We start from the raw sequence: 72,089 nt of genomic DNA on the forward strand, positions 1-72,089 counted from the left end.
TATACATATCTCAAATGCAGGTTGCCTACACTTTATCGCTGTCACCTTATCTCGAACCATTTCCCAGGCCGCATCAATTAATTATCCAATAGCGCTGTCAGAGTAGGAGTTTTCCTTCCCCTGCTTCATGCAAAGCAAAGTGATATGAGCAAAAGAACTTCCCGACTCAGAGGAATCTCTCACTAAATTGTTGGTAATTTTTTTAGTGAAATAGACTCTTCATCTTGCAGATTTTTATGGTGACACATCGGAGCTCTATGCATGCCCTTCCTCTCACTCAGGCGCCATGGCCGGAAGTCCAGCTCCATTCTCAATACTTTCACTGTCATGCACAGCTTTCAGGAGTGGGTCTATAGAAGTGGGCGTGGGGAGTTTTTCAGCATCAATAGCAACACTGTAATAGGTGCATTTTAAGACCTGCAGCCATAATTAATGCTGGCAGCTGCTTCTATGGAGTCAGGATGCTCCTGCCATGAGACAGGGCAAGAAACTTGCCTCAGGCCTGGTTACCAGGGTGCTGCCACACGGGGCAAAAGGGTGCTCCTGGTAACTTTAAGAGCCTAATTTCCAGTTATTGAGCTGGAACTTTGTCTATGTAGTGCAAATGTGCTCTCTGCACTTGAAATGTAGCCCCCAGGTTCAGAACTAGGGGTAGGCATGAAAGACACATGCCTAGGACACAGCAATGGGGGGGGGGGGGGGCACTAGGTACATACCTTTTCTATCTGCCTCCCCTTGGTCCATTGCCCCTTTATAAATGCAATGAATACATATTAGTTGCTATGGGTTAGTGCTACAGGGCAAACTTAGTGCCTTTTTTTTTTTACATATGGGGGTTTGGCTAATACACAGTGCAGTGAGCAAAGCGCAATTTTGAGCAAAATCGCCATGTTTTTTTCCTATAATGCAGCATTTTTTCCCAGAATTCTGGCATCATTGTGGTGACAAAGAGGCTATGCTCCTGAAACAGTAGCCCTTTGCATTCAATTCATCAAAATAAGGGCAACCACACATAGGTCTTGTCTGAAATTGTGCCAGGGTAATTTTCAGTTTGAGTGATGTGTGTTCTATTTTTTGCTGCAACTGAACTGCAGCAATTGAAGAAGGGTGCTGAAGTAACCTAGGAGCTACCACCTGGTCAGGAGGTGACAACACCTCCATGATTTCTCTTCCATTAGGAATGGAGGGCAGGAAGGACTGAGTGGCACTGATTGCAAATATAGGGGCGTGTGAGGAGTACATTTTGATGAATGGACCTGTGAAAATGTGGTTTTATGCACAATTTGCTTTGGGAACATTGCAGGGCTGCAAATGCAGTTGAAGACATGAATGAGCTGTAAAGGTCTGCTGGTAGTTTATCAGCCTGGACCTGGTGAGTCAGTGAAGAGGAACTGCCTCTTTGAAGAAAATCAAATCAGCTTTTTATTTTTACAAGCACATTGCTGCCATCTTCTGGTAAAAAACAAGCGTTGGTTATAGGGTTCATATGGGTTTCAGAAGGTAAGACAAGTAACAGGAATGATATTTCTAGACTGTAAAACACCTAATAACTGTATCTAAATACAAAATTCTTTTGAATGTTTTTTTTTCCTGTAACAGCTATTTGCATCAGTGTATTCCAATACAGGTTTCTTGGACAGACCTTCAGGATTTAGCTTGGTCCATATCACCCTGCATCCCTAAATATATTGTTTGATCCCCCTAACTATTTTCATATCAATTTAGGCTAATGCCACACGAAGCGTATGGCACATATTTTCGGCAAGCCGTAAAACGATTGCCGAAAATACGCTCGGGTGCAGGCACATGTAGCCAATATCCGCATAAAAACACAAGAAAATGCAAAGTCACACGTTTTTATGTAGATATCGGCTACATGTGCCTGCACCAAAGCGTATTTAATTCATTCTGGTGCAGGCACATGTAGGGGTAGTTTCAAGCACATGGAGCATACTCTCAGCAAGTGATATGCGCCATACGCTATGTTTGGCATTAACCTAAAGGTCTGTGGGATATTTTTCAGGCACATGTAGCTGATATACGTATGAAAACGCGAGACTTTGCATTCTCTCACGTTTTTTTGCGTATATCGGCTACATGTGCCTGCATCCGAGCGTATTCCATTCATTCAGGTGCAGGCACAAGTAGCAGGCGTAGGGCTGAATTTTCACCAAGCGTTTTTCCGCTTGCTGAAAATTTCAGCCCTACGCCACGTCTGCCATCAGCCTTAGGCTAAGGACAGAATTAGTAAACAGCAAGCAGCTCCCTCGGCCATAAGAACCTAGATGTTTTTTAGCTTTCTAAATAATAACGTTTGTGTGCTGGACTTCAGATAAGATTATATTTTAAAAATTGTTTGTAGCTTCTAAAAATATTAGTGTTAATTATCATATATATATATATATATATATATATATATATATATATATATATATATATATATATAATAGTGGTGCTAGGATGTGTTTATAATAATCTATTACTCATATAAGGCACCCAGCAAGCAACAAGTACTTTCTGAATAATTATCTGTTTATATCCCAACAAAGCAAAAATTTCAGTTGCACCCCACATGGGGTGCAACATCATTTATAAATGCCAGCCAGCTTTACTTATTCAGCCTTTACCATCACAATGTAACATACAGCCTTTGCAAGTTATTCACCTCCAGTTATATCACTTAGGCACCCAAAGCAAATTATAGACAAACACCACTGAGTTGGAGACTAGTTAACATAAAGTAAATGACTTGCACGGGTAGTTGCAGTTCAACAGCAGTTATATAATCACACAGCAATCATGTATTTACTTGGTAGTTGTTCAACTATATTGCTTCAGCACAAGGTAACATGCAGCATCTCTGGTGCAGTTATAAAGTGTCTCACGAATGTCTCAGAATAAACCATTCTGTATGATATGTATGATAGTGTTATATAGTGAATAATGTACCCTCACTGTAAAATATAAGGGTATTATATACACAAGGCTGAAGGCCCAGTGCTTTTTTTTTTTTTTTTTTGTAACTTATATTTAATGACATTTTTTTAGGTATGTAAAACATTGCAAAGCTTACGCTATGCATCGCTTAACAATATTGCTATTTGTTGCAAAGAAACAGCATGATTTTGAACTATGACTATCATCATCCATAGTCATTACCATTTAAAGGATAAGTAAACCTTTAAAATAAGTTGATGTTCTTCCAGTTAGGAAGAAATTAGATCAGCCCTCTTTCTTTCTCCTGACAACTTTCTTGACTTCATGTTCGGAAAGTGGCGCTGTGGCACTCCTGCTGCACAAATATGGCAGCCCCCTCATAGAAGGACATGGGGGATTGGATAGGTAATGTAAAAGCATTGGGCAAATACATTTAAAGTAACATTATAAAATTCACACAAAGATAATGTTATATTTAAAAACAGTTTAATTTCTGGTGTCAGTATTTCTTTTAGCTAAGTATAAACAAAAAAAATACAATAACATAACATGATAGGATAGTAACATGGATGCAATGGAACTAGATGGTTCATAAGCAGACTGTGTATATTTATGATAGGAAGATAGGAAGTATAACCCAAACGGATAAGAGGTCATTAGGAAGTGGGGTTGCTTGTCTGTGTAGTTTCCATGGGGACCGGATGTCCAGGTAGCAGTTTGTTGTGTTTGGATGATTGCAATTCCAGACTCATAAATACTGCTGGAATTCACTCTGTTGATCACTTCAGCAATGGTAGGTGGTACTGCGCTTTTATGCTTAGGTGCTATGGCTATGCATAAATTCAGACTAAAGCTTGACCACTCTTAGACAATTTTGGTGGGACTTGGCGTGCTAATAGAAGGCCCAGAAGTTCTGCCACTTTGGTCCATAGAGGTTGGATGTCTGGCCAGTCCCAGAAGATATGTGGTAGAGTGCCTTGTGCTCTGCAGTTTCTCCAACATGCTATAGCTGGAACTATTTTAAGCAACTTTTGGTCCTCACTTTTTTTTGTGTATATTTTTATTTTTTATTCATTAGTCTTATACAGGTATGGGTTCCAAAACCCATAAACCCGTTATCCAGAAATCTCTGAATTACAGGAAGGCCATCTCCCATAGACTCCATTTCAATCAAATAATTCTAATTTTTAAAAATGATTTCCTTTTTCTCTATAATAATAAAACAGTACCTTGTGTTTTATGATAAATAAGAAGCACAAATCCATATTGGTGGCAAAACAATCTTGTTGGGGTTAATTCATGTTTAAATATTCATTTTTTTATTGCTTTTAATTACAGTCATATGAACGAGTTTGGGAACCCCTCTCAGCCTGCTTAATAATTTACTCCACTTTCAACAAAAAAAGATAACAGTGGTATGTTTTTCATTTCCCAAATCAAAGTACTGGGGTGTTTTCTGAACAAAGATTTTTAGCAAAACAGTATTTAGTTGTATGAAATTAAATCAAATGTGAAAAACTGGCTGTTCAAAAATGTGGGTACCTTTGTAATTTTGCTAATTTGAATGCGTGTAACTGCTCAATACTGATTACTGGCAACACCAAATTGGTTGGATTAGCTCATTAAACCTTGAACTTCATAGGCAGGTGGGTCCAATCATGAGAAAAGGTACTTAAGGCTGATGTCAGACTTGGCGTATTCTCGGCAAGCCAAAAAACGTTTGCCGAAAATACACCCTCTGCCTCCTACCTGTGCCTGCACCCGAATGAATGAGATACGCTCGAGTGCAGGCACATGTAGCCGAAATACGCATGAAAACGCGAGTCTTTGTATTCTCTTGCATTTTTATGCGTATATCTGCTACATGTGCCTGCACCCGAGCGTATCTCATTCATTCGGGTGCAGGCACAGGTAGGACACATTTACAGTAGCGGGTCTGACATCAGCCTAAGGTGGCCAACTGTAAGTTGTGCTTCTGTTTGACTCTCCTCTGTACAGTGACAGCACAGGATCCTCAAAGCAACTCTCAAAAGATCTGAAAACAAAGATTGTTTAGTATCATGGTTTAGGGGAAGGCTACAAAAAGCTATCTCAGAGGTTTAAACTGTCAAGTTTCAACTGTAGGGAATGGAATCAGGAAATGGAAGGCCACAGGCACAGTTGCTGTAAAACCCAGGTCTGGCAGGCCAAGAAAAAATACAGGAACGGCATATGCGGAGGATTGTGAGAATGCTTACAGACAAACCAAAGATCACCTCCAAAGACTTACAAGAACATCTTGCTGCAGATGGTGTATCTGTACATTGTTCTACAATTCAGCGCATTTTGCACAAACATCTATATGGCAGGGTGATGAGAAAGAAGCCCTTTCTCCATTTACGCCACAAACAGAGTCACTTGTTGTATGCAAAGCTCATTTAGACAAGCCAGTCATTTTGGAACAAAGTGAACTGATGAGACATAAATTGAATTATTTGGTCATAAAAGTGGAAGGCGGAAGAACATTGTATTCCAAAAAAAAACCTGCTAACCTACTGTCAAATTTGGTGGAGGTTCTATGATGCCGAGGGGCTGTGTGGCCAGTTCAGGAACTGGGGCCCTTGTTAAAGTCGATGGTCAGATGAATTCAACCCAATATCAACAAATTTTTCAGGATAATGTTCAAGCATCAGTCACAAAGTTGAAGTTACGAAGGGGCTGGATATTCCAACAAGACAAAGACCCTAAACACAGTTGGAAATCTACAAAAGGCATTTATACAGAGGGAGGAGTACAATATTCTGGAATGGCCGTCACTGTCCCCCGTCTTGTTTATCATCGAAAATCTATGGGATGATTTGAAGCATGCTGTCCATGCCCGGCAGCCATCAAATTTAACTGAACTGGACAGATTTTGTACGGACGAATGGTCAAAAATACCGTCATCCAGAATCCAGACACTTCAAAAGCTATAGGAGGCATCTAGAGGCTGTTACATTTGCAAAAAGAGGCTGAACTAAAGTATTGATACAATATCTCTGTTGGGGTGCCCACATTTATGCACGTCTAATTTCGTTATGATGCATATTGCATATTTTCTGTTAATCCAATAAACTTTGTCACTGCTGAAAGACTACTGTTTCCATAAGGCATGTTATATATTAAAAGGAAGTTGCTACTTTGAATGCTCAGCCAATGATAAACGAAATTCCAAAGAATTAAGAGGGGGTCCCAAACTTTTTCATATGACTGTATGTTCCAGGCTTCAAAGTACTGCTTAGTTTCAAGGGTAAATAAGCCCTAGCAACCAAAACAATAGATGAAGGCCAGCTGCATGTCTTAGATATTATGGCCTACACCAGGGATCCCATGTTGCTCACCATCTCCTTTGGTGTTGCTCCCAGTGTCCATTTTTACACTTCAGGCTTGGAGGCACGTTTTGGAATCAGAGATGCAGTTTAATGCCAAGTAGAGCTTCCTGCAGGCTCACAGTACACATGGGACTACCAAATAGTCAATTAAAATCCTTATTTGGCATCCCCTAATAACTTTTTCCTGCTTGTGTGGCTCGCGGGTAAAAAAATAAAAACAGACAATCCCTGGTCTCACATTATTATAAAAGGTTATCCCTAATGTGACCAACTTCGTCATAGAAAAAACACTACACAAAGGCTATATGAAAGGCTTTTTATTCATGTCATCCTTTTTACAATTATTAGAAACAAAAACTGTAGATGTTTACATAAGAACAATAATGGTGATGAGAGCCTTATCTACATATAAAACAATTTGCAGCCATACTTTAAAAATAAAGCAGAAAAAAAAAAACTGGAAATGTAACTTTTCCCTCCTACTAGATTAGCATACATTTCTTTGGACCCACAGTTAGAAAGAGCCTTTCGTGTTCCTGCTGAAGAAGCATTTTTTTTACATTCATTGTTAGAGAAAGTCATGGCAGGGCTTGTCACTGTATTTAAGAGGCAATTACACAGAGAAATGAAGACACAGAGCTGCTGACAGACAGTACATAAACAGTGTGAGGGCAAATGGCAAGGGAAAGGAAGATTCTCCATTTAATTCTCAAAATACTCTAATAATACAAGCTGTGAATTATCATTCACAGTTATGAGGAATTTTCATGACACCTCCATGCAACGTCGGACTGGGCCGCCAGGGTACCAAGAAAAAAATTGATGGGCTCTGGCAGCACAGGGCGCCACAGGTAAGTTTCTTTTAGGAGTGCTTGGGGGAGGGGTCAGAGGGTGTTGGAGGCCACTGGGGGGGTGGACAGTGGGGGTTGCAGGGGCCCCTAAGGCAGAAGCCCCGGTGGGCCCTGCACCCCCCAATCCGACCCTGCCTCCATGGCAGGTTAGAGAACTGGCTATTAGGAGGTGGGGTCAAAGTAAAAGATGTGAAAAAGCATAATACCTTTCCATCTATAGCAGGGTTATGATTACACCATGTTTTTACCAGGTGGGGAAGAGCCTACAACTACAGGGGGAATCCTAGAAGTTCCCCTTGAATATTACTTGTGGTTACTATCCTTTTCCCTACCACTGGTGCCATTCACCAACCACTTGCATATATAATAAATCAGATGGTTTTTGGTCTTGCTAAGGAGCCCAATGAGCATAAACAATTCAGTTTTACCTCTGGCATGTGCAAATTGTAGGGCTGCACAAATAACTGGGTCCCCTATAGCTATAGCTAAGATAGCTGCCCTGTGTGCAACAGTTTCAATAGGTGTGCCTATTTGCCTGCAAGAAAATGCCTTCTATAAGGACCATTTTTTTACATAGATACTGGGGTACAGACAAAACAAAAACAACAGACATAAAGATGTAAACAGAACCATTTCAGTGATTGTGTCAGACATGAACGTGAGACAGGGAGTTGTGAATTAAAGGAAAAACGTCTAGGTCCACGCAGCAATATTTACCAACTCTGCATTAATCATATGGATTTATGTCAACCGCAATGATCACCTTTCAGCAGAAATGTATTGTAGACCATGTTTTTCATGTTTTCAAATAAAAGCCTCCACAGAGAGTTCATATGAACATTATGTACAAATAGTATAAAACAAACAATAAAAAATGAGAACAGATTTCCGAACATCTAGATTTGAAGTCTTTCCCATAAAATACAGTATCATTAAATATTAAATAATTTAGTCATGATCAGGGCTAGACAGGAAAAGGGGGTGAGTCTCTCTTGGCAATAAAAGGTGCTGGGTGATTAGTATGTTCTGCGTGTCGTGTAATCGAGCACCATGCTTGCCGCCCCAAGGAGAGCCGGATCTGACAAACTGGACACGACAACATCAACATTCTGGATTGAAGCCAAGCCTCTCTGGCGTATCACGTCCTTCACCACATTGACATACTGGTTTGCAAGAACTCCTGATAAGATCACCAATGATGGGTTTATAGTGTGGAGAATGTTTATGACACCAATGCCGAGAGCAGTACCAGCTGGAAAAAAAAACAAAACAAGAACAAGTTATACTAAACGGTAAGTTCAAATGTAAAAAAAAAAATAAAAAATAAAAAAAAAAAACACCTAACATGCTGTGCTACAGCTCTTTTCTGTACTTTACTAATATGTACATACTGGACTCCCAGCTCTGCTAGCTGCCTAACTTCCTATTTAGCAATCCTGTAGCTGAAAGGCAGAAGTCAGATCATTTCCTCTTGGATTCCAAAGTGCCAATTTCCACATTGCTTAGTCTCCCTAAAGGTGGCCATACACGAGCAGATCCGCTCGCTTGGCGATGTCGCCAAGCGAGCGGATCTTCCCCCGATATCCCCACCTACGGGTGGGCGATATCGGGGAGCATTTAGGTAAAAAAAATAATAATCCGATCGTTTGGCCCTGGGGCCAGACGATCGGATTATGTGGGCGGCAATGGGGCAGTCGGATCGGGGACCGCATCAACGAGCCGATGCGGTCCCCGATCCGACCAGATTTTCTAACCTGGCCGATCGAGATCTGGCCTATTTCAGGCCAGATATCGGTCGGCCAGGCCGCTCTGCTCTCCCCATACACGGGCCGATTAGCTGCCGAATCGGTCCAAGGGACCGATATCGGTAGCTATAGTCGGCCCGTGTATGGCCACCTTTAGTAATCCTGATCCAGAATGAACATTAATTAATTGGCAGACAGCAACTGTACAATAGTGACTTCCCGGAAATGCAGGACAAGGATATTGTCGGATACACAATACATGCATACATTTAATCATTAGCTGACAGAAATTTCTAAACTGTTTGATCGACTAAATGACCGATCACCATGGTACAAAAATTAATTACCCCGGAATTATACGAAACTGTATGTTTTGTATGATTATATCGGTGCATGTATTGCCAGCTTTAGATATATTATTACATGTCTAGGTTAAAGGAACAGTAACACCAAAAAATCAAAGATCTTTAAAGTATTAAAAATATAATGCACTGTTGCCCTGCACTGGAAAAACTGGTGTGTTTGCTACAGTAACACTATTACAATTTATATGATAAGCTGCTGTGTAGCCACGGGGGCAGCCATTCAAGCTGGAAAAAAAGGAGAAAAGGCACAGGTTACATAACAGATAACAGATAAGTTCTGTAGAATACAATAGTGTTTTATCTGTTATCTGCTATGTGCCTGTGCCTTTTCTCCTTTGAATGGCTGCCTCCATGGCTACATAGCAGCTTATTTATATAAATTATAGTAGACTTTCTGAAGTAAACACACAACTTTTACCAGTGCAGGGCAGCAGCACATTATATTTTAGTTACTTTTATACACTTTCATTTTTTGGTGTTACTGTTCCTTTAAGGTGATGGCAAACAACTGGGATATATGGTGTTTGTCACTTATTATAAATAATCTTGTATAAACTACTGATAATGAGTGCAAAGCATTTCCACATCAATATGTACAAAGATAGATATAAATGATTAACTTGGTTATACTGCCTGAGATACAGGAGAAGGAGAGGCAGCTGTTAGGCTTAGCAGGATCTGGACCAATGCTGCACTGATAAGGCTGTTAGTATAAACACTAACTGATATGCTAACCCTATGACTTTAGATAAAGGATGGGACAGAGTTTCCACTACTTAATTAATACAATGAATATGAATATTACATAATGGCTCTCTGCCTTGAGAGGAAACTTCCGCGATTTCACTGAAATCACGCCGCCGCGTATGCCATCCCACAGCCGATTTACATTTTCACTGGTGGGATGGCAATCCGGGGAGATTAGTCGCCCGCGAACAGGGAGATTTGTCGCGGGCGACTAATCTCCGTGTGCCAGAGCCCTAAAAGGCATAACATCCTAAATAAAAGTGCAATATTTTATTTCAACGGAAACACCAAAAGCATGGCAAGAGAGGCCTTTTCCTTCCTTCTCTTATTATAATGATCAGAACTACCTTAGTATCCTTAGTGGGTCCAATAACCACTGCAGACCATATAATAAGAGCAACACTAAAAAGATTTAGAAAATAGTACCATTGCTGATAGGTAGTTCAGGAAACATGCCCCCATTTAAGACCCTTATCTATGACAGCTAAAGGGATAACATGTAGATGTAGAGTTCCTCTGGTAATTTCACTCTGGTTATTCAATTTTATAGTTCTGACTATAGATAACACAGGCTTCCTGGAAAAATGGGTGAGTACAAACAGCAAGGCAATAATAACTGCCATTACTGCATGAAGAGGAACAAGGATATAAAGTGTAAATAAAAATGTCATGTTAACCACACATCTCTTACTCCTACAATTTATAGAATATGTAAACTGTACACTTTGGGTACTTGAATGCATCTATGAGCCCCAGGTGAACAATGCAGCTACAGAGATTATGTATAAAGAACAAACAGAGAATACATATTCTATGGATATAAAAGCCACCCAGTTAAAATTGACATTCCTTTCAGTAAAAACAAAAGGAATGTATGTATAAGGTATAAATAGTGTATTTTCCCTTAGAAATGTTAAGTAGGTTTCCACGTGTAAATACAGTATTTTAGGAGAGTGTAAAAATGAACCTGGGATATAGAGGGATACACAAGAGCCATTAAAGATCTACATGAGTAGACAAACAACAAACCTATTTACCTGTTTTGAGAATGTTGCTTGCTTTGGTATTGCCAAATTTTGCAGCTTGAATAAGATGAACTGCACTTACAGATTCATCATTCTTCACAGACATGCCTTCAACCAGCAACATATCCTCTACAGATCAGGGAAATAAAAAGGGCGACAGATCAAAGCCAATTCATTCAGACTGGTGTAGGTAGAAATAATAAAAACAATGGATCAGTGGTGATCACAGGGGGAATATAAGTACATGTATGGGATCGATTATTTGCAAACCAGTTATCCAGAGAGTTACGAATTACTGAAAAGTAATTTCCCATAAATTATTCACTTAGAATGAAGGTTAACATTTTAAAGCATATTTACTTTTTCTTTGTATTAATAAAACAGTAGCTTGTCTTGCACCTGATCCCAATTAAGATATAAATAATCCTTATTGGGGGCAAAACAATCCTACGGAGTTTGTTTAATGTTTACACTTTTTTTTTAGTAGACTTGAAGTATGAGGAGCCAAATTACAGAAAGACCCCTTATCCAGAAAACCCCCTGAGCATTCTGGATAATTGTATTAAGTACAGCAGAAAAAAACAGATGCAGGATACAAACCAGTTATATTTTATAGAAGTTGCTGGACAGGACACATGTTTTCCTGTGGATGCTGCTTTTACTGCAGATACCAAAACAAAAGCTTATTATTAACTAACACAGCCAACCTCTGTTTAATGTCAGCTGATCTAAGTCATGACTTTTCACATGGCAGTCACACAGGGAAATATTGCTCTGCAACCAGTATAAGCTAAAGTACTAAAAATAATGTGTGTGTGCAGGATTTTCTTCATTGCACAGTTAATGGCACACAACTGATAAAACTTATTCAAACAGCAAATTGTTAATATGGTTTTGGCAAAATCAATGCTAAAGACCACACTACAAAGGAGGGCTGGCAACTATTGATCTGAAGAGCAAAAAGAATTAAATTGCCCTCGCAAAGCAGAACTTGTGATTTTTATAATGATCCCTAGTGAAACATCAGATCACATTAAGCTAAGCAGCCAAATAATTGCACAGACCTCAGTCAAATTCAGGTAAGGGTTTGTGGCTGGCAAGCTGTTAGGGTTGGTAGGCTGATACTATACTGTTATGCCCTATGGTACACATTTCAAACAAATAATTCTAAATGTAAACATTTAGCTTTCCTCTGTAGTAATAAAACAGTAAACTTAAGGTATGGTGATCCAAATTACAGAAAGATCCCATATTCGGAAAACGCTAAGTCCCAAGCATTCTGGATAATAGCTTGTTCAGCGTAGGGGTTCATGATCTCGAAATCTGGCCCATATTAATATATTCCAAGATAACAAAAAAAATGTCCATGTGCAGATGAAGACAAATTTGCAACAAAGCATAACCAAGTTTTATTTAGAGCTGAATAAAATAAATATGAGCAAACATCTGTGATTCATTACAAGCTGGGGAATTCCAAATTTCTTCTCTCTGCAAAAAAAAAAACAAAATTCAGAATATAAAATACACTCACCATCATGAAGCTTTTTTGCTTCTCTTTGCAGGGCAATTCCTGATGCATATGCTTCTACACATCCACGGCTGCCACACATACAGTCTGGTCCATCAAAGGACACCATGATGTGACCCAGCTCGCCAGCACAGAAAGAGCTGCCATGAACCAATTCGTGGTTATGAATGACTCCTCCTCCAATCCCTGAAAGAGAGAGAACAGGACATTCACAGCAAACAGCAAATACCATAACCTTAAGGTGGCCATATATGCTACAATTAAGATCTTTCACAATATCATACATCCACTCTACTAATGTTAAGAACCGAATCATCAGATATGCAGATAAAAACAAAGGAATTCTTTACCCCTATCGGACGATTCAGCATTAATGTTATGATGTTCGGGCACCTCTAGAGGATGCCCGATCAAAATTTTCAGTCCTGCTGATCGACAAGATGACCAATATCCAATGCTTTAACCTAAATTGGTCGCCTCATCTCCCACCATACACGCACAGTTCATCGTATGAAATGTAATATCGGTTGCAATGTTAACACAGGTCATGCTTGCCTGTTTGCTTACATTCGGATGATCACACAAGCAACCACAGTCCTTCAAAGGAGAATCTGCATGTCCAAAAGAACTCAAACAGAAATGTTGGGCTTCAGTACCAGCCCAAGGCGACCACTTCAGCAGGGAAGATCTGTGCCTCTGAAGATGCCCCCAGTAGCTCCCAATCTTCATTTCTGCTGATTCACTGCACATGCTCTGTGCTGCTGTCACTTAGCTGAGCTTAGGGACCAAGTCAAAATATACTGTATATATAGAATATAAATGTCACAATATAAGGCTGATTAGTAATTAATACAGATCATTACTACAGGTCAGCTTTAAAACCAGTGCAATTAGCATGAGAACTTAATAATCAGTTCTGTAGGATCAGATTATATGAAAAGGACTTTCATTTTCTGGTTCATAATTTGAAAGACCCCTAAGCTTAGCTTTTTAGCAGCTGCCCAGAACACACTGAGCATGCGAGTGTCACAGACACTTTCCAAGATGGGGAGCTCCTGTGACAAGTGCTGGATCATTGCTGCTATTGAGATGCTAAAGCAGTAAGTTCAGTATATAAAATATGGCATTTTTAGGCATTCATTTTTAGGGTTTGCCTTTCAAGGATCACAGAGTTATGTTCTAAAGAATGGCATTGCAATTAGTTATTAGCATGGCTTCATGACACATTTCAAACAATTTGCTTTGCTTTTTATGATGAAATTGGACATTGGTGCTGCAGTAGATGTGATCTACGTAGATTTTGCCAAAGCGTTTGATGCATAAATATTTGCTGCCTAAATTAAGGCTGTTGAGAACTGGCTAAAGCACTGAATACAAAGAGCATCTGTCGTCTGTTCAATCTTTTATTGGAAAAGTGTTCTATGAGAACAGTAAGGTCAACTGGAGAGCTGTACACTACATTGTAGGTTGCTATTCCAGACCACTGTTTTTGATGAGCACAGAAATGCCTAAATACTGTAGTTGTTGGATTGATTCTGTCCTGAAGGGTTCCATCTTGGGTCAAATATATTTAATACAGCTATTAGTGACTTGGGGGAGGGCACTATAAATAATGTATTTGCCGACGACTCTAGGTGATTACTGCTCGGCTCAGGCAGAAAACTGCGGCAGTCAAACTCAAACTTTTGTATATAAATGCTTCAATATTTGAAACCCCTGGTACACATACCTGTACCAGTAATAACAGTCACAAAGTCCTCTATTCCTTTTCCTTGGCCAAATTTCCTCTCTGCAAGTGCAGCACAATTGCCATCATTGTCTACCCATACTGGTAGATGTAGTGTGTCAGAAAGAGGAGTTCTAAGGTCCACAGAGCTCCACTCTTGTATTAGTTTTGTGGAATGAAGCACTACACCTTCACGAGGGTTCACACGACCTCCTGTAGAAATTCCTGTCAAAATGAGGGATAAGACTTAAGAAATAGGCTAAAAGCAACCTACAATTATGCTAACAGAAACTCCATATACAGTTAAAACACTAAAACACATTAAGGTAATGAGTAAACATGGCAAATGTTTACATTACAGGCCTTCCAATTTAAATAACTTCATGTAATAATGCATTCACTTATGGTGAATTGTATACCATGTTATTATGTTCATATTAGGAATACGCCAATTGGCTGAATCCATGTACCTGGCCAAACCAAATCCTTAAAATCAAGTGACTTTTTGTCACAAACAGAGAAGCTGAAAATTTTTCACCACACGCTTCTCTTTAAAGGAACAGTAACACCAAAAAATGAAAGTAATTACAATATAATATACTGTTGCCATGCAGGTGCAACTGGTATGTTTGCCTCTGAAAGCCTACTATAGTTTATATAATCAAAGCTGCTGTGTAGCCCCGGGGGCAGCCATTCCAAGGATAAAAGGCACAGGTTAAGCCCCATTATATTTTACAAAGCTTATCTGTTATTTGCTATGTAACCTGTGCCTTTTCTCCTTTTTTCCAGCTTGAATGGCTGCCCCCATGGCTACACAGCAGCTTTGTTTATATAAACTATAGTAGTGTTCCTGTAGCAAACACACCAATTTTACCAGTGCATGGCAGCAGTACATCAAATTTTAATTACTTTCAAACAATTTCATTTTTTGGTTTTACTGTTCCTTTTCCTCCTCCATGCCCTTAATTGCATATGCAAATTAGGTTTCAGTTCAGTATTTGGCCAAATCCTTCATAAAGGATTCAAGGTTTGGCTGAATCCCAAAATAGTGGATTTTGGGCATCCCTAGTTTATAATTAAAGTTAACAGACAACAGAATAGTGACAAACACACCAACATTCCATTGCGGAATTCCCTTCCATAAAAATACTTTATTGTAAGTTTTACTGTGCAAACAGTGTTTGGCATGCACAATATTTCGGGGGCTTTAGACTCTGCTTCTTGACATCTCAAGTGCAGATGCTGAGAGAGGCTTATAGCACCCTACAACTGCAACAGACAAAATCTACAAATAGGTTTGTTTGAAAATATCAACTTAAAGTTCTACCAGTGTCATAGAACTTGCCAAATTACGCAGTATTCCAAATTAACAAATTTAAATTTTGGTTGTATGTCTACAGATCTGAATCATGGCTTTGAAATTAAAGGCTGTATATCTGTGCTTTTACCTTCTGGATACATAGTTGGCCACAGGGACATAAAGGAGTAATTTGCATGCCTCTGCCTTATTCAGCCTTCTCTGGCCCTACAATACTCCCATAAACTTTCATAAGACTGCAAAGAGCGCGAGTGCATAGTGATGCAGGTGTCGGCCATAAACCCACAGATTAGGCAGATTTGCCAGCCCAACCTCTCCAATTTCTTCCACCCTTTAATTTATAAACTCGTGTCTACCCCTTCAGTGACATCAGAGATATGTAGGTCATGCACTGGTATATAAATAATTGTGCCGACCCAGGTGAGAGAAGGTTAGGGTTATCAGGTAATTTTCAACCTCAGCATCACTAGTCTGTACATAGGGAGAACAAAAAAGCAATATGTGGTAAAATATTTTGTGAGGTTATTACTCAGATATAAAAGTGGGAATAATAATAAGTAGATAAGTAATGAAAAGACGACAAGACGGCAAAATTATTTTCATTTCTTTAAACTTATCTATTCAAAATTACTTATATTTAAAAACACTAAAATGGAGTATGAAGCATCACATTAATATTCTAAACATGGCTTACCCACACCAAGTATCCTGCAGTTCAGCTTAACAGCTTCAGATGCTGCCTCAACACACATTTTTAAAATGAGTTCTATTCTGTCCTCATATGTTTTAGGATTGGGCTGCACATACTTTTTTATTATTTCACCCTAGGGACAAAAGAAAATATTAAATAAATTTAATTTTGCTTAGTTAAAAGTATCATTGTTTTACTGGCAATATTTCTCAATGACTCTCAACAGCATACAATAATAGCACTCACAACAGATTAAAAAGGCTTGGGGGCACATTTACTAACCCACGAACGGGTCGAAATGAGTCCGATTGCGTTTTTTTCGTAATGATTGGTATTTTGCGATTTTTTTGTATTTTTGCGATTTTTTCGGCGTCTTTACGAATTTTTCGTTACCAATACGATTTTTGCGTAAAAACGCAAGTTTTTCGTAGCCATTACGAAAGTTGCGTAAAATCTGGCGATTTTTCGTAGCGTTAAAACTTGCGCAAAAAGTTGCGCTTTTTTCGTAGCGTTAAAACTTACGCGAAACTTCGCACCTTTTAAGTTTTAACGCTACGAAAAAGGCGCAACTTTTCGCGTAAGTTTTAACGCTACGAAAAAATCGGGCGATTTTACGCAACTTTTGTAATGGCTACGAAAAACTCGCGTTTTTATGCAAAAATCGTATTGGTAACGAAGAATTCGTAAAGACGCCGAAAAAATCGCAAAAAATACGAAAAAGTCGCAGAATGTTCGTTTTCAAGTCGGAACTTTTCCAATTCGGGTCGGATTCGTGGGTTAGTAAATCAGCCCCTTGGTGTATGAAAAAGAGAAAACCCAGCAGGCCAACTGGCTAGTTATTCAGCTAAGAATGGTTTGCTGTTGCTTACCGTCATACTGACGATACCTATTCTTAGGTTTGTCCCTCCAAGATCTACAGCCAAAGCACTCAAGGTTTCCAGAATGTGGTCAATATCTTGAGAGATGCTTTCTTTTACCGGAGGGAAACAGAACTTCTTTTGAAGTGGCTCGTCAAGACTGATTGATTTTAAAAACTTCACAATCCGTGGGACAGCATTTCCATCACCATAGATCTTTGAACTGTGAATTAGACACATTTTAACACAAAATTTAAGATGAGCAACTTTAATACCAAGTAGATGAATGTTCCTAGTTTTAAACTAAACTGTATAAAATTTAAGATTAGAATGATAGTTCAGAGAATAGAAGTTACATAGCCTATACAAGAAAATGATAAGGATTTAAGAATAAAGCTTACTTTGATTAAAACAGTAAATAATAAAAAAAGCTGTAAGCAATATTCAGTACCCATAATAGTGGACAAATATAGCATTAAATAAATGCACATTACTTACCAGGGATATCGTTTTCCAAACTGGAGCTGAAGTGCATGGATTATTTTGTTTTGGGTATCTGCATCGCGTACATGAAGAACATTTTCACCTAAAGGTCAAAAAGGTTAGAGAATTTAATCAAAGTGAATGGATTTGGATATATTCATATTTTAAATGGTGCAAAAAACAAGTCTGTGGGAACAGTTTATAAGCATGTAAGTGTGCAGTTCTACCAATAGCTAAGATTACTATATAAAAAAAAAAAAATAAAGTGGAAGGCCACAAAACGTGTTAAGTGTATGGTCCACTATTATACATGCACTTTTAGTTTTAAAAAGATTAAATAAACAGTGACTTTTTATATAATAGTTCTTTTTTAGTGCTCCGTATTTTTTTTTTTTATATAGTGTCATTGTGTAGCCATCTGGGAACCGGCAAACGGGTAGCACAACTGGAGCTGTAACTGGTAAGTGCTCCCATAAATTAATTAATTGCTGGCTAAGCTTGCACAGGTTTCCTTGGCTTAAATTAAATTATAATGGGCACCTTTTCAGGGCAAGACTAATTTACTGTTATACTGAACACATATATAGCATAGTTTTCTTTTACAAAAAGGTTAATTCTTTGTGAAATTCCATTTCGTAATGCTGTTATTATAAATGGTGTTGCTAGTCAGCAAATTGGGAAACCATTTTACTTCCTGTAGGAGCATATTCCAGAGCAAACTGGCCAGTCATGCACTGAAGCATTTATTTACATGATATAGAAGGTAAAAGGCTATGTTTGAGCAATGATTCTTGCATTATTACTAATGTTTATAGTTATAATGTTTATAATCGACCATGGGATTCAAGTTCTCTAAAAATTTCCCTTTTCGTGTTATGTGATAAAGCATGTGTACTTTTAACTAAAGTCAGATGCCCATAGTTGCTTTGTGTGTCTGACCAATATTTCTGAATTACAACAAACCAAATCATATTTAAAGCCATGGTATTAATGCATTTGCATGAAACCTTTGCAGAACATACTTAATACCTGTTTCTCTTCCTGTCTGACGAGTTCCCAAATTGATGACTGGTGTGCCAAAAGCCCCTGCTTCACGGACCCCGCAACTGCTATTTCCAATCATGCATCCGGCATGGGCAACTAATTGGATAAACTGTTCAAATGGAACATGTTTCACAGCTCGAAAATTTGGGTGGTGTTCCACACCCTTTTTCCTCATTACTCGTACCATTTCTTTGCTTCCTGTTTGCAAAAATACATATACACAGCTTTCACTACTGCAATATTCAAATCAGTTTTTCCTAATCAGACTATATAAATAGAAATGTCAAAAGACCATTCAAGTTACCCACCTGCATCAATATTTGGAAAAAGTATAAGTGTTTTCTTGTTGAAGGAGAGCAGTGCATCCAGTGTGAACTCAAACATCTTAATTGAATGTTTAATATCAGTAGTTACTGGGTGCTGCAAGGCCACAATATACTCCCCACTCTTAGCATCATCACCTGTTTATAATTAAGAAAAATGTAATGAGGCTAAAAATTAACATAGCGATGTTCAGAATTCAAATGATAACATCTCCAACAGCATTTTCTTTTCTTTTTCATTTAAAATCATTTGTTGCATGGCTCCAAACTATCTGGGGAAATTCATTATCTTTCTGTGGCATTTTATCGTCACATTTGTATAAGCATCTGTAACTGCTGGACAATTAGCTGGGGTTGATAGTAAAAAAATAAATAAATAAAAAAAAAAAATCAAAGGCAAAATTCATAGTAACATCATAAAAAAAACATTTGTTCACTGTAGATTGTTCTTAGCAATTAATACAAATGTTTAGTAAAGAAACTATGAAATGAAACCAACCACCAATTTAGTGTGTAGATTCTGAAACATACATACATACCAAGCCACATTTTTATAACACTCATGTAGTCCTTATTGTTTACACTGAGAAGTTTGTCATAGGAGGGACATCCAGCCAAAAGGATTCTGTCATGGTCCTCACACATAGCAATAAGATGCTGTTCTGCACTTCTGGTGCAGCAGGCATGATAATGAGCCAGTTTCGTGATAGAGTGTCTAATAGAGTCATCTATGGTTCCACTGACTTCACCGCCTTCTATGTGAAGAATCCTAATGTTCATTAATGCAGCAGATGTAGCCAAGGCCAATGCATCAAATCTATCCCCATGGACAACAATTATGTCTGGATTCAAACGGTTTAAAACATCTGGAAGCTTTACCAAAGCAAGGCCAACTGACTCAACCATCGAGGCTTCATCCTCTCCCCTCACAATTGTATGTAACCTTGCTTGAATATCGAAATCATCCTGCTCTATCATACGATAAGTATTGCTAAAAAAAAAAAAAAAATTAAAATAAAGTTATTTCAATTACATGTAATGCTAGTTATGCCTTAAACAAAAAACATTTGTACTACATAAATAATTGAAAAAAGTGTTTTGGGACACTGAAACATTTCTAATATGTTTTCTAATATTTTTTTTGGAGTTATTGACTTAGTAATAGTTTCCATGTAGAGTTCTGTTTGCAGAGTGCAAACAAGGGGAAAGACTAAGGAAAAAAATAAGGTTTAGATGTCAAGAAAATATGAATGGAAAGGTTTTTATTTTTGGCCTGTAGGCCAAACGAGAAATGTAAAATGTTTATTTAAAATTAAAGCAATAATATAACCCAAACATATGTAATTTTATCCTATAGCAACAGAAACAAAATATTACTGATTAAATATAAACAGCATTTGCCATTTTAGACCATTCTTAGTTTGGATTCTTACTAACCTATGTTATAAATAGCTGGTGGCTTTCAGATGTATAACTTAAGAATGAATAATATGTGTATAAAGAAAGCTTCAAATTATGTATAAAAATAACCACAATGGGGCATGCCATAAAGGAGAAGCACAGCATTTTTTTTTTTTTTTTAAGATCAAATGTATACATAATCACACACATACCGGTATATAGATCCCACAGCTTTTGTATAACTTACCCATAGTCATCAATAAGATGAGAGCCTATAACTACTACACTCAGCACAAAGCGGTCTGGTTCAGCTTTAATACCAAACATAATTGGGGCCAATTTGGAATAATCCGCTCTGTTACAAGTGGCAACGCATACACGTAGCTTCCGTTGGTTAATATTCTTTTCCATGGTTGCCTTTTGCCTTGACAAATTTTCAAAATAAAGTGCCTGAAAGATAAAACAAAGTTCTCATGATCATTATTGTCTTAAAGAACTTAAGGCCAAAACAAAAACTTTGCATAGTATAAAATACCTCTTCCAAAGGAAATTACTTTTCTAACAAAATACCCTTTAGAATGAATAACTGATTTCTAATATATACTTTTGTCTAGTCAAATAACCTCCCCAAGGCAATGACATTTTGGGTGTTTGTTCTCTATAACTCATTGATAAATGTACTCAGTAAAAGGTCATGCTAGATCATTTACTAGAAACAATTCCTATTTCCTGTTGTATTCCATTTGTATTATTATATGTATTAAGAGTGAGAGACTCCTCATAATTATAACATGGGTAAGCAGAATACCAGGTGAACATTGGTGGCAACACAGTATGCAGTTTATTCCTTAGGGTGAAGACACACAGAGCTACTAGTAGCAGCTACTTGTCATGGCTACTAAAATAGACAATGCTGATCATTTACTGCTAATTGTCTCTACATGTGTTTTAGCAGAGGCAGTTCTCAGTATTATCTAGCCTGCCTAACTAGTAGTTAGGCAGGTTATATATAGGCATTATGGTTGAACTTGATGGACGTATGTCTTTTTTCAACCCAACTTACTATGTTACTATCTATGGCAGGGTATTTTCTGGCGTTTAGTACAAGTAGTGACAAGTAGCTGCTACTAAGTCGCTCTGTGTGTCTTCCGCTTAAATAAGGGCTCTGGCACACGGGGAGATTAGTCGCCCGCGGCAAAACTCCCTGTTCGCGGGCAACTAATCTCCCCGAGTTGCCTTCCCCCTGCCATCCCACCGGCGAACATGTAAGTCGCCGGTGGGATGGCAGACGCGGCGGGGCGATTTCGGGAAATCGCTGAAAAAGACTTGCGAGTCTTTTTCGGCGATTTGATGCTAAAGAAATACTAAAAAAAAAAAAAAAAAAAAAAAAAAAAGCAGGCCATTACAAATTTCCTTGATATATGCCAAATTAAAATCTCAAGCCCCAGAGAAAAATAAAATATATAGAATGCTGGGAACAGAGACTTAAAGCCACATGAGACAGAACAACGGCAGTTAAGACTCAACCACACCAGAAAAGCATCCATCAACACAATCATTAAAGGACATGTCAACCCCAAAAATCTAAGCAACTTTACAATATACATTAATTACATATTTTTTTCAAGTTATTTGTATGTATAACTGCTATTAAGAGAAGTGTCTTCCTGTGCCCTGCCCTGGGGGCTCTGGAACTTGAAACAATGTAACACAAGGCAGGAGATTTTACAGACCTGACTTGCTGGAGGAGCCTGGCCCTTACAACATTGTTTAAAAAGTAACAACCAGGAAAATGCAGCTTTTCATAGCAATTACATTACAATTTTTAATAAATTGATATTGGGAGGTTGCTTAGAATTCTGTTTTTTTTTTTATTAGGCAAAAATTAGTTTTGGGGTTGACATGTCCTATAAAAAAAAAAAAAAATGCCTATAAGTTGCTATACCAGGTACCTGATTCCAGCAAACCTAAACAAAATATATGGCTCTGACCTCAATTGCTTCAGAGGATGCAAAGAGGTGGGTGATGAATTGCATGTGTGGTGGACTGATATGGACGGAAATATTTACACTGCTGAGCACATTACTGAAAAAGGAACATCCAATCTGGCCCCTGACTTTCTTGTTAAAACAGAATTTAAACTCTGTTCACAAATCATAGCTACTACATGCACCATAACACATAAATGGAAAGAAAGCATCCCTATGTTCTCAGATGTAAAAAGAAAAATCTTGTGGATATCCTCTATGGAAAACCTCACTGCAATGTTACACTGTAAAATAGATGACTATGAAGCAACCTGGTCCCTGTGGACCTGGTGTGAAAATCAAGAGAACTTAACCCAATCAGGAACTAGTCATCAAGGAAACTGACTCTATTATCCATTACTCTATTATTAACGCAAACATGCCCAGAAGTATCCAGACCCCCACATCTAAAAAATGCATATCTTTAGTTAAAACTGCCAAATTCCAAACTGTCTGCAGAAGCAATGTCAGTGGAGGTATGGGATCCCTTATATGGAAACCCATTACCCAGAAAGTTCCAAATTACAGAAAGGCCAACTCCTATAGATTCCATTATACGCAAATAATTCTAATTTTTAAAAATGATTTCCCTTTTTAATAATAAAACAGAACCTTGTACTTGATCCCAACTAAGGTTCAATTAACCCTTACTGGAGGCAAAACTTTTTGGGTTTATTCAAAATTTAAATGATTTTTAGCAGATTTATGGTATGGAGATCCAAATTACGGATAAATCCCTAATCTGGAAAACCCCAGGTACTGAGAATTCTGAATAATAGGTCCCATACCTGTACTAGAACTTTGTATAGGCAAATATCCGCACACAAGCTTAACATCATCACATGCCAATGCCAAGCATAAAAATCAAATATAGATATAAGACAAGTTTAAAAATCTTGTCAGGGTGTGGTCCACAATGGTTCACTGACGTGGTCCTCTCCTGACAGCAATTTCACCCAGCACAAGGTGGGCATACTGGGCAAAAATCCACTTAGATCTTCATATGTAAGGCCAGCTTATGAGAAGAAGAAGAAATAACCATCTTCAAGTGTTTTTTTTTCTTTTAACAGCTCTGTGGGAGTGCTGTAAATGCTAATGCCATATGCTCACTGTGGTGTAACTGCACTGACAGACATGGCCTAAGCTTGTATGCACAGATGCAGAATGGAAATGCACCTTTTCATGCCAAAAAACAGATCCGTGTGCACTCAGGTTATTGCAGTGTCTCTCAGTACACGTACGCCATCTGCGTATAAATACAGGCGGAGAAACAGCCTATTGTGGAACTGACCTAAGGGACAGGCAAACACTGTTGGAAAACGCACCACTGAAAATTTACATTTGACAACATTAGGTTCTGGTAGGTGATTGTTATTCAAAGGGAATGGAGGCAGGCCTGTATTGGAGGCAGCTCTTGGGTGCCTATATGGCTAAATCTGGTGGGGCAGAAGTAGGACACCTGGACTCCATGACAGGTCCATGCACTAAGAATGAGCTTATCCAGCAAGGGAGGGGGTGTGACTGATCCCCAAAAAATAGCCCTGATGGAGGGTATTTTGAGCATGTTCTCCTCCCATGGAGCTGCACAACTCTTGGTTGTTACCTGGCCAATAAGAGTGATCCTTGACACCAACGTTATTATAGAATGATCACAAATAAAAAGACCAAGTGCCAAAAAGTAGAAACATGAATGTACAGTAATATTTTTTCAGCTTCTGCTACTAACCAGCAACAAGAACCCACTACTAATGGCTGGCACAACCCTGGAAGAAACGACTGAGAGTTGTATCCCCTCAAGCTATTAGTAGTGATACATGTACTACAATTTGTACTGAGCAGCTGGCACAACGCCCTCCTCCGCAGTCTCCTTACCTCAACCCTCAGGAAGCTTGCCAAGAAAAGAACGTATACTTGCAGACGGCTTCGCCTATTTTTTTATTATTTACAGATGAGATATTTCACTTCTGGGCCAGGAGCGCTATACACAAACCTTCCGTATTGCGGCAACGAAGAGGGAACAGGCAAAGAGAAGGCAGACCTGGGGGCATGGCGGCCAGTAAGATGATGCTAAAGTCGTGACGTTTCTAATGAAAAGGCGAGGCTATGGCTATGAGCGCTTCGTACCAGCCAGTCAGTAACACGCAACGCACTCAAGCCCAGAGGGGGTAGGCGCGTAGCGACCAAACAGTTTAACAGAGCGCCACACTCTCAGTACTTGGCTATACAAACACTACACGCCGGCATGCAACCTAAACGAGCGCGTCCTCTAGTGTGACGGGAGCGCGCACGCACATGCGTATGGAAGAGTATTTATTGTACTAGCTTGCTGTGCCTTACAACAGATTACCCTCCTTAACATATTGAGACTATATAACATGACTACGTGAGAGGAAGGCTATTAATTGATATAGCCGTATAGGGCACTAAGAAAAGTTATTTACTGCACGTTTTCTTCCTATGGCATGTATCTATATGTACATTTTGTACGACGATTTGTGTATTTTGCCCAAAGGTGACCATTTCTGATGGTTTCTGGTTTGCAGAAGGCATGGGCATAGGAGAATTACAGCTAATCCATACTAGCTGTTCTGGCAGCTTTGCACATACTGTCACACTGTCATCACTAATCTTTAGATGGAGTCCTAAGACGTATAAAACACAGTTACATCATAGTTTACCTTTAGGTAATTTTTAGTATGTTGCTCTTGGAAACTTTCCAATTGACCTCCCAACTGTCCCGATTTTCGTGGGACAGTCCCTCCTTTAACAGGTGAACCCGCAGTCCTGGATTGTTACTGAAAAGTCCCTCATTTCCCTTTGATCCCCTGCATTGAACCTGCACCAATGCTAAAAAAGATACAAACTTTATTAAAAAGTAGCTTTTGGCAGAGAGCCCAGAAATCTTAACAAGCTACACCTGCACTTAGATATATTGTTTCTCAGACTTAATTAAATAAGTGGGCTTTTGGCAGAGAGGCCAGAAAGTTAAGAAGCCACACCTGCAACTGAGATACAATTGTAACTAATGAGCTTTTGCAGCTTAAAGGGCAATTTCAACTTTATTAGCAAAATTGTAATAACTAATACTAAAATGACCCCAAAACCCCCAGAAATGTGTTCAAACTTTAAATACACTGCCAAATTTTGTAAAATGCGAGTGGTATTTAGGGTGCGTGGTCACAAAAATGGCCATGGCAAAAAGATTTTGACAAATTTCTTTTTGTCCCTCTTTCCTTTTTCCAAATGATGGGTGGTATGCTTAATTTTATATAATTGTTGAATGTTGAATTCTGAATTATTTTGCTTCCTTTTCTGCCTCTTTCCAGGTTTTAAATAGGGGTTGCTGACCCTGACAGCCAAAGTACATTTGTTCTGCAAGACTACAATGTTATTGTTATTTTATTATTTAGGCACCCTGATATTCAAATTAGTCTCTTGTTCAAACCACTACTTGGTTGCTAGAGTAAATTGGACCCTAGTAACCAGATAGCTGCTGAAATTCCAAACTGGAAAGCTGCTATACAATAATTAAAAAAAACACAGCAATTAATAATTGAAGACCAACTGCAAACTGTCTCAAAATATCACCGTCTATATAATACCAAAAGTTAAGTTAAAAGTAAACTACCACTGTAACACTTTCATTAAGGTTTTTTTGTCCACACACACCTCCACTTCCACATGGTTGCATCCATCATGCCTCTTGTAATGAATGATGTGCAACAGCATCTACTGACATTGGGGAATCGTGATGCTACCAGCACCCTGGACATGGCAGTAGCTCCAGTGTTCCCACAGCGGGTTGCATCAACTGACACTCCAGACTTGAAATGACTGCTTAAATTGCTTAATTGTAGAGCTAGACAGTAGGGTTAGATGCCTCTCACTTTATCCCACCCATATTTGTAATGTGTTTACTGTATAATAAAAATTAAAGGGCCACAGTTCTGAGTACAGTTTGTGAAATGAGCTACACTGATAGACTCTTTGAAAATCAGTAAGTACAAAATATAATAGGTGTAGCAATCAAAGGGTGTAATGACAATTATCCATGATATTCTCCAAAAATACTCTTAGATCTTGCTCCCAAAGGCCTTTACAGAGAACATGTGAATATTTAAGGGTGAGTTTCCTTGAGAATTATCATTTTCCCCTTTAATAAAACCCTCCCAAATGAGGATATTCTACTGAGCAGTGACAAAATCATCAGCAGACTGCTCTATTAAAGTTAGTGACAGCATTACAGCAGTGGTCCTTGTATAGGTATGTGAGACAAATATCCACTTGGGACTGCAAAGGTCTTCTCTTGCAAAAATAGACTTTTTTTTTTTTTAAATAAACATGATCAATATAATTACCAGTCAACAAAAAAAGAATGAATGTAAGCAGTACAACTTTTTCTTGTCTATGTCTACTCCCCAACTTTGTCGTCTTGCAACCTATTCATCCCCTTTCATATTTGCTTATTGTTCCTTCTCACCAATTCACAAAGGCAGTAAGCACAATATCTTACAAGCAAGCAGAAAACCTTTCTATGTACTCCATATTGCAGTTTCTTCTTTCTCTGCCCCTCCCCCCCATTATGCTTTCCATCGTGCCCGGCTTACCCCATATCGTATTTATCAATTCCCATTGGTTTCACTTATCTACTTCCATTTAGAGAAAATAAAGTGACCTCAGTTTTACTTTAATCTTCAGGTGTACACTCCCCTCCTAAATCTGCATCACACCACCTTTCACATACCACTTTCTTTTGCTCAGTGTTGGTGCCAAGTGACCACCCTTCTACCTGATGGATACTGATGAAATAGCCATCTTTTCATGACCAGCTCACATTGTGGCACATTTATACGCAGATGCAAATACAAACATCTGTTAGAGCTAATGTTACAACAAAAGCACTGTATGCTGTAGAACAGATTCTAATTACTTAACTGTAACCTTTGTCTGACAGGCTGAAAAATTACTATAACTTTTCAATACAACAACCCACAAGCTAAACTATACCCTTAGGTCTCCTTCTTAACCTCCCCAGTTGTTGCTAGATTACAGCTCTTCAAAATATATTTAAAAGCATCACAGAAGTTGTAGTGCAGAAGTTTATGATACGTTGCACTAGATCAGTGATCCCCAACCAGTGGCTCATGGGCAACATGCTGCTCACCAACTCCTTGGATGTTGCTCTCAGTGCCCCCAAACCAGGTAGTTATTTTTGAATTCCTGACTTGGGGGCAAGTTTTGGATGAATAAAAAACAAGATTTACTACCAAATAAAGCCCCCTGTAAGCTGATAGTGTGCATAGAGGCTGCCTAATAGCCAATCTTAGCCCTTATTTGGCACCTCCATGAACTTTTATGATGCTTGTGTTGCTAAGGGGCGTATTTATTATGCTGTGTAAAACTAATTCGCCGAAAAAACGGAGTAAAAAGCTGTGTAAAATAAATGGAAAAGATTGCCGTCTGATCACCGGATATTACGCCATTATTTTCCATAAGTTCAGGTGGAAGAAAAAATGCGTAAAAAAATTACGCAGATTTTACGCCGTTTTTACACGGCGAAGCCTGGCGATGTGTGTCGAATTTTCTCGCTGTTTTTTTACACAGCATAATAAATATGCCCCTATGTCTTTTTACATTTAACTGTGGCTCACGAGTAAGAAAGGTTGGGAAACCCTGCACTAGATGGTAACTTGGGTTGCCTGAATGCCAACAGACATTAGCAGATTTCAGGTATTTTACTTCAACACCATTGGGATTTTTACCAATTCCTTTTGCAACTTCTCGAGAAGTTCTTTCTCTACATAATATGTCTGTATAAATATATTTCATTTTTAAAAGGGTGGTTCAACCTTAAGTTAAACTTTTACTGTGTTATGCCCTATTCCTAGCAACTTTGCATTTTTTTTTTATATTTTTTAAATTATTTACCTTACTTTTTTGCCTTATTCCAGACAGAATGTCACTATATCATACAAATAGTTAATTTAATGGTGAATTACCCCTTTAAGGTTTTTGACAAACAGTTAAGTGAAGAACTAAATTACAACTAGAGCTTGCAACTAAAAACATAACCTCAGACACTTTTTCTGCCTCAAAGAACAATCTCTTTAGATCATATACGTTTAAAACCGAGGAATACCTCAGCCTTTTCTTAAACAACTACAGGCAAGTGCTTACACTTGAAATAATTACTGGCTTCCCTGCTCCTTTTACAGAAGCGTTTTGTACTAAGGATAATACAAGGATTTAGTCTAAAGGATTTGCATTTCAAATCTAATGCTTCTGTGTTTATACTAACAATGATTTCCTAGTAGTCAGTTTAATCTACAAAATTTATTGTAATCCCCCAAAAATTCTAAGTACAAGTTTTCAATAGGTATACTCTTACAGATGCTCAGCTACAGTGGAGGAAATAATTATTTGACCCCTCACTGATTTTGTAAGTTTGTCCAATGACAAAGAAATGAAAAGTCTCAGAACAGTATCATTTCAATGGTAGGTTTATTTTAACAGTGGCAGATAGCACATCAAAAGGAAAATCGAAAAAATAACTTTAAATAAAAGATAGCAACTGATTTGCATTTCATTGAGTGAAATAAGTTTTTGAACCCCTACCAACCATTAAGAGTTCTGGCTCCCACAGAGTGGTTAGACACTTCTACTCAATTAGTCAACCTCATTAAGGACACCTGTCTTAACTAGTCACCTGTATAAAAGACACCTGTCCACAGAATCAATCAATCAATCAAGCAGACTCCAAACTCTCCAACATGGGAAAGACCAAAGAGCTGTCCAAGGATGTCAGAGACAAAATTGTAGACCTGCACAAGGCTGGAATGGGCTACAAAACCATTAGCAAGAAGCTGGGAGAGAAGGTGACAACTGTTGGTGCGATTGTTCGAAAATGGAAGGAGCACAAAATGACCATCAATCGACCTCGCTCTGGGGCTCCACGCAAGATCTCACCTCGTGGGGTGTCAATGATTCTGAGAAAGGTGAAAAAGCATCCTAGAACTACACGGGAGGAGTTAGTTAATGACCTCAAATTAGCAGGGACCACAGTCACCAAGGAAACCATTGGAAACACATTACACCGCAATGGATTAAAATCCTGCAGGGCTCACAAGGTCCCCCTGCTCAAGAAGGCACATGTGCAGGCCCGTCTGAAGTTTGCCAATGAACACCTGAATGATTCTGTGAGTGACTGGGAGAAGGTGCTGTGGTCTGATGAGACCAAAATAGAGCTCTTTGGCATTAACTCAACTCGCTGTGTTTGGAGGAAGAAAAAGGCTGCCTATGACCCCCAAAACACCGTCCCCACCGTCAAGCATGGGGGTGGATACATTTTGCTTTGGGGGTGTTTTTCTACTAAGGGCACAGGACAACTTATTCGCATTAACGGGAAAATGGACGGAGCCATGTATCGTGAAATCCTGAACGACAACCTCCTTCCCTCTGCCAGGAAACTGAAAATGGGTCGTGGATGGGTGTTCCAGCACGACAATGACCCAAAACATACAGCAAAGGCAACAAAGGAGTGGCTCAAGAAGAAGCACATTAAGGTCATGGAGTGGCCTAGTCAGTCTCCGGACCTTAATCCAATAGAAAACCTATGGAGGGAGCTCAAGCTCAGAGTTGCACAGAGACAGCCTCGAAACCGTAGGGATTTAGAGATGATCTGCAAAGAGGAGTGGACCAACATTCCTCCTAAAATGTGCGCAAACTTGGTCATCAATTACAAGAAACGTTTGACCTCTGTGCTTGCAAACAAGGGTTTTTCCACTAAGTATTAAGTCTTTTTTTGTTAGAGGGTTCAAAAACTTATTTCACTCAATGAAATGCAAATCAGTTGCTATCTTTTATTTAAAGTTATTTTTTCGATTTTCCTTTTGATGTGCTATCTGCCACTGTTAAAATAAACCTACCATTGAAATGATACTGTTCTGAGACTTTTCATTTCTTTGTCATTGGACAAACTTACAAAATCAGTGAGGGGTCAAATAATTATTTCCTCCACTGCATATATATTTTATCTAAGAGAACTGCAGATTTCTTTCAGGACGTATTTGATAACTGCCTGAATTTTTTTTAAATCCATTATTTTGATAGGCCAGTATGATTGACTCAAATTACATTTAAAGACCCCCAAAAGAATATGTGGATTAAAGGAGAAGGAAAGGTGAAAACTAAGCAAGCTTTATCAGAAAGGTCTATGTAAATACAACCATAAGCACTTACAGTAATGCTGCACTTCTGCATTTCTTGTCTCCTTTTTTCTAAACATGATGTTCCAGTGTCTGACTTCCTTTCTCAGAAACATCCTTAATTCCCATGGCCAGAGTCTGCGCAGTTCTCTCCTCTCTCCAGCTCCCCCCTCCCACGAGAATGCTAAAAAGTCCCTCAGGAATGTGTGATCTGAGCTATAACGGCTAGACTGCAGGCAGGAAGTTACTTAATGGCAGCTGCTATCTTAAGCAAACGGAGAAAGCTTCTGAAGCTGTTTACCCACGTATGGTAATGGTTTCTGCAGAATAAATATAGTGTTCTAGGTGGCACTAATGTGGCAAATCTATTAGCAGTAAAATGCCAAAATGACTTTCCTTCTCCTTTAAGATGTTAATTCCTTCTATAGGCAATGGGAAAAATTGTTTTCACAGTTATTCATCAACTTTATTTTCCGAGCTACCCCAGAAATGAGAATTATATTCCGAAACAGTCATATTTTCTTGAGTCATATTGCTTAGAATCGTAATTTGTCATAATAAATTGCATGGATTTGTAATTGATTTAATGATTAATCAGCCCTCAAGAGTGATTACTGTGTATTTGTTATTATATTTGCTATACATTTTAGTACAGGTATGGGATTCATTATCCAGAAACCCATTATACAGACAGCTCAGAATTATGGGAAGGCCATCTCCTATGGACTCCATTTTAATCAAATAATGATAATTTTTAAAATATGATTTCCTTTTCTCTCTAAAAATAAAAACAGTACCTTGTGCTTGATCCTAAGATATAGTTAATCCTTATTGGAGGCAAACCCAACATGAATGTTTTATTCAATGTTAACATTATGTTTTTTTTGTAGAATTTAGTAATGAATATCCAAATAAGATAAAGACAAATCTTCGCTGTCGCGCCACTGCAATGTCCCACAGTCCTCCGAAGTTTCCTCCAAAGATAACTTCGGGCAATGTGGTACACCGCAATGACGCGTGTGCCATCCCACCAGCGATTTACATTCTAGTCGGTGGGATGGCACTGTGGGGAGATTAGTCGTCCGCGACAATGAAGATTTGCCACGGGGCGACTAATCTCCCCGTGTACCACTGCCCTAAAGGCAATTTTTCAATCACTGCAAGTTTAAATCTTAAAGCACGTTAGCTATTTCTGGTGTTTTATCTGGTTGACTTTTCTCAGGGAAAAGTGCAGTGACAAAATATCATAATTTGTAGGGAGGTGGCATGGAATGTGAGCCAGAAATAAGTGTGTGACAAAAATGCATGTGATTGGCCTTGGTGAATATGTGAACCCATCCATGACCCCAATATTAAAACACATTAAACTGCTTTGCATGCAACAGGTTTTTTTAATGGCAGTGGTTGCTGTTTCAAAGGAGGTTTCACAGCATGTGGTCCGATGTGGTGACAGCTAACTTGTCTATAACTGAAGAATCATTAACAATTGAGAAGATAAGCTCTTGCCTGTCACCTGACCACATAACTTTTAAACTACGTTAAACCTTGAAACAAAAATATTCTGATATTTCAGTTAGCAAGCAAACACAGAGAGATCACATTTTTATCATTCTGTACACATTTTAGCAATATTACAAACCTGCCATGTATCTTTTCCCCAAAGAAACTAATACAATTCCTGTGGATGGCAATTTGGTAGGCAAGATAACCTTATTGTCTATTGTTGCTAACATGAACAGCAGAATACATGTGCAGATACATGTACAGATTTGGGATCTATCCAGAGAACCCCTTGTCTTAAGCATTCTGGATAATAAAGGGTCCTTGTGTAATTGGGATGACTACACCTTTAATCTACTAAAGACATTCAAAAATGCCATCAAATAAAAGGTACTGTTTATTATTACTGAAAAAAAAGTAAATTGTTTTAAAAAATTATATTACAGGTATTTGATTAAAATGGACTTATTTCAAAGCTTTCTGAATAATTACTTTCTGGTTAAGACCTGTGTATGGCGTCTCTCTGTAAAGATGTATAGGGAAATATGCAAATAGAAAGGTTTTCCTCAATTACTACTCCCATTAACTAAACCACACATGTTGTTTTTCAGGGAAAAGCAGTCCATTTAATTTGTTTGTCTCTAAACGGCCAAACAAACTTTAAACCACTTTTAAATAAAGAGAGTAGACAGACATTCCTTTTACATAGCACTGAGGTGTGACTCTCGCTCAACTTCCACTTTTCACATCATATATATTTATTATACCAAACATATAATATTATTCACCTTGCTAAAGATGCATTAAACATTCAAATAAATCAAATGAAGTAATGGCTGTATGTCTAACCTTAAAAATAAATACAAATGTAGTTTTACAGTGTCTTGTGTAAGCTGGAACAAAAAGCAAGTGTCTGGTGTGACACTTGTGTCACCTACATACTGCTAATAGAGCTGCAGATCACACTAGCCTGTTGCTAAGTAAACACTGTAACCAAGCCCTCTATCCTTGGCTGCCACAATGCTTTTCCAAAAGGCCTTAAAACCAGCCCCTCAAACATAAGTAGGCTTTATTAGATACAATTGGGTGGCCTTACGATCAGTGGCCTCACAACCAGTCAGATGTAGTCCTGAAGCAAAGAATCCCAGAAATTCAATAGTGAAAAGAAGGTGTTCCCGGAGAGGCACTATCAAGTACATGCTGAAAAAGCTTACTGGAATATGATTTGTTGCAATGGGTACTAAACATTTCTGGTAACTGTTGACCAGCCTTGCACATCAGCTTGGAGTGATTTTAGCCTCAAGTATGTTGGTGGGCTTCCTCACACGAATGGTCTCCTTCAGGTCCTTCAACAAGATTTCTATGGGGTTAAGGGGCACAAAACATTCTTTGATAGAGCAAATTCAGCACTTAGTCTTGGTGTTTTGCTGAATGACCAAGTTCAGCCAGATACCCAACATTTTCCTGCAGAATTTGCTGGTACAATTTAGAATTCATAGTTACATCAATGATACTAAGCTGTCCAGCTTGAGCAGCAAAAAAGACCTATACCATGATACAGCCACTGACTTTAGTCATAATCCATTCAGAGAACATTCCTCCTATAGCCTACTGACTTATCCATGTGGTCTTTAGCAAACTGCAAACAGTCAGTAATGTTCTTTCTAGATAGCAGTGGCTTTCTTCTTGCAGCCCTGCTCTGCACACCATTGTTTTTCAATGTTATGCTGATGGTGGATTCAATCTGATATTTGTTAATGCAAGAGATGCTTTTAGTTCCTCAGACATTAGCCTGGGGTTCTTTGAGACTTCCCCGAGTACTACACACCTTGGTCTTGCTGTGATCTTTGTTGATTGACCAAGAAACAACAAGTTTAAAGGAGACATATTGGATAAATGGGAAAAACCCTAATATTGTAGGCAATTATGAACAATATCCGGTGCTGGTTTCCCTTTGGGCTAAACATTAACCCTTATTGTAACAATGGCCCCTTTATTGGAGCTCCCTATAGATCCTCTCACTTCTCCCTCCGAGTCTGAAATGGAGAGTGGGCGTGTCCTAACGGCCCCTGCCAGAAGCACAGTAGGAGGGGGAGAGCCAATCACAGCCCTGCAGTCACACAAGCACAGACAGGCTTCAGTTCCCTATCAGGTCATCCTAGCTGCTGATTGGTTCCTATCCTACAGTGCAGTGTACTGAGGGCCGCCGGCTCCCCAGCTCATCCAGAGAATTCAGCCAGCAGGAAGTGGAACAGATGGGCGGGGCTAGTGGGGTTTTGGTGGAATTTCTCAATAAATCAGTCAGAAACACAACTTTTTTAGCACAATCCTTCTATATCTAGAGGAGTACAATTCCCTGGTACATTCTTAATTTTTATAGGATATGTCTCCTTTAAGGTTTGACCTTCTACATAGATATTTGTATTTGAAGGCTAGGGTCAGAGAAGGCTGGTTCTTGGCCTTGCCCACATGTTTGCACCTAAGCCAACAAAGTGGCTCCAGGTGAAAATACAGAAGGCCTCAGATATGCAGGTTGAGAAACAGGCCTTAGCCTTACAGTTAGTTAGTTCAAATTCTGCAGGTATCAAGCTAGTAGTTGGACAATGCAAACCTGTCACTCAATTCTTGTCTTTTTCCTATGGCCTGATATATCACAGATTAAAAGCATCCTGTTTTTTTAGGAAGTCATTGCAGCTTTCCTTAGTCTTCCAATATTAATTAGTCTATGTTGAAAATTGCTCAGCTATTTAAGGTATATTAAGCCATAGGGAGCACAACATCCACAAGCTGGGTGGAGGATGACAGGTGTAGGAATACCAGCTGAGGAGAATCCTCAGATATTCTCATGAAATAAACCCAATAGGATTGTGTTGCCATCCATATGGATTCATGAAGCTTAACTACTATCAAGTACAAGGTATTTTTTTATTATAACAGAGAAAAAGGAAATAAAAATAATTGGAAATATTTGCGTAAAATGGACTATATGGGAGATGGCCTTTCCATACTTTAGAGCTTTCTGGATATGGGGTTTTCACATAAGAGATCCCACACCTGTACAACAAAAACAGATACATGTAGGTCATATGTTTGCAAAACTTTGCTTTATGCACACTAGCAGCAGCAGAAGGTGACCTTCTGAACACAGATAAATATTTTTAATGGAAACAAAGTTAACTTCCCTTTTTGCACATATACATATAAATGAATAAATAATATCCTGAGAATAGTTAATATTTAACTAGAAATGTTTTCCCCCTAAATGTTTTCAATAATAGTACTACAGAACACAAGGGATCTATTTGTGTAGGGGCTGGATACTTTACTGTTCCTTTTCTAACACAAGGTACTAACATATTTTGGTGCAAGATTAAACATTTGTGTCTGTAAAAATTTAATGCAGCAACTATATATAGATACACAAGGTGAAGGTGCACCTTATCCGTTTATGTACAGTTGCTGCAAATGCAGTAAATTTTGTTCTGGGCATAAACAACGTAATGTAATGTAATTTAAATAAGCCATTATAACAAGTACAGAAATGTTTCAAATCAAACATCTTTTTGGTTGCCATGGGTAGCTTCACCTGGGTAAATGTAGTGCCTTTTATTATATATGGGGGGTAACAGAGTTGTAACTCTTGTCATTAGGCTGCTGTACAATGTAATTTAAAGCAACACTATATGACAGATAAACAATTCCCCAAGGCCCTAGTTCACTCCCTTCTCTGTAGCAGTCATCATCTTTACCCTTCCCACTCATTTGTGCAAGGGATTTGGTTATGCTTGGTGTACTTTTAACCTATTGAAATATGCACTGCACATACACAAAAGCGGTAGAACAGGACATAGAGGTGGCATGTTTGCTTATGTTCAGTGGCCCTATAAAACAATGGTCAGTTGAACAAAATGACATTTAGTTATGACAAGTATGATAAATTTCTGCTTTATAACTTACAATGGTTTGGAAACAAGCCTTGATTCTTTACTCTTAGAAAAACTAGCCGATTTACAAATTATTGTAGACTATCATTGATAATTTTTTTATAACCTGAAAAATCCTCTTAGATTTGCCTTTATATATAACAGAAGTTATAATATTACTCAAGTCACCCTGGTACTCTTCATATATATAAATGCTGAATACAGAATCCTACCACAGGCCCAACTGGCACGATTCTGTAGGAATAACAAAATCACTGCCTCTAAAATATACTTGAATAGCAAAGTTATATTTCTGAACTCGATTTTACACTGTGTTGGATGGTTGTTTATTATAATCTATTTCAGTACTTGCCTTTCCTGAATTTCTCATGTTGCTTTCTGTATTTTTACACCAAAATTTAGCTCCTGGTTTTCTTTAAAGGGCAGGAAACACCAAATAAATTTTTGTATTCATTTAATATAAATATGCAGCCACAAGTGCAGACCAGGGTCATATTTATATATAGGCACCCAAGGGCCTGTGTCTAAGGCTACAGCTTTAGGGGGCATTAGCCTAAGCCTCTTCGAAGGAAACTCTCAATATCCCCCACCTCTGCTATTAATTTGGGTGGCAATAGGCTACAGGTGCACTCACTTGTCAGAAGACTGCCAGAATTTTTCCCAATAAGCGTTCACACACAGGGGTACTTCATCCAAAAATGCGACACTAATGATGGATAAAAGACTGTAGTGGAAATAAGGCCTCAATGAGCAATTTAGTGTCCTTAAAAATTGTATATTCAAGTATTTGTAATTAAATTATTTTGTGATTAAGCCTGCTTTAGGTAGAATTAGCACTGCAATTAAAGTTTACTATGGCTAATGCCACATAATTCGTATGGTGTATATTTTCGGCAAGCTGAAAAACGCTTGCTGACAATACGCACCATACGCTCCTACCTGTGCCTGCACCCAAATGAACTGAATACGCTCGGGTGCAGGCACATGTAGCCAGAATCCGGATAAAACCGTGAGACTTTGCATTTTATCACGTTTTTATGTGGATATCGGCTGCATGTGCCTGCACCTGAGCGTATTCCATTCATTCGGGTGCTGGTACAGGTAGTAGCGTATGGCGCGTATTCTCAGCAAGAGTTTTTCGGCTTGCCAAAAATATACACCATACACATTGTGTGGCATTAGCCTTAGCCAGTGTAGCAACTCAAACCACTTGGCTAACAAGCAGACTGGGGCAGGCAGTTGACTAAAGGTGGCCATACACGCACCGATATTATCGTACGAAACCTCGTTTCGTACGATAATCGGTGCGTGTATGGCATGTCGGCGAGTCGACCGATATCGCAGGAAGCTGCCGATATCGGACGACTCGCCGATCGGACAAGTTTGAAAATTTTGATCGGGCGCCATAGAAGGCGCCTGACCAAAATTCTCCCTTCAGAGCTGAATCGGCAGAAGGAGGTAGAAATCCTATTGTTTCTACCTCCTTACCTGCCGATTCAGCCCTGAATGGTGTGTGGCGGATCTTACGATGTTTCGTGCGACCGATGGTCGTACGAAACATCGTCAGATCGCCACGTGTATGGCCACCTTTATTCACACATTTCCTTACAATCACTCAGCACACACATGTTTTTATACTTGATTGTATTTCGATTAAGCATGTGCATGTGTGTACATTTCCATTCGTTTAAAAGTGTTTGTCTGCACAAACTTTCCTTAAAGCTCAATCTTTCATACTCCATTGAGTAAAATAAAAGCAGCAGATAGAGATACACGGATAGATAAACAGTGGGTAGAGATGTAGGTGTCTGCACAAATGCAGGCGAGTGCCACCACAGCAGTACATAGTCAGGCTCATTTACTTAAATTAAGAAAAAAAAAGTACCTGGGCAAGAACCCAGGTAAATTTCCAACTTTAGCAACTTTAGGTTAATTCCACGACCTTTCTGTTTCCCTTCCCCTTCTGTGCATTTACTGTGGGATAAATGCATACGCCATATGTGTAAAAACTTAAATACTTTAATATAAATAAAACTTTCCAATACACTCACAAACACCGCTAAAGCTAAAGCGGTGAGAGAGGACGCAGAGGAGGAGCACTATACAGGGCAGGACTGCTGAACCCAGGAACGACACTGCAGGTCGGGAACAGGGAAAGAAAAAGGAGCAGCCACCTGATCCATACCAGTGACTCCCGACATGCGCATCCTATACTGTTTGTGAGTGTATTGGGAAGTTTTATTTATATTAAAGTATTTAAGTTTTTACACATATGGCGTATGCATTTATCCCACAGTAAATGCACAGAAGGGGAAGGGAAACAGAAAGGTCGTGGAATTAACCTAAAGTTGCTAAAGTTGGAAATTTACCTATGTGAAGTGGTTCCTAATACTGCCTGAAATTAAGAGGTGGGAAAGCAGAGAGTCGTGAGCTACAAGCGAACCAATTGGATGCCATATAAACCCAAGGGGGGTCTGTAAGTAGATTGGCAATCGGAAAGGGATATCACAACTGGGCACAAAAGGGTGATATAAGTAAAAGTCATCACTGGTGTTAAAAAGCACATGAGAGTGCACATTGTGAAGTAATACCAGTATTACACTATTTTTTTTTTCTTCTTTTCCTCATAAGACCTCATCGCTAAGTCTAAAGCAGAAGAGGGCACTTTGGAGTAATTTATTGAAGAACCCATAATAACCAATAACTGATTAGCTTCGTGCTGTCAGCTGCAATAAGAATTATGAAAGCAAAAATATGATTGGTTGCCATAGGTTACTACAAATATACCCACAGTCAATAAATTAGTCCTAGTGTATCACCTTGAGGTGGACAATATCAGATTGATCCGATTGTTCTGCCATTGGGCCAAACAATTGGATCACATTGATGGGATGCAGATCATTGGAACAAGGACCAAATGAACAAGCTGATGCGCTCCTCGCCCTGATGGGAATTTTAAACCTGTCTTACAATTTACAACAGAAGGTATGTTACTTCCTATATAAACTATATTCAAGCTTCTACAGCATGTGCACAAATGTTACTGACCCTTTAAACCACTAACTGTACTTTTTCTTTACCACAAGAAATCCCTCTACAACCCCTTGTGGATTACAGGATGTTTGCCTAAACAAACCTTTATCATCTCAAGTACCTAGGTAGTTTGAGTTCCTTTTGGCTCACTCCAACCTGGCCGTTACAGGCAGTGCCCATAGCAACCAGTATTTACTGGCTTACTGAGCAATTACTACAGGTATGGGGTCCATTATCTGGAATATTTGGGACCTGGGGATTTCCGGATAAGGGTTTAAATGCAGTTTCGGTCACTGTGCCATAAGTCTACTAAATGACCTGCCAAAATTAAATAGAGCCAATATAATTGCTTTTGCAACAATATTGATTTAAACAGCTTAGTTATCATTAAGTACAAGGTACCAGTGTCAGACTGGCCCACCAGTTTACCAGGAAAACTCCCAGTGAGCCCAGGCCCTCCTGCTTCTAACCACTTGGCCTAATTCATGGTCATTTCCTACTTCTGAATGGGAACAAAGAGGAGAAATAGATGGAAGAATAGATGCTAGCATGTTAATAAAAAAAGACGAGGATGAGGAAAAATAGTTTGGAAAGCGGGCCTATGGTCTAAGGATTTGGGTGGGCCCCTGGGGTCCCAGTCTGACATTGCAAGGTACTGTTTTATTATTACAGAATAATAAATTCAGAGCTTTTAAGATTTTGGGTTTCCAGATAAAAGATCCCATTAACATACTACTAATGTTTATTTTCTGATCAGGTCCTTCTACTGATTGACAGCCTATCATTCAAACCACTCCCTAGTATACAGGATTATGGTGGCCATACATGGGCAGATTTAAGTTGCTGGTTTGTCCCCTTCAAACTAAGTAGGGAGACAATGGGGCTCACCGATGGGCCTGCCCAACTAATATCTGGGCACAAATTGGGCAGATATCAATTGGGCAAGTTTGAACATCCTGTCTAACAAGAAGCCATGTTATATGTTCCTCATCTGACAGGTCTCTGAAGGCATCAAGTAATGCCTCTGGGTACACAATACATTGCAATCAATTTAAAATACTAGACAACAGAGCACAAATATATTTTTCCACAAAGTAAACATAATTGACTGCTACAAATTATTTTATATTAGCAATGGCAAACAAAAAGCTGTATGTAAATATCAGTACTCAGGGCAATTATTTTTCTAGCCAAACAAGTGTGTGTAAGTTCTAATATAACCTCCAGTTATTTTCCCTTTGGATTAGACATTTCTCTCATGAACAGAGAAGTTGGCTTGGAAGGGGGTTGAATGAAGAGACAATACACACAGTAGCCATGGAGAAAGGAAAGAGAGACCCTCTGTGCATCCTTCCTGCCGCTTTACAGCACAGGACAGGGACGTGGCATCAAATAACAGGGCGAAGAGATACACAGCAGGAATTCCGCTATCAGCAGGGTGCCATTCCGTCACCCCTTTAGAAGCCACACATTAGCCAGCCCGGCAGCGTTCCATAGCTGATAGGCCTTTTACAGCTGTAAGAAGGAGAGTGTGAGAACACAAAAGAAATACTGAGCGCATCTCACTTACATGGGGTCCCCTTACAGAAACGCTTCCAACCCGAGGGGGATGTATATGACTTCCCATGCCGTTCCCTTGGCTCTGCTCACTATGCATGTATATCCTCCCCCTGCTTCTCTTATCTCCAGCGTCTCATCCGCTCTGCAACTGTACTTAAGGTAAATGGAGTTTTGTGATTGGCATCTTCTCTCCATTCTTAGCCGAGGAGGAAGCTCCGCCCCCCAAATGCAAATGAATTTGTGTGTGTGAGAGTGTGTAACGCCAGAGCTTTCCTCAGAAAAACGAGCCTTTTCTTTCCCACCTCCCTCCCCGGCTCACATGCCCCCTCCCCGGCTCACATGCCCCCTCCCCGGCTCACATGCCCCCTCCCTCCCTGGCTCACATGCCCCCTCCCTGGCTCACATGCTCCCCTCCAGATGATTTCATTAATGTGTGCAACGGGAAATTGCTTCTACAAGGAAACAGTTGGTGTGCAGGTTTTATTGTACTCCCTGCACAGTGCTGCTTTCATCCTTATTGATTTTACAAGCTGTAGTGTAGGTTCATTCAGAGAATTTACAAGCAAGCGCCATTTACTACGTGCGTATGTGTACATCTACCCTAGAGACAGTGAGCAAGTAACGTTTTAAAAAAAATATTTTTCTGATAATAATCAGTTCTTTGTACTAAGCTGCTTATTATTATTTATTATTAACATTTATTTATAAAGCACCAACATATTCCACAGCGATGTATAATAATGCTTAGCAAAAAATGAAGTTTAATATTTAACTATGTTTTAGTAGATACGGTGTGGTGATCCTAATTGGAGGAAAGTCCAGGTCCCATGTGTTGCAGATGATATACATCATACCTATACCCACATAGTAAATACACAAACATACACTTGGGGTCATTTCAGGGTTTGTTTATATGTATGTATATCTTTATTTATAAAGCGCTACTTATATACGCAGCGCTGTACAGTAGAATACATTAATACAAACGGGGTTATTAAGATAATAATAGATAAATACAAAGTATAACAATAAACACAACATACAGTTACAATAAGTTATGCGTCAAAGACACAAGAGGATGGAGGTCCCTGCCCCATAGAGCTTACAATCTATATGGGAGGGTAACTTACAGACTCAAATAGGCAAATATAAGTGCTGTATGTCAGTGGTCCCCAACCTTTTTTGCTGCAAGGACCGGTTTGAAGAAGAAAAAGTTTTCCACGGACCGGGGGGGGGGGGGGGGGGGTTACGATGCAGTCATTTGCGTCTTTATACACGTGACACATTCATCTGCGCCTTTTACCTGTGCCTTTATATGCGCGGTGCTTTCATCGGCGTCTTTCATATGCGCCTCGTGTAGGGGAAAAACTTGCACGGGAAAAGAGGCGGCCCACTTGAAAGCTGCCAACAGACCGCCAATGGGCCGCTGCCCGGCAGTTGGGGATCCCTGCTATATGTCACAGTGGGTGACACTACAATATAAGTGTGTTGCCCACAAAAACTGCACTTTCACAATTACTTAATCCACCATTCAGGTTCTTTGCCTTTTGGCTAAGATTAAGGGGCAGTTTTATTATTCAGTGTATAAAATGGCGACAAAACTCTCCACACATCGCCAGGCTTCGCCACGTAACAAATGACAGAAAATCAGCTTAATTTTTCACGCATTTTTTCTTCTGCTGGAACTTATGTAAAATAATGACGTAAAATATGGTGGTCGGACGGCAAACTCTCCATTTATTTTTCACAGCTTTTTACACCGTTTTTTTTTTGGCAAATTTCATTTTACACAGTAATAAATAGTAATAATAGTAATAGCACTGATCCGAGGGGAGAGTTTTTGGGACTTTCTTGGAGGTGTATTTGTGTTCCCAAACCGTTTATGCCTTCTGGCTGAAGGGAGAAGGATAAAAGGAACCCCCCCCAGCCTTGTGGCAAATGGGGTCTGAAGACCCTTGTCTCCTGCAGGCCTTCTGCAGGAGGTTGGGGACTAAGGGGCCCACCTAAGTCTGAAGAAGGAGGGTCTGAAGACTTCATCTCATACTATGCCTTCTAGCCTGTGACCTTGAGGTTTTGCACTTTGTCTTTTTCAAGGGTGAAGAAGCACACTGGATTTTCAAAAAAAGGTATGTGTGATCCAAAGTGTGAAAAATTCCAGACCCCCTGACTGTACACACACAAACATAGATACTTGGGTAACATGTTGCCCTCAAAAACTTCCCTTTTACTTTAGCCACTATTCATGAGCATAACCAGAGGTGCAACATAGCTAGTGTGGGCAGGGTATACTGGAACCAGTATGGACCTCATCAACATACATTTTTAATGTAACTGTAATGTAACAGATAATTGTATAGGGATGAACCCAATCCAAAATTTTTAAATGCCAAATCCACTACAAAAGAATTGGGCAAATATGGATATGTAAATTAGTAAATACTCACAATAATTGTAAAAAATAATTGTCTCCTTCAGTTTCATGTGAACCAAAGTCACAAGATAAGGGGTTCATATTGGGTTTGGCCAGGACTAAGTATTCGGCATAGCCGAAACCTGCCTAAAGAGGCTTGCACTTAGGCTGCTTTAGGTGCATCCCTACAATTGTCTGTACTGGGGAAGGTAACATTAGGTGATGAAACATGGATTAGATAAAAAAACAACATTGTTATTTCACTGAATATCCTCAGAGTGGAAGGCCCAAGCCCTCCTGCTGCTCTTTACCTAGGGGCTGAGAAATGGATTAGTTACTGCATCTCTGCTGTTCGTCTGGCCACAAGTTCCCAGTCCTCATGTCCCTTGCCTAAGGCAGGGAAACAGAGTAAAAGTGGATTAGTGGCCACAGTAGCTGTCTGATGACCCGTCTCTGCACCCAAGTGCTGCAGTTTTTAGAAGCTATAATATGTGGCACATCAGTCCCTGTATCTGCAGCATGTGCAATATACAATCTGCAACCCTCATCCCTGTGTAATTCATGAGATGTAACCAGTTGTATGTATGTGTCACACACAAAGGGGGCTTCTAGAATAACAGTAAACTTGTTTCCTCCACCAGAGTTCCAGGCTAATCATCAGGCAGGGCATTCTACAACCTCACTGTACTCTACCTGAAGAACTGCCTATTTTGCTTCAATAGATAGAGAAGTTATGTTCCTCTAATCTAAAGGGGTGCCCCCTGCCAACTGCCAATAATGTCTTCTAATGTATTTGTAAAGCGGAATCGTGTCCCTTCGCCAGCACCTTTTCTCCAGACAAAACAACCTTGACAGCGTTTCCCTTAAATTTTACCAGTCTAGTTGCACGTCTCTGCACTCTCTCCAGCTCTTTAATATTCTTGATTTTTTAAGAATATCCTTTTATACAGGACATGGAACAACAAGGTGGCTTCTAATATCCTCATATCTTACAAAAGGTGGTATTTTATTCTAAATAATACAATTCAATTCATGAGTGAATTTTCTAAGTACTGATTACAAGTGCTACCATCAACTTGCCAAGGAGTCCTTGAGTATATAAAGGCAGGGCTGCCACTGCCCACCTGGGCAATTAGCCCTGGCAACAAAGGACCCTGATTTTAAACAATTTTTATCTAAAAGAAATAGGCCATGTCATGGTCATGCTTCTTTACAACCCAACATGCCCCTAATCCATCCAAACCCTGCCCCTTATAGGACCCCCCCCCAATGACTTTCCCAATTAATAACATTGGCATTAAAGTTGTGGTTCAACTTTAAGTTAACTTTTAGCATGTTATAGAATGTCCTTTTCCTAGCAACTTTGGCAAATTTGCAATTGGTCTTCACTGTTTATTCATTACATTTTATGAGGTATTTGCCTTCTTCTTCTACCTTTTTAGAGCTTTTAATGGGGGCCACTGATGCCAGCAGCCAAAAAACCTCCCAAACTGTACAGTGTGTACTATCAATAAGGCTTTATATAACCGGAGTGCAATGTTCAGTAAAAATAAACTTTATTATTTTTAAGTATATCTTTTCTCTTTGACCAATCACTCCAACTTTGTGCTGCTGCCCTCTAGTTGAGTTTAGTCAGACAGTTTTTCTTTCTTTCTTGATAGTTCTGTTTCATAAGATTCATTTAGGAAACAAAGGGAAACATATTTTCTGATTGTAGAAAGAAGTCTTTGGATGATGCAACTTTGGATGAGCCACAGCTGTAAAATACAGATTGCTGGAAAGCTAATATTATGCCTGCTGTCCATGGGCTACCATAAGTGCCATTTGGCCCATGGAATTATTGCCAACATATCTGGATGGCCAAATTCCACTTATCTGACAGACTAGCTCATAGGATGGTCAAATAGGTTGCTCAGCAGGATACTTTTACTGACCTTGGTCATTAGCTTGGTATTCCACTCTGGCTGATCATATTTTGTAAATGCATCACAATGACCAAAGCAATTCTTCTGGGGACAACAAACAACTAAATTATACAAAAAAAACCTTGCATTTAAAAAATAAATAAATAAATAAATAAATGCCCTTCCTTGACAAAGGTGCATTTATATGCCAGGAATTTATTGATGGATTGCAGAGTTATATGGTTTGTATATGGCTTTTCTAAACACTGAATGCTGGCTAACACATGGAGCATGGGGAATGCTGCTGAAAAGGCCTGTGGCATAGTACACAATGCAGGGCGCAGTGTGCAAAAAAAAAGCAGTATTTGCAGTTTGCACAATGCATCCTGCATTGAAAATTACCCTGTTAGTCTTTGTGCTAACTACTGTTTCTTGGTAAACTGTAATACCAATATATTTGGCCACAACTTATAAATCATTTATCTGTGGGGTTCCAGAAAGAGACTCCAAATGTACACTAAAAAAAGATAAAAAGCTTGTGAGTTTTGAAGCATGAGGGCTGGATATCCTGCTAGGCACCCTAGGCACTAGCCTAAGGCCATCTAGTTTTAGGGGCCTGGTCCCATAAACTGTAACAATGAACAATGTGGCGAAAAACTAAGACACAATGCAACTGAATCCGTGATGGAGTACCTCACCACCTGGCTACACTAGATGCATACCTCTACCCATGGGTCTGACAGCTGTGGACTGTGTGCATCTGCCAAGCGTCTGAGGTGAAGGGAGGGAGGTGGGCCCTCCCGCCCCATTTAGTGTTAATTCTGGTACAGACAATTACATGCATACTATATAACCTCTGATATACATTTATGAGGCTGTGTTCCCAGTTACAGCACACTCAGGAAATGTTTAGGAAAGTACGTTAGTTCGAAATTATGCTGTGAGGTCAGAGCTTATTGTGTGCACAGAACATTTCTTCAGTGATGTTCTTTTCATCCTAGATTCTAAATTCTATTGTTCTAAAGCTTAGAACAATAAACAATATGAGCTGCAGTGAATCACAGCTGTGATCTTATGCTCACACCTAGCTCAGAGTGTCCTTACTTATGTCCTCACCTATATTACACTTTATGTTTCTGTATTTCACTTAAGGAAATGTTATTTGTGGCAATGTATTTGTACGGAATTACAGTATGAACTCACCAGACACAGGACTTTGTAAATATCTTACAAAAGAATAAGATGACTCTTCTCTCTTGTTCTAAAACATTGGATCAGTGATGTAACTACCATATGGGGACCCAGGGCCAGTTTACTAAATTGGTAAATGGGGCATCTGCCCACTGATTTGGGAGGCCCTTTGTGCAACTATGCATTTTTTTTCTCTCCCTCCCATTTAAAGGAGAAGGAAGAGAGCTGCGTGTCTCTGGTAGTGGAAAACAGACACAACAAATCTTTTGACAGAGAACTCAGTGCAGCGTTTCTGTGAGTACTTATGGCTGTATTTATATAGACCTTTCTGATAATGCTTACTTAGTTTTTACCTTTCTTTCTCCTTTAACCTGTATTTGGCCATACCTTCCCAAATGTCCTGCCCGTTGTCCTGGATCACTATTAAAATGCCCTGCATAGCCTTTTAAATATCCTGCTCTTCATTTTTGCGGTCCTCTCATCTGTCATGTGAGATGAGAATTGATATCAGAGAGTTTATAACTGCAGCAACGTGCCTTCAGAGTTAAGAGCATGAACAGCACAGTAGGGACCTGTATGTCTTTCCACACCTTGACTTCTTTCCTTTTCGATGCATGTATACATGCTTAGGATCACAATATAAAGTGGTCGGGCACACTGTGTCTTAAAATGCTAAGACACTTTGTGCTTCTAATGCTGCTATTCAAACCAGAAGTAAGGAAAGCAACATTACAGTGCAATGCATTGTGGGTTATGTAGTTCCTGCATTCTGTCTGTAAATTGTGGAGAAGTTGTTACAATTTGTAACATCAATGTTTTAGTCCCTCCTCTCCTACCAGGATTTCAAATGATACAGAAACAAAGAACTGTTTTACAGCTGGATTTCAGCATTCAAAAAATAGTATTTATTCATACTTTTTGAAGGAACAAATTACAGTGATAGGTATATTAAGGGTTTCTGTGTTGTGTGGGGCTCTTTAACAAATTTTAGTACTGAAACAGGAGTTCATCTTTAAACCAGTGGTTCTGGATGCATAGTTGGCCACAGGGACATTAAAGGTATACTACAATTTGAAATTAAACTTTTTTTTAAATATATAATAACATTGTCTTACCATGAGCTTTATAATTTTGTACTTCCTGATGCTTTTACAATACCTATATAACCCCTCATGTTCCTCTTGAGAGGGCTGCCATATTTGTGCTGTAGTAGTCTGTTAGTGTTAGAATTTCAGGTGGAAAAGGGACAGTCAGGATGGCAAAACAGTCAGGTTCAGGAGTTTTAAGTAAGAAAAGCAAATTTATTGGATCAACATGACCTATAGTTAACTTTTTATGTACATTTAGATTTTGGGTTTTTTCTTGTCAGTATCACTTTAAGGAGTTAATTGCATGTCTTTGCCCATCATTCAGGCATTTAGAAATCTGCACAGGCAGTTTTTAGACAGACAGATCTTTCAAAAACTTGTCTGTGTGGGTGAAAATGGCAACCTTGGTGGGATTCTTATTGGAGATTTCTTTTCCATTTTAATGGTGTCCCTGACCTTGGAGAGCAGGGGAAATATTTTACTGATCAATACTGCTTTAAAAGGAACAGAGTCCAATCATGTGGGGTGGGCGGCTGCATTTCACAACTCCCTGCATCCTGCTTGTCATTTAAAAGCAATGGCTACTTCCTGCCACTGTTGGAAGACACAAACACTGCTCAGCTCAGACACAGAGTGTACATATGCCATTTTACCTGTGCTCCTTCCTGCTGGATTTTTGTGTGCAATCCGCTGCAGAGTAACACAAGAATTAACTGACCACAGTCTTTCCTGTGGGATTGAGATTTACAAAATATAGTACTTTGGAATATATAAATACACTGGGCAAAGTATTTATAACTAAGTCTACTGCACCTGGCACATGGGCATTTTTCATTAAGAGGTGTACCGGAAGCACAGAAAATAGATAAAGAAAATATTTATTATATATGAATTATTTTGTAATGTGGTAATAAATGCAGGATCCTGTCAAAGTGACCAATAATTAAATATTATAATAATATTCAAGATGAAGGGAATGGTAGGGTATTTTTTGAGAGAAAGGATACACAGGAAATTTACCCACACTAATATCATTTCTCCTAATTTTGACAATTGAGTTTTAGTATGTAGGGTTCTAGTTCTTTGTGGAATTTCCAGTCTACTATTTTATTCCTCTGCTAACCCAGCCCGTCTGATGCCTTTAAGTGCCATTATAGTGGATATTCCTGTGAACCAGACTGTGCTTTACAGAAGGATTAAAATGGCTTTGTCTCTGGGATCCAGTAATGAAAGTGAAATCATATTTCAAGAAGTGCAAAAAATTAGATGCAAATAAAGTGGAATAATGTATCACTTTTTTAAAAGCTGTATTGTTATTGCACTGAAAAAAAGAAAATTTACGGTTAACCATAATATACTATGGGATTCAATACCTCGGACTATATACCTTAAGGGATTGATTCTTAGAAAGGCTCAGAAACTATTACTTCATTTCCGCTCAGTTTGATCAATTCAGTAGGATTACCTATTCAGCTGGATCAAAGATCAAATAGCTAATAATCCTGCAGAAAACCTTAAGGATTTATTATCAATCTGCCTCATGATATTTTTAGATAATTCTAACTAATAAACAGCTTGCATTTTTCAAGTAAACTAATCCTGGTGAAACTACATGGAAACTGGCATACAATAGTAGCTATTGTGAATGGAATTAACCAGTGCATTCAAGTGCCAAATCATGCAAACTATACGTAAACTCGATCCACAGACCTTTGACATGCAAGGAAACAGACACACTGAGCCAAAGCTGATGTTGATGCATAGTTAGGGAAGCTGAATGAATCTAGAATGCTTTGCAGTCTTAAAAGGCACTTGATGCGCAAAAACTGATGGAGTTGGTAAATAGCAATTAGTTCACAAATCCTGTAATCTTCAAAACACCCAAATGGCCTTTTGCCATCGTTAGATTAACACAGTAATTATAGTCTACTAAAATGGACCCATCATTTAACTCAAACCTAGAACTGAACCACAGCACTTGAAATTAGCAAGGAAATGCACAAGCACAGAAAACAAATGCATTTTTCTTACCATAAGAGAATGCTGCAGCAATTCCTAGGACTGGTGCAATGAGCCAATTCAAGAAAAACAGTGGGTGATATAAACTCTGCACCATGGAGTGATACCTTACCTTACCTTACAGGTATTACAGGTAGGGAACTAAAGGTTAACAAAGAAGTAGGCTAGTAATGATACATGTTATGTTTTGGGATTCTCAACCAGCTCAAGGCATCCATAGCTCTTTAACAGTGAAAATCTTTGCCTCCAAATATGTCCCATGGAGCTTCCCATCTCCTTATATGCTGATTCACTGCACAAGCTCTTTGATGCTGACCGTTACCTGAGCTTAGGGACCAACTCACAATATACTGTATATATAAAATGTAAATGTCACAATATAAGTCTTATTAGTAATTAATATTCACATTACATGGCAGATCGGAAACCAATGCAATTTTCACCAGAATTTAATAATTACCCTGTGTCATTAGCTTAAACGACAGACAAACCTAAATTTCTGCTTGATGACACTCCTGATACTCCTAATAAAATTCAAGCTGGGGGGCTCCAGTGCACAATTTTTAGGGTGATGGCACACTAAGCAGATTGACTGTTTTTCTCTGCAGGCTGTTTTTATAGATTCAGAGGAAAATGGATCCACTCTTATGCTCACCACTGTACCTCGATTGCCAGGTGTCAGTCTGTGTGTAGCTACATGGAGTGGATATGGAAATGAATACATATGCTTTTTCGTGCTTATACATACTGTAGCTTCACACAGGCTGACACCAGGCCTGTCAATGGAGCTATAAACATGTGTGCATAAGAGTGGATCTGCTTTCCTATGCATCTATAAAAAACGCCTGTGCAGGGAATGGGTCTTTTCACTTAGGGGCTGATTTACTAACCCACGAATCCGACCCGAATTGGAAAAGTTCCGACTTGAAAACGAACATTTTGCGACTTTTTCGTATGTTTTGCGATTTTTTCGGATTCTTTACGAATTTTTCGTTACCAATACGATTTTTGCGTAAAAACGCGAGTTTTTCGTATCCATTACGAAAGTTGCGTAAAAAGTTGCGCATTTTTCGTAGCGTTAAAACTTAAAAGGTGCAAAGTTTCGCGTAAGTTTTAACGCTACGAAAAATGCGCAACTTTTCGCGTAAGTTTTAACGCTACGAAAAATGCGCAACTTTTTACGCAACTTTCGTAATGGATACAAAAAACTCGCGTTTTTACGCAAAAATCGTATTGGTAACGAAAAATTCGTAAAGAATCCGAAAAAATCGCAAAACATACGAAAAAATCGCAAAATACCGATCATTACGAAAAAAACGCAATCGGACTCATTTCGACCCGTTCGTGGGTAAGTAAATCAGCCCCTTAGTGTGCCCTTGCCTTTAAGGCCTGGAGCATTATTGTTATAGAAATGCTGAGCTGGTTTAGTTAGTTCAGCATTTCTAGCTGTATTGATATTTAGGGCTTAGTTCTCCTGGCCCTGGTTAGGCCTCACCTTGAGTATGCAGTACATTTTTGGGCACCAGTCCTTAAGAAGGATATAAATGAGCTAAAGTGTGTGAAGTCATGCAACTACCTTGTAAAGGGATAGAGGTAGTCCATCAAGGTTGGGATTTTTTTTTCTTTGGAGGACAGAGTCACTCTTTGCGAGTACATTATAGATAGACAGTGGGGGATTTTTTTTTCCATAAAGAAGATCTATGAACCAGAGCCCACCTCTTTAGACTTAAGAAAAAGAACTTTAATTTGAAGCAGCTTAGGGGCTTCATCACAGTGGAAGCAATACCTATCTGGGTGATGTTGTGACAGCAGATCCTATTAATCACTATAAGAGTGGTTTGATGATTTCTTGAACAAGCATAATATCCAAGGGTATTGGATGTAGAAAATGGTTTCATTTCTGGTGTTCGTATCTCTTTAACATTACATCATAACATTGTCTTTGGATGCTATTTATAATTTTGCCTTGAAAGTATCTGCCTGATGCTTTCATATCCCCCATGTTCGTCTATGAGGGGGCTGCCATGTTTGTGCAGCAGGAGTCCGTTAGCATTAGAAGCTATAAATTACATGCTGGGATGGGACAGTCAGGTGGGCAAAACAGTCAGATTTTGGAACTTTAAGTAACAATTACTTACAAAAGCAGCCCTATTACTGAAAAACAATCAACTGGGGTTCATTTGGAGGGGTTGAACTTGATAGACTTTGCTCCTTATTCAACCCAACTTAACTAATTCAATTGTAACTTTATCTTTAAAAAACAAAGGTCCATACAGTATACCTAAACATGTAAAGATGTCAATTCTTTAGATTAATCATAAACACAATAAGTACAACATATACTGAATATCCACATATTAGTAAACAATAAAGAGTGCATACATTTTATTACCATGTATTTATAAATCAACATATTCTGCAGTGCTGTACTGTACAACAGAATAGTGTATACAACAACGTACAACTAACATACAAATATTAATCACTACAGAAGCTTAAAGGGGTACGGTCATGATTTTTATGGTGTACTTTTTATTTTTAAATTACACACACAAATAATTCCATCTACCATTTAAAATTGTGTTCTTGAACCAACAAATGTATTTTTTCGTTGTTGTAATATTGGTGTGTAGTCAGCCATCTCAGTGCATTGTGCCTCATTATAAGCTTTCACAAGGAGCCAGCTCTACACATTAGAATTGCTTTCAGATAACCTATCCTACTCCATGTAACTGTAGGAGTCCCAAACTGGACTTGACTTTTAACTATTGAGTGCTATTCTGATATCTACTGGGAGCTGCTATCTTGCTACCTTCCCATTGTTCTGCTGATCGGCTGCTGGGAAGAAAGGGAGGGTGAGTGATATCACTCCAACTTGCAGCGCAGCAGTAAAGAGTGACTGAAGTTTATCAGAGCACATGTCACATCGCTGTGGCACCCTGGGAAGTAAAGAATATGGCTAGGCCCATGGGAAATTTCAAAATTAAATATGAAAAATTCTGCTAGTCTGCTGGAGAAGCTCTATTAACTGATGTGTTTTGAAAAAAAACGTTTTCCTATGACAGTATTCCTTTAAGAAATTTCTTTTACAATTTGTTTTTGCACAGTGAGAGAAAATGTAGTTGTATGCAACTTTCCAGTATACATTAATTATAATTTTTCACTGGTTTTAAAATGCATGTGTAAATTTAATTGCCGTTGAAAGCTGTGTTTGTTCATCCATTTATGTTCTCTGGGTCTGACGTGGTAACTGGAATAAATTGTCCTTAAGGTCTTTAATCAGCTGGCTTGAAACGTTGTCTTAGGAGTCAGTGCCACGAGTGCACAGAATGTATAAAGTCAGGCATATTGCTTTTAATAGCAAGTACATTTACAAATAACTTTGAAACCATTGAACATTTTTTATTAGTGTAAATAGGAAAATTGCTTGGAAATAATTTTTTGGGGGTTGAGGAACTCTTTATGATCAGGGCATTTCTTTTTGTTTGTCTCTAGAAACCACTGTGGTAAATATAAAGGCAATAGACTGTGTAAGACTAAAGGCAAATGGGTGTATTTTCATGACTGATGTAAATTGTTTGGGGTATAGTTTCCCTTTAATTTTTAATAAGCAGACCCCTGTCTTTGCAGAGTAGCTGTGGGGAATAAAGAAAATGATTTAGCTAGCTTCCTTTCCTATGAACTGGATATCAGTAGAAGAAAGGATTATGAAGGAATTTAGGTAAAAATCTATCACATATTTTTCACTGTTTAGTGCGCTCTAGTAACCCGATGACCCGTAACAAAGTGTAGGGAAGCAGGGGCATGACAGAGCTGTAGGGTTGACGTAGCCACTCCAACTTAGTGGGGATTGGTGGATTTTAAGTTGCAGGGAGTAGCATCAGTAAGGGTATAAATAGCGGGTTTTTGTTCCCCGCTACTCATTCCATTTTAGGCAGCACCTTAAAACGCCCACCCTCCTTCCCTACACAGGTGTTGGCACTGAAGTTTTGCTGGCAGGATGGTTGAGTCTGGGAAAACAATGGTTACGTTAGGAAGGGAGTTTAACAGTTAATTGGGGCTGGCATGCCTGGAACCTCAGGGGTAAGGAAGTGGATCAGGAAGTTTTGTTGGGGGATAGGTGGTTCCGGGCTAGAATGGCAGCTGGCGGCGCTAGTTGCATTGCGCAGTTATTGGGTTGTTACGGTGCATGGTTTGTTTAAGAGTTGGTTGTTTGTTATACAAACATTTGTGTTACGTTAGATTGTGTTTATGAGATGTTTATTATATATTTGTTCTTTATGATACGTTTTCAATTAATTAAAATTGTTATTAATAAATGTTCTGCGGCCATTTTCATCCCAAAAACTGGTGTCTGTGTATTTCTTGGGGATGGTAAGTAAAGGAGGGGTGGGGGGTTTATTTGGGTGAGAGGCGGGGCCAGATCCAACAATGCTCATGTCATGTATCTGTCACAAGATTCCTTTTATAGTCCTGCACACTGGGATATAATATAATAATATAGTTATCACTTGCTTACTTTTAAAAACAAGTTTGACTTATGTACATATTCTTGATGAAGCATAACAATTCACATGTATTTGTTACGTGGCAGTGACTACCTTTGTGCAATGTTATTGAGTTCTTTATGCAAGGTACGTGTTTCCCTGCAAATATACCATAGTGAACACCCGCTTTTTAAATCTTTTTTCCATGATGTAGATCAGGGCTGTCCAGAGGCATCCGTGCTGGATGTGGCCCTCCAAAGAATTTTTATGGCCCTTTCGTGCCCATGAATTTTTAAATGACATCACCATTTGTACCAATGTAATATGGCCTTCAAACATGCTTCACTCAAGTTATAGGCCCACAGTATGGACGGAATTGGACAGACGTGATTTAGACAATGACATTTTAGGGTCCATTTACAAACACAGTGCAGTGTGCAAAATTCAGAAGCTAGTTGCCATGTTTTTTCCCTTTATGAAGCTTTCTTCCTGAAGCCTAATAAAATCTATTTTCTTACATTATGGGGCACATTTATCAAAGTACGACAGGTCTGAAATACAAAAAATTCGTATTTTTTTTAAAGGTTACAAGTTTAGCGTATTTTCTGCAACGTTTTCGTACTTTGCGACAAAAAACTCGACTCAAAAAGCATGACAAAATTGTATTGTCGCGCCGAGTATGAAACTTTCGGATTTATTCAAGCTTCAGTATCGTGACTTTCCTTTGGAAAGTTTTTCCCGTCGTTTATGATCGCTCGGTATACGAAAATTTTGTGGCTTTCTGACCGCCAATATGATATTCTCGCGACTACCCATTTCGGGATTCGAACTTGTACTTTGATGAATCAGCCCCTATATGTGAATGGCATCACTAGCATGGGGCATTAATAATGGAATGAGCATCTAAATCACTTGGCGCCAGTCAGTATGGACAGTATGGATAGTTAAAGGAACAGTAACTCCAAAAAATGAAAGAGCTTTAAAGTAATAAAAGTATAATGCACTGTTGCCCTGCACTGGTAAAACTGGTGTGTTTGCTACAGTAACACTACTATAATTTATATAATAAACTGCTGTGTAGCCACGGGGGCAGCCATTCAAGCTGGAAAAAAGGAAAAAAGGCACAGGTTACATAGCAGATAACGGATACGTTCTGTAGAATACAATAGTGTTTTATCTGTTATCTGCTAAGTGCCTGTGCCTTTTCTCCTTTGAATGGCTGCCCCCATGGCTACATAGCAGCTTATTTATATAAATTATAGTAGACTTTCTGAAGTAAACACACAACTTTTACCAGTGCAGGGCAGCAGCACATTATATTTTAGTTACTTTTATACACTTTCATTTTTTGGTGTTACTGTTCCTTTAACATGGATGCAATCCTCTAAGGCAGGGCTGTCCAACTGAAGGCAGACAGAATGTGGCTCTCCTAAGGATTTTTAGGGCAAAGGCACACCAGCACAGGTGTTTTTTATAGACGCGGAGGAAACCGGATCTGCTCTTATGTGCACACGCAAATAGCATTATTGGCCCTCCAACATACTGTATGAGAAATAATTACACTACATGTAGTGAGTTGGACAACACTGCTCTAATGGAATCCTGGAATTATTTAGGCTCAGGCTGCCAGCAATTCTGATGTATACAATACAATCAGAAAAGGTTAGGCAAGCAATTTGGTGGCTGCTGCAAGTTGCAAAGGGGTGGTTTCTAGACTTATTGACCCCAACTCATCATTTGCTTAAATATTAGAATATAGTATAAATATAAGACTGGGTGCAATAATAATAATACAAATGAATTTGCTTTCTTGTTGCTAGGGGCCAATGGCATTGAAGGAGTGGTTCACCTTTCAGGTAACTTTTAGTATGTTATAGAATGTCATAACCCCTGCAAATTTGCATTTGTTTTTCACTATTAATTTTTGTATTCCTCATCTGCCTCTTTCCAGCTTTTAAATGGGGGTCCTGACCCCAGCAGCCAGCCAAAAAAACCCCCAAAAAACTATTCCTCTGTGAGGCTACAATTTTATTGTTATTGTTACTTTTTTATTACTCTCATTCAAACCATTGCCTGGTTACTAGGGCAAATAAGACCCTAGCAACCATATACCTGCTGAAATATAAAACTGGAGAATTTCTGAACAAAAAGCTAAAAACCAATTGAAAATTGTCTCAAAATATCAATGTCTTCATCATACTAAAAGTTATTTAAAAGGTTAACTACCCCTTTAATAATTAAGTAGCAATTTATAGGGACAATTACATTTTACACATTTATCAAAAACATATCACTGGCCCCTTCATAAACTTCATGTGCTAATCGTACTTTTTACTTCTGTCCATTCGACTTACCTGAAACCTGTGTTACTCACCATCACAACTCCTGTCCCCGTAGTTTCAGTCAATAAGCAAAGTCCCACTAGGCAGAGGAAACTTAGCATGGAACTTATTTCAGGAATAGCAACATGTTCCTGCTAAATATGGGACGTTAACTTTTGTGCTATGGGCAACTAGTTGATAAACAAGTAATGTTAAAGAAAGAGGCAGAATAAAAAAAAAATAGTTAACCTTTAAAATTTCTTTTTGTGCAAGTTGCCAAGGAGGGGTGTTGGGTTGTGTCAGATTACTTGTGAATTATTATTCATCATCCTCTCTTATTCATTTTACATTCTGATTGCCAAACTGTTGTCTGGTTGCTATGGCAAACCATATAAACCACATAGCAGTTAATATTTAAACCTCAAAAGCTTTAGAACAAAAAAAAACAAAAAACATTGTCTTATTGTCTACTCTAAATCATATTAAAATTAGTTTTAAGGTTAACTAACCCATTAAAGGAACAGTAACAGCAAAAAACTAAAGTGTTTTTAATTAAAATGTACTGGTGCCCTGCACTGGTAAAAGTTGTATGTTTGCTTTAGAAACACTTCTATAGTTTGTATTAATAAGCTGCTGTGTAGCCATGGGGGAAGCCCATGAAAAGGCGCAGGTTACATATCAGATAACAGAAACACTGAATACAAAGATGTTTTACAGAGCTTATCTGTTCTTAGCTACCCCCATTGCTACAAAGCAGCTTATTTATATATACTATAGCAGGGTTTCTGAAGCACACACATTTTACCAGTGCAGGGCAATAGTACATTTTATTTGTATTACTTTACATTTTCAGTTTTTGGTGTTATTGTTCTTTTAAGGGATACTATTTCTAAAATTGTTATGTGCTTAAAAACAGTTAGTCATGTTGTTTTAAGTAGTGTCTTTTTTGAAAGTTTTCATTTATTTAGCTTCTGAAACAACTTTAGTGACATTTTTAACTTGTATTTCCTGTTACGCATACCGTATGACTGTGTTTATTTACTTTCTGATGAAAAACAATATTCCTGTTCAGGAAAGGAGTGGGAGAGATAATAAAGATTAGCTGAGCCAGAGGCAGAGGCAACATATATTTCAAAGTTTAAAGATATAACTATGTGCAGCCTTTACAATATATTAGCTGGCAGCCCATGCAGAGCATAATTGTACATTAGTGCCCTTGCATGAAGAATCATTTATCTGTGCTGTATTTGGGGCTGAAGTCACCTTGCTCTACAAGGTGACTTGTCTATGACAAAAATACAGAAACCACAGTTCCCAACTCCAATATCTAGATATGGATAAAAACATGTTTATCTCTACTAATAAGTCAGTCTGTTTTAAATGGGATATTCTCAGAATAACCCATGGCCAGGATTAAAACATGTATAGGATATGATCATTTAAAATAAGGGTTACATTTCTATTTTGGAAAAGCTATAATCAGTGTACACATTCATTTTCCTATATAATATCCAATACTTCATCATGCAACCTCTGTTCCCTGTAAAACTAGAGATTTATTGGAAATCAGAGGTTTATTGCTTTAGAATGAAAAGAGACAATTATTCAGGTCCAGAAAATCCTCCTCTATATGGTATGAGGTGGACATAAGGATATTTGAATACTAACTGGATATTTGCTGCAGACTTCATGGTTAAATATTTGCCCTCTCTCCGGCCTACCCGTAAGATTGGCCCCTGGCCGCCCCCCCTAAGAACTTACTTTATTTTTTCCTGAATGTGCTCCATGACCCTCCTTCTGGCTGTCACCACATCATAGCCCCACCCCATTTTGTGTCATTGCCCCGCCGATTTGATTTCATCATCCTGCCCCTTTTGTTTCTGCCCCCCAGCTGCTGGTAAAATTTAGTCAGAAAGGTTGCAACTCTGCTGTCAGTGAATTTAGAACAAGATGTATGATGCTTATCTATAAGATTGTGATCAGACAATGAATTGCTGCATATTAATTACTGTTGTTACTAAAATATGTTGTCACAAGGAAGCCATTTAGTTATTGTTGTATGTGCCCATTTAAAAACAATTTTCTAAGTTTGCTCTTCATCTTTATTGACCTTGACCCTATGAATCAACAGCATTATTGAGTATATTGCCAAGTAAATAGCCAAAGGTTGCTTCTATTAAGAGCTAAAAACACAAAATAACAAGCATATTAAAATAATGATCTTAAATGAAAATGTACATTAGCTATACACATACACAACAAGCACAAGACACACACTTGCCTTTACATTGTTTACATAGCTAATAATTTACTATACCATTTAAAAAAAAAATTGAGTCTAAGCTTTTCATAACAGGCCCCATACCTGTACAAAGTATTTGCAATTCTGTGCTATTGTTCTGTTTCCATAACAGTAACTGTACTGATGCTTCACTGGCACACATAGTTACATAGGGTTGAAAAAAGAGTAGAGTCCATCAAGTTCAACCCTTCCAAGTAAACCCAGCACACACAACCTATGCTTACCAATCTATAACAACACATACATGACTATATATACAAACATTAATACTAACTGTAGATATTAGTATCACAATAGTCTTGGATATTATGCTTGTTCAAGAACTCATCCAGGCCCCTCTTAAAGGCATTAACAGAATCTGCCATTAGAACATCACTAGGAAGGGCATTCCACAACCTCATTGCCCTCACCGTGAAAAACCACCTACCCTGCTTCAAATGGAAGCTCTGTTCCTCTAATCTAAAGGGGTGGCCTCTGGTGCGTTGACCGTTTTTATGGGAAAAAAGAACACCCCTTATCTGCCTATAATCCCCTCTAATGTACTTGTACTGAGTAATCATATCCCCTCACAAGCGCCTCTTTTCCAGAGAAAACACAACCTCGACAGTCTAAACTCATAGCTTAAATCTTCCATCCCCTTTACCAGTTTAGTTGCACGTCTCTGCACTCTCTCCAGCTCATTAATATTCTTCTTAAGGACTGGAGCCCAAAACTGCACTGCATACTCAAGGTGAGGCCTTACCAGAGACCTATAAAGAGGTAAAATTACGTTTTCATGCCTTGAGTCAATGCCCTTTTTTATACAAGACAGCACTTTATTTGCTTTAGTAGCCACTGAATGACATTGCCAAGAATTAGACAACTCTACAATCTACAAAAACCCCCAGATCCTTCTTCATTAAGGATACCCCCAACAAACTACCATTTAGTATATAGCTTGCGTTTATACCAAAGTGCATAACTTTGCACTTGTCCACATTGAACCTCATTTTCTAGTTTGCGGCCCAGTTTTCCAGTTTTGTCAAATCGCTCTGAAAAGCGGCAGCATCCTGCATGGAACTTATAGTTTTGCACAATTTAGTGTTGTCAGCAAAAACAGAAACAGTACTTTCTATGCCCACCTCCAGGTCATTAATAAACAAGTTAAAAAACAAAGGACCAAGGACTGACCCCTGCGGTACTCCACTAACCACACTGGTCCAATTAGAAAATGTTCCATTTACCACCACTCTTTGTAATCTATTGTTCAGCCCGCTCTCTATCCAATTACAAATATGTTCTAGGCCAATATTCCTCAATTTGATCATTAACCTTCTGTGAGCTACTGTAGGTAACGCTTTTGAAAGTCCAAGTAGATGACATCAACTGCCATTCCAGCATCAAGGTTCCTGCTCACCTCCTCATAAAAGGCGACTAAATTAGTCTGGCAAGATCTGTTACGCATAAAACCATGCTGGCACAAACTTATAGTATTGTGAACTGCAATGTATTCAAGTACTCTATCCCTTATTACCCCTTCCAAAAGTTTTCCTACTACTGATGTCAGACTAACAGGCCTATAGTTTTCAAGCTGAGAACGGGATCCCTTTTTAAATAACGGCACCACATTAGCAATCCGCCAGTCCCTCGGCACCATGCCAGACCTCAACGAATCCTGAAAAATTAAGTGAAGAGGCTTGGCAATCACAGCGCTTTAATACCTTGGGATGAATACCATCCGGTTCTGGACCTTTGCTTACCTTTACATGTTCAAGTCTCTTTTAAAACCCCCTCCCGAGTGACCCATGCGTCAGTAGCTATATTACTAGAACTGGGCATATTAAAAGGGAAGCCTTCATTAGCTGGCTCCTCAGATGTTTAGACAGATGAAAAATAAGTGTTCAAAATTTGTGCTACCCCCCGTGATAATAAGGTTCCCACCCCTTCTTGCTTCATTATTTTACTATTTACATAATTAAAATATAATTTTGGATTATTTTTACTCCTAGCTGCAATATCCCTTTCCATGTCTGTTTTAGCTTGCCTGATAACATTTGTGCATGCTTTATTTGCTTCTTTGTACCTTATGAAAGTTTCCGCTATCCCAGCTAACTTGAAATCTTTAAAAACACGTTGTTTTTTTTAACAACCTCAACACTAACACTGTTATTCAGCCATAAAGGCTTTGCTTTTCCATGCCTATCCTTGCTTACATGGGGAATATACTGATCCATATACTTGCAAAGCAATGTTTTAAAGATGTTCCATTTTCCTTCTGTGTCTAACCCTATGAAAAACCTTTCCCAGTTGACACATTGTGCCCTTATACTGGCAAAGTCTGCACATCTAAAATTGAGCATTTTAGTTAATCCCTTATAGAGCTGTCTGCAGCATTATCTCAAAGGAGACCATATTGTGATCACTGGTCCCTAAACGTTCACCCACACAAATGTTAGATGTTAGATGTGTTCAGTATTTTTAGATATTACCAGATCCAAAATCGAGTCATTCCTAGAAGGTTCTTGAACTACCTGAAATAAAAAGTTGTCATTTAACATATTTACAAACCTACTAGCTTTTTCTGACTTAGCCACCCCAGTCAATGTCCGGATAATTAAGGTCCCCATAATAACAACTTGACCTTGTTGTGAAGCCTCCTCCATTTGCAACAGTAGCTGGGCCTCATCTCCCTCACTTATACGGGACGATTTATAGCATACACCAATTATCATATTCTTTGTAACCTTTAGCCCTGCTGAAATTTCTACCCAAAGAGATTCAACATTTTCATTGGTAATGTCTTTACTACATGACTTTAAATCTGACTTTACATAAAGACAAACCCCTCTACCCTTTTTAATCCCTCTGTCCCTCATAAAAAGCGTGTAACTATTTAAATTCACAGCCCAGTCACCCATGACGCCAATATCACATCATTCATTTCATGGGGGAAACAGCACTTAATATAATCAGAGATCTGCTAGAGGAGTTATTTCTGGAAAAGGAAACACAACAGTTAATATTGCTAAAATAAGTTCTCTAATTACAGACCATATCAATGTGATCATAGATGCCAGCCAAGTTGTATCTTAAACGGAACACATCTTAGCCACACCCTTTCTGCCCAAGCCACATCCACCATGCTTACAGACATGCCTTATTCCGCAGTTTTGTAAATACATTAATTTAGATGTGCTATTTCTTAAGAACTATATAAAGTTTCTTATAAAACATTTCATAAGAAGAGATAAACAAGAAAAGATGCATGAGCTCACTTGGCTGACATTTGAGCAAATGCTACAATCCTGTCTTGTTGGAGGAAATGGAGGATACAGGAAAAAATTACACTTCTAATACTGGATATGATTACGTATTGCTTACTCATATATTTTCCTTCTGCTCCCAACAGCATTAGGAAATTATTAATGCGTAGTTCTTTACACACCCATATGATGACCTCTGTTTCAAAAATTGTCCACGTTACTTTTGCTGACGGCACTTGTCTAGGGATGGGCACTGTTACACCTTAAAGCATACAAATCTGTGCAAATATGATTTCCAAAGGAAGTATTTAAACTATCTGTTTCATGTAATCCCAGGCAAACAGACCATGTGACGAGAGAATCTATAAAATACTAAGAGAAAGTCAAATACATTGGTGTGTACTACCCTTTCTTAGACAATCTATTAGAACTAATTCAGAATAACCACCTTCACTACAAAGCTGCATGTTGTGAGACAAGATTGTTGAGATAGTGATTGTAAAGAGCAACTTGATTTTTAGGAATGAAACAGAACTTTTAAACAATTATAATTAGAAAGTTTTCTCTTTCCATGATTAAGCTTTTTTTAATTGTCCTTTTTCCAATAGGTCCCCTTTAGGTTTACTGTAGTGCATACTAGTTCCAGTAGATCTCTCCATAAAAGTAATGGTATATATTGGTGTACTATATATACAGACGATAACACCCCCCAAGAAGTTCAGGTGTTACCTTACTGCCCAACAATACTGGTAAAGGTATGGGACCTGTTATCCAGAATGCTCGGGACCTGGGGGTTTTCTGAACAAGGGATCTTTCTGTACTTTGGATCTCCATACCTTAAGTCTGCTAAAAAATAAATGTAAACATTAAATAAACCCAATAGGAATATTTTGCCTCCAATGCCTCAACTCTTAGGGGCCCATTTACTTACTCACGAACGGGCTGAATGCGTCCGATTGCGTTTTTTTCGTAATGATCGGTATTTTGCGATTTTTTCGGAAAAACTCGAGTTTTTCGTAGCCATTCCGAAAGTTGCGATTTTTTCGTAGCGTTAAAACTTGCGCAAAAAGTTGCGATTTTTTCGTAGTGTTAAAACTTGCGCAAAACGTCGCGCCTTTTAAGTTTTAACGCTACGAAAAAAGCACAACTTTTCGCGCAAGTTTTAACGCTACGAAAAAATCGCAACTTTCAGAATGGCTACGAAAAAGTCGCGTTTTTTCGCGCAAATCGTATTGGTAACGAAAAAGTCGCGATAATTTCCGAAAAGTCGTAAAGGCGCCGAAAAAATCGCAAAAAATACGAAAAAGTCGCAAAATGTTCGTTTTCCAATCGGAATTTTTCCAATTCGGTCGGAATTCGTGTCTTAGTAAATCAGCCCCATAGTTGGGATCAAGTACAAGGTATGGTTTTATTATTACATAGAAAAATTAAATCATTTTTAAAAGTTTGAATTACTTGATTAAAATTGAGTCAATGGCTTTCCGTAATTCTGAGCTTCCAGGATAACAGGTTTACGGATAACTGATCCCCTGCCGGTATCCATATTAAATATAAATATTACTCAAAACTGCTCATGGATCAAAGGGAAAACTTTTTATTTTCAAAGGGACACTGATTTATTAAAAAAAAATATATATACAGGTATGGGACCTGTTATCCAGAATGCTCGGGACCTGGGATTTTCTGGATAAGGGATCTTTCTGTAATTTGGATCTCAATAATTTGTCTGCTAAAAATCATTTAAATATTGAATAAACCCAATAGGCTTGTTTTTCCTCCAATAAGGATTAATTATATCTTAGTTAGGATTAAGTACAAGGTACTGTTTTTTAAGTTTGTTTGTGGTTTGATAAAAAGAAACAAATGAATTCCTTTGACCTGCTATGCAATTTGGGCAACAATATTACATAACTGCAGATAACTGCAGATGACATTCCAAATAATTAACTTGGGTCATAATATTTTGAAAGTCTCAACCATAATGCCATTTTGATAGTTTGAGCATGTGACTGGTGCCACATGGACCTACTAATTTGCATGTTTTGTTGCAGGGGTCACAAGGCTGGAAATACCTTTAATTGCACCTGACAATGCAGAATTTTAAGCCAACCCCAAGTGGAGAGCATAGCCTGCACAGCTATTAGTATAAATTGTGTTAAACCTGTAAAATATATCCTTAATTGATGCATAGTTATGTTTATGTTATATTAATTTTGTGCAGTACTAGAAATAACAAAGCCTATATTTTGTATTGAAGAGCACCCTTCCACCTGCCCTTGCTCTTCTTTTTAGCTAGGGTTAATATATGTCCAAAGTGACCATCTTCATGGGGAGGATTTTCACCATACAGCCTAAGCATGGATGCTGGCTACATCTATCCATGCAAACTCTAAAGCGGCACAGGTGGTGTTGTATTAGAGCATAGAAACACACAAATTAAAATTGGAGCTACTCCCCACTTTAAGTAATCAAATCTAATCATAAAATGCCAATGGTCTACAGACTAGGGAGTAGTACTACCCTTGTGTGTTAATTTCATTTAATTCTTTCACACCCACCCAAATCTGCCAAATCTGTGTTCTGGCCTAGAAAAAAAGATGCTCTACAACAACCCAGGGGTCAATTTTATGATTGCTCAAGCCTTCATATGAAAAGTCTGCCAAAGTTTTCTTTGTTACAAAAGCCTGTTGGGGCAAACTTATGGAAATTGCCAAGGTTTTCTGCCCATAAACGGGCAGATGTCAGCTACTGATTTTGGTCCTTCAGACCGATTCAGCAGCTTACCTGCATGTGTATGGGCACCCCCAACGGGCCTACCTGACCAGTATTTGGCCTAAAATTGGCCAGATCCCGACTGGGCAGCGTTGATTGGGGCCTGCACCGGCTCCTCAGCCCTATGGCCCATATACCTGCCATTTTAATTTGATCATTTGTCCCTAGGGCCAAATGACCAAATTAGCCCGATATCACCCACCAAACGATAGGATTGCACCGTTTATGGCCTCCTTAAGTTTCAACTTGACATCATTTTTAGAACAAAGTCTCTACGCACACAGTCGCTACAGAGGAAACCATTCACAAATGTCATTGATATATTAGTGTTGTAGTAAAACCATGGAATAAAATGCAGTCATGAAGAAAGTATGTGTAAATAGCACCTTATAAATGATATAGATGTTAGAGATGCAAATTTGTAATGTTGACAAAGTAACTATTTAATCTAAAATTAGTTTCACCCTCCATGAGTGTACTTTATTCCTCATGTTCTTATTGGCTATATTACATAATATATATATGTATAAAAAACAGAGAAAAGCAGGCACTCACATGATGCATGTAACACAGGATGCCTGGGTGCAGTATAGAAGTGGTATAATATAGCAATGAACATTACTGTGTCCACAGCCTTTCGAAACGTTAGCTTGTCATAATAAAAGTTTCTTTGTTTTCCCCCAAGACCTGTGAGTGCGGCGTATGTTCATAGCTATATATAGTAAAGTTTATCATTATTTCCCACTTTGATTATAGATAAGTAATTAAATAAATACTGATTTTCTGCTGTGAACATGGTTTTTTTTTTTTAGAACATACAGATTCAATTTACCAAAGGCAAGTATTGTCAAGTGCTTGATCAAAAGAGTAATGAGCCCCATGCATGCTTTTTATTCATTATTATGAAAGCTAGTTTCCTCTGCATGCTACAAAGGACTTCAAGAGGACGTTTCCCCTCTCAGATGAACCCATCAGAGTAACCAGTGCCCTACACATGCTATGCTGTGCTGGATTAGCCATTAGAGTGCCCAAATAGAGATGCAAAATTATCCTGATTGTATTCAAATCCTTATATGAAACATAATTTCAGGATAAGGGTGTTGATGAAAACCCATGAGACACACTAGTGTTTAGGTATTATAAGATTACCATTGCTCTTTATTTGCTTATCTTTATTGCAATCTCAATAAAGATTATTGTTATATAGATCTTTTCTGCCCTTTGTCCTCTAGATGTATCTTATCAATATTAAAAGCTGTTAAAAATATTGTATTTCCTTCTATGAAAATATAGCATGTGCAGTTTAAGCCTTGTCTACGTCTTTCTGTCTCAGTTGCACGTCACAGTTGCCTTATCGCATAGTTACAGGGCTCCTTTTGCAGACTTTTTTCCATTACAAGAAGCCTGAAGTTGCTATACTATAGTTGCTATATGTGATCATGCCACTGATATTTTATTAGACTATAAAGAACAGTATAAATTTACATAAGCCTTTCTCAGTAGAAAGTGCAGTTACTGGTGACTACAGTGACTATGTAGGCTGACATCAGCCTTCTACCTTGCCTGCCCCTGGAAGCATTGTGTCGGTATGGGTGCAGGCAAACAAGGCGGATATAATTTCTAAAATGCAAACTCTTGCATTTCTTTGCCAATATATTCTGCATGTGCCTGCACCTGGGCCGACACAATGCTTCCAAGTTCCAGGTGCAGGCAAGGTAGGCAGCTGATGCCAGCAGAGGGGCTGATAATCAACCTACATTTTTCAGCGGGCTGAGAATCAGCCCTTTGTGGAGTCAGCCTTAAATGACATGTATTTTGTACTAATTGGAATAAAACAACAATCCACATCTGGGGGCATTCTAACAACGCATCTTTGACCAATGAAGAAGAAACTAAAACAGTTTAAGCTGTCGAATTTTCAATCTTTAATGCGACCATCAGTCGCATGAAAGATTGTTCCAACCCTCCACTGACGTTCAGGGCTGAATCATCAGATATGGAGTCGAAACAAAAGGATTTCTACCTCCTTCTGCTGATTCAGCCCGAACATAGATTTTGCTTGGGCGCTTTCAATGGCGCCAAAATCTTCTAACCTGCTCGATCGGCGAGTCGACCAATATCAGCAGCCTCCTGTGATATCGGTCGCCTCGCCGAGTTGCCATAAACGCATCGAATATTATTGGTGCGTGTATGGCCAGCTTTAGGGGTCAGTATAAAAAAAACCCATCAACAACAGTGAACCATTCAAAAGACATCACCATTTATTCAAAGGGTGCTCACACAGCCCCATCATATTGCACAGTTTATGCTGTAGATGCTGTAGACATAAGCAGGAGGTACTTGAGCAGACCTAGAATAGTACCCAGAGATTGAGATTAACAGATCTCCCATGGGTAAAAGAATCCCTAGGAGATCAATGCATTTATTTGGTCTTTCCAACATTTCTTTAAAAAATAATACAAATATCTAGCGACATTTCACTGGACGGATGAACATATAACAAAAAAAATCATAATTTGGAATTTTATTCAAGAATAAAGATAGAAGAAAATGCACCCATGTGCAGCTTTCACCTATTTCAACCAAAGATGATACAACAGGGAGAAGCAACAGTGTATGCTAAAAAAAATACTAGGTTATTGTAGTTCCTTTTGATATATATTTATCCCCTGCCACACATCTTGCATGATTATAAACACTTGTCAGAATAATTTTCTTTTAACACGCACAGCATTTATATATATATACAGGATGTAAATCCTGTCCCTTTTCTGAGGCTATTTGATTTTTGGGAGTGGCAACTGTACATTCCATTGGGGAAATTCCCAAGGAGGTCAGTAAAAGATTACAAGAGTTCAGCAAATACTTTACAATCTAATTCCTCTTGAATGAATGCTTAAACCATGTGCAATTTTAGCTTCCTTTCTTCTTTAAATACACTTTGGTGTTCTGCTAAATTGACCAAGCCTTGAGAAAACAGAGCACTGTAAAACAGTGAAATACACTGCAAAACCTGTAAGGTATTTTCATTGCTTTTCTATTACTTCCATTGGCATTCCTTAGGCTGCTTTGGGCCCCCCCTACAAAAAAAATCTTCAGGGGGACCCAGCATGCACTTTACAACTATGCTATAGAGGAAGCAGACCCCACAATCTGGGCCCCCTGAGACTGTGGGGTCTGCTTCCTCTATAGTTACACCACTGATTAGGCCATTTCCTATTTATCTTTAGACAGACATTCAAACCACTGTCTGGTTCCAAGGAAAAGTGAGACCCCAGTAAGCCATATAGCGGTTTAAATTCCACATTAGAGAACTGTAAAACAATATTTGTGGTTTCCATTTAACCCACAGCAAACCTGATGTTAATTTGACAACATGCAGTCAGCATATGACAAGTTTCTGTCATTTAAAGGGTTTCTTTATTTTTTATTTTACTCTAAAATATAGCGCATTATTTAGGGGCATATTTATTCAATATGCAATATGCATCATTTTGTTATGGGCAGGTAAGTGTTTAAAAAAAAATGACACATTTATCAAAGCAGATTAATGTGCCAGTTGATCACAACTGACCCGATTGCTTTGAGCAATTTAAATTCATTTCCTTCCTATGGGTTTCTACGCCTAGTTCTGGCCATGTTACAAAGGATATAATTAACAGTTTAAAGCAATATATCTTATACTATGTGTTTTAGTAAACACAGGTATGTATACTAATTATGAGCATCAATCTCTCCATGGAACAGAAAGGATTTTGACTGTTCAAAGCAGTCAAAGTCACAAAATGTGTCAATGTGTTAAAACATACAGTTGACTAGAGCAGTTGCCAATAGCAGCTAATTACTTTCATTTTCTAACTGAGAATAGACTGAACAAAACTAATTGTCAAATGGTTTCTATGGGTAACAGTACTTTTTTAAGTGAGTTCCTAGGTTAGTAAAATAAACCTATTGTATACATTTTATTTATTAATACTAGAGATACATTATTTTATTTCAAAGGAAACTGTCTGGCTTACAAGATGGACATTCCTGTTATTCTCTTTACCCTATAAAATATACATGTTAAATGAATATACCCACAATCAATAAAATGCATACAAAAAGGGCACAATGCAAAATAATAAAGAAAATATTTAAATCTACTAAATTATTCTATAATCCATCCTCTTTATATCCAAATTTTTAACATGATGTATACTTTGTAAGATGTTTAACTAAGAATAGGAAATTGTTAGACTTTTTTTGCTTACAGGAACAATTTCAGATTGCACTAAAATTGGTCGTTAGGGAGAGAAAAATCTTAATTTGTATGGCCACCTTAAGTGAACATCTAGGAAAATAATGTAGTAAAAATGAGTGATAATGACAACCTTCTGTTTAACTGTTTTGAAAATGAACATGGAGGTAATAGGATGTTTGGTATTCATAGAATGCATGTGCAGGATGCAAAGTGGAGGATATCTGGTAAGAAGGCTTTTAAGGCTGGAGTCAAAGTTGATATTTATGTTAAATAAAATTTGGCCTGATGGCATGAATATTGAGTTTGAATTAAAGCTGCACAATTAACACTATAACACTATGGGGCATATTTATCAAAGTGTGAAATTAGAGCTCACTACACACACTACTACCCACTTTTTATTAAGATTTTTTTAAGTATATTTATCAATAGCTGTTCTCCATTTTATAAATACGCTTCTAAAAATCCCATAGTAATGTTTGGTAAATCTACCTGTATATGTGCAAAGACAAGGAGTATAGAAATAAGAAATTACCTTTGAGGTGTTGAGCTAGTAAATTTCCCTTTCCCTTTAAAATTTAATTTTGTGTGTGTGAATGTATATATATATATATATATATATATAGTGGGATCCACAACAGACACTTTCTTCACTTTAAGGCAGTTTATTTAACACAAAGGTAACCAATTCAGCATACAAAATATAAAATATGAAAATTAACCCTACCCACTAGGCGCTACCTTCACACATTTGATGAGTTCCTTAATTTCCCCTAACTAAACTGGGCCCCTTATGGACTACCAGTAAGAAAATACAAATGGTTGGGGTCACCCCTGTACTCACGATACTTCTTTGGGGGAATTTCACAGCCTCCCAGCTTTCCTCTCAGTTCCTCAGACATACAGTTTCTCAATCGCTTTGTCAAGGGCTCCCTCTGCTCCTTGCAGTGGCAGGTGGCACCCAAAACCTTCTGGGAGTTACAAACACAGACAGAGTCCTGCTCTGTGGGACCTTCCACACATTTTCCAAACAATTAAATACCTTTCCACAGGACAGCCTTCCTGTGGAAAATGAGCTCCAATATGTGAGCTGGATTAGTGAAATGGATCGCCTGGTCTGTCTGTTCCTTCCAGGACACTATACTTCCTAGAGCAGACAGAAAAATGATTCTCTGTTTTGTAACATCTTCCTTGAAGCTTACATCTCCCACTATGAGAACGTAAAGGAAATGTAAAGCCAACATTTTACTACAGTGTATATATGTTGGCCACATCACCCCCACCCAAATGGCATAATTTGTACTTCATATATCCCCTCCATTTGCCAGCACCATCATATTTTCCTATAACAAATAGCAACTTTTACCTGGTGGCCATTTTCCCTTTGACATAACATCAGTTACATTTAAATCTGCAAACAGCATAGGTGCACAAGGACCCCTATTTAGTGTACATATTATCAAGAATGCAGGCTCACACAGGCACAACTTAATTTGATAAAAAGTTCTGCTTGGATTGAGTACAGTAACGTTTAAGCTGAGCTCAGGAGAGGAGGTTAGGAGAAAAAAAATAGGGGTTCCCTATGGCAACCAGCAATGCCATATCTTCATTGGCTGCTAGAATGGATGGTGTGTTTAGTAATCTGTGCTGGGAAGAACTGAGCATGCCCAGGAGCCAACAATGTAAATTCCTGAGGGAAGGGGCTGAGTAGTTTAGAGGAGGAGAAGGAAATCTAAGTGATAAAGGGGATGCTGCAGCCTTACAATTAACCTTTGAACAACCAGAGTGCCAGGTATTTAAATATTTCAAAGAAACTGTTCACTGATTACATTTTTGTGTGTTGGGTTTATATGTTCTTTAAAGGGAAAACTCACAATTTTGCCTATGACAACTCCCATTGACTTTTAGATACTGAAGCTTTATATTTGGGGCTTTCAGAATTTTTGCGCTGAATAAATATTTCATTCAAGTTTTGGATATTTTAATTCAAATTTGGGAGTTTTAGTTTTAGGGCAGAAAAATTTGAATTGTGGATAAGATTTGAATTCAAACATTTATAAATCAACCCCTTATTTTTCTTGGTATGCTGTCCTTGGGGTCCATGAATATACTATATTGTAAATTTGTGTTTAGTGCATGAAATAGCCTTCTGAAAAGGATATTTGGAAAGGTTAAAGGAATATATATATATTTATATATATATATACGGTATATATAAGCATCAAACGGATAGGCACTCACGAATAAAGAGAGATCCATCGCCTGGGTGCAGTCCCAAATAGTAGCAAAGATATTCGTGGAGAGCAGAACCGCTTCACACAGGACTTATAAACAGCAAAAGTATTTATTTAAGGCAAATAACAAAGACATTGTTATTTGCCTTAAATAAATACTTTTGCTGTTTATAAGTCCTGTGTGAAGCGGTTCTTCTCTTCACGAATATATATATATATATATATGTGAGATTTAAAAATGGCTAATTACTAATATTTCTCATGAAAAGTTTGGATAAAATTTGGAATGGATTATATAAAAGTTTAGTGGTTTTAAGTGGTTTTAGTTTTATACATTATAACTCAGGGGTTGGGAACCTTTTTGGCTGAGAGAGCCATAAACACCATATATTTTAAAATGTAATTCCGTGAGAGCCATACAATATGTTTGGCCGTGGATGCTACAGGGCAAGGTAGGGTTGGTCCCAAGGATGACGGATGCGGATGAAATGCAGAGGAGGGCGTAGCCTGCACTCGGCGGATAGAAGATGTGTTCTAAGGCTTAGAACACGTCTTCTATCCGGCGAGTGCTGGGGCAAGGTAGGGTGGGTGCCAAGGATGCCGGATGCGATGCGGAGGAGGGTGTGGCCTGTGCTCGGTGGATAGAAGACGCATTCTAAGGCTTAGAACATGTCTTCTATCCGCCGAGCGCAGGGGCAAGGTAGGGTGGGTGCCAAGGATGCTGGATGCGATGCAGAGGAAGGTGTGGCCTGCGCTCCACCGAGGGCAGGGACAAGGTAGGGTGGGTGGCAAGGATGCCGGATGCGATGCGGAGGAGGGTGTGGCCTGCGCTCGTGGATAGAAGACATGTTCTAAGGCTTAGAACACGTCTTCTATCCGCCGAGCACAGGCCACGCCCCCCTTTTTTTTTATTAAAGACTTGCCAGCGAGCCAGATGCAGCCATCAAAAGAGCCACATCTGGCTCGCGAGCCATAGGTTCCCTACCCCTGTTCTAACTTGTGATGTATCGTATGTGCTTCTTATTCATTGGAGATGTATATCATTTTATATGTATATTTTATAAGCAAAGGGTATAAAAGGGGGAATTCCCCTAATCGCACCTTCTCTGATAAAGCACCCAATAGTGCAGTATGCATTAGGTGGGAGGAGCTATGGAGTACTGGGACAACTCTGCTGTGTGAAATGACATTATGACATTATGCATTTGATTCATTAT

At 38.6% G+C, this 72,089-nt stretch overlaps 1 protein-coding gene across 3 annotated transcripts; it reads right to left on the reverse strand.

Annotated features, from left to right (window-relative positions):
• Positions 1-6,589: 6,589 nt before the first annotated feature.
• gne (glucosamine (UDP-N-acetyl)-2-epimerase/N-acetylmannosamine kinase) lies at positions 6,590-40,925 on the reverse strand. Of its 3 annotated transcripts, none has more exons than XM_012965849.3 (12): positions 40,670-40,925; positions 20,639-20,841; positions 19,530-19,981; positions 18,976-19,128; positions 18,653-18,865; positions 17,639-17,726; positions 17,153-17,363; positions 16,287-16,416; positions 14,278-14,499; positions 12,552-12,734; positions 11,033-11,149; positions 6,590-8,390 (listed from the first exon to the last, which is right to left on the reverse strand). In XM_012965849.3, exons 1-12 carry the CDS (start codon positions 40,754-40,756, stop codon positions 8,155-8,157), a joined length of 2,295 nt encoding a protein of 764 aa, XP_012821303.1. In that variant the 5' UTR covers positions 40,757-40,925; the 3' UTR covers positions 6,590-8,154.
• Positions 40,926-72,089: the final 31,164 nt, after the last annotated feature.

This window comes from Xenopus tropicalis, chromosome 1 (genome assembly GCF_000004195.4).
Source record: "Xenopus tropicalis strain Nigerian chromosome 1, UCB_Xtro_10.0, whole genome shotgun sequence".
Taxonomy (NCBI): Eukaryota; Metazoa; Chordata; class Amphibia; order Anura; family Pipidae; genus Xenopus; species Xenopus tropicalis.

Bases quoted from the DNA above. Each gene is read 5' to 3' on its own strand.
- gne (XM_012965849.3), bottom strand. From the start codon at position 40,756: ATGCATAGTGAGCAGAGCCAAGGGAACGGCATGGGAAGTCATATACAT. The intron at 19,982-20,638 runs GTAAGTTATACA...TTTTTTTTTTAG, and splicing joins CATCTTATTGATGACTATGG to CAATACTTATCGTATGATAG. The intron at 11,150-12,551 runs GTGAGTGTATTT...CCTGATCTGTAG, and splicing joins AGCAAAAAAGCTTCATGATG to AGGATATGTTGCTGGTTGAA.